This window comes from Nothoprocta perdicaria, unplaced genomic scaffold (assembly GCF_003342845.1).
Source record: "Nothoprocta perdicaria isolate Ctin4 unplaced genomic scaffold, notPer1 scaffold_45, whole genome shotgun sequence".
In the NCBI taxonomy this organism is placed as follows: domain Eukaryota; kingdom Metazoa; phylum Chordata; class Aves; order Tinamiformes; family Tinamidae; genus Nothoprocta; species Nothoprocta perdicaria.
Window position 1 is genome coordinate 3,985,770 of NW_020455699.1, and position 72,089 is coordinate 4,057,858.

Below are 72,089 nucleotides of genomic sequence, written 5' to 3' on the forward strand. Positions count from 1 at the left end.
AAACAGACGGCTAATGTGTTAGGTTATGACTGATTCTTTGAATAGAGAATCCCAGGCATTTTCCCAAAGGATGCAAATACCATACGAGGGAAACAAACATTTATGCCTTTCATACTACATTATTGGTTACTACTGTGTTACTCTGTGAATAAAATGATTTCAAAGAATGGCTGTAATTGAATATTGTTATAGGGAGATGTAAGCATTCTCACATATATCCAAAAAGTGTGAACATCTGGATAATCACAAAAAGAAATACTGGGAACAACAGTTATTTACCCCTCCTTGTTRCTGTATCATGATGCATGGTTTCCCTCTTCCTACATTAATGATGGCATTTCTGTGAATGCAAACAACAATACCTAGTGGTTGCCAATTTTTAGGGTAGTGTTTTGTTATGCAGATTTTATTTACTGCAGATGAGGCTGAGCCCCGAAGCAGCCATCAGGTAACTATTTCTAACTCTGTGAAACCTTGGCAGGTGAAACTGAAGCGTGACCAGGCATTTTTCATAGGAGGAAGCCTGTCTTTTTGATGCTAGCCTGGTGTTAACATTGATTAATATGAGCAGCAAAATGGCCAAACATGGTTTGAGTTTACCTTGGCAGCCAGCTATCTAACAGTGTGGCACTGCTTGGCAGGACCTGCTACTCCACGTGTGCCGAGCCTGGGCCACGGTGGCTCCATTTCTGGCCGTTCTCACCCCAGTTCAGCGGCTGTACCAAATGCTGCCGTATACAGCTTGTATTAACAGTTGTGTGATGGGCTCAGTACCCACCAGAGCTAGGGAGACACAGATGGGGTTTATGTGGTAACAAGGCTGGAAAGATGTGSCTTCACTTCTTTCCAACATCTGAAGAAACCCACTTCCCTCCTTTTTCTCACRTCAGTTTCCCAGGAAGGCAGTTTARCTAGACAAATGTCTCAGCTAGATGGATATTAGTAGTAGTGAAGGAGAAACAGGAGCATTTCCAGTTGGAACAGAATCCGTCGGTCTTTCTTGGGTGCAATAGGTGCCAAAGATGAAGGTGCTTTGTCTTGGTGCAATAGGTACCAAAGATGTATCTGTGTATGTCATACATACACAGTGTCATGCACACACAATGTATCTGTGTATGTCATGCAAGGGTGATGCTCTGCTGAAGTTTTGTTACGAGGAGGTCGTGTAAGTACCTAAAATCATCATTAATGTTATAATGGCTTGCATATAAAGATATTTCTCTGAGTCCGCTTACTTTCCCACTTACTGAAGCTAACAGCCTGTTTCTGTGCTTTGGAGCCAATGCTGTTCTCAGACTGTCCATACCTAACATGTAGGCAGGCAACTGCATATGCACTTGGAACAATAATTTGGCAGGCAGCTGCATATGTACTTGGAACAATTTATTTGGCAATTGGTTACGTTTGCTACAAAAAGCTCATGTGTGAGGACATTTGGATTGGCATGGTTGGCTTTTACTTGCAAAACTTTATGGTAATGTATAACACAAGAAAGTAATACCTGTGCAAATATTTGCGTAAGGATAATGAAAACCACAGCTGTCCATTTTGATTAAGTAAACCGTGGTTGCAAGGGAATGTCTCGAGTGTTTAAGTAATGATTGGATCTGCGTGGAGCACCTGCTATGTATATTTTGAAACGTTCAGATGTAAGAAAACGTATTAAAACTGAATACTTATTTTTCCTAATCTTAACTTGCACAGTAAGGAATATTCTTCTTAAAATGCAAACTCTGGCCATTGCCAAAGCCAAGAGAAGTGTGTTGTAAGTTCAAAGTGGTGGGATGTATGGGCAGCGTTCTCAGCAGTTGCTTAGCAGAGCTGCTTTTGGCTGCTCCCTGTGTAAGGAGTGGAAGTTATCAGTTTTTCATCAGTAAATGTTGCTGGTTGCCCACGACTTTCTCCCCTCCTGCATCTGATGATCACTGGAACTGCTAATGGATAGGCAAAAGCTTCTTATTTCTGCCCTGGTTAAAAATAAGGGGCTCTCGCTTGATATGTGGTACTTTGAAGAATTTTAAGTAAGATTGGTTCAATATACGGGCAAGGTTTAGATCATCATTTAGCTCTGTGAGTTAACCCTACTGTCTGAAATTAGGTTGTGCTGTTTCTAGCTTATGTTTCACCAAGGCTAGACTTTATAATTTTTTTTGTGGGATTGCAGCAGAACTGACCCACACAATCATCCAAAAATAGTGATAGACCTACCAGTGACAATAAATAAAAAGCAGAATAGCTTTTGGTGTGTTAAACAGGAGTTTACACATGCAACAATCAGGGATTTCCAGTGGGAAAATGCTACTTTTAAGGTGACTTTGTGTGTTGCACTGCACTTTACATGCCTCTCACTCCAGGAACCATTGAAATGGCAATGTGACCATGACCTTCAGCATTGCTGTTGATGTTAACTCGTAATAAACTTGCAAGGGTTAAGCAGGCTTATAGGAAAGGACCATGGTAGCTCATGATATCCCTACCTGGGCTGGGGGCAAATGCAGCAGTTGAGTGCTTTTGGACGTCATCATGGCATTCACAATGACCACGTTGACTGCTGTCGGTGGAATGGTGACCAGGTTTGTGCTTAGCTGCTGGGCTCTCACCCCATGGGAAGCTGTGTAGATCTACATCTGGAAGCACTCTGCCTTGCACCTTAGGCTCTCCTATTGTTTTTATTTTTGAGGAAAGAGCAAACATCTGATCTGCAATCTCTTCTTACGCAGAGGAAGTATTGCTTGGCTCTGTTAATTAAAAATAAATAAGAAGAACTGTATTGAAGAGGTCCTCTTAGACAGCTGAGTGAGGTTTTCTCTCTTGCAGTAGTCAAGTTGGTTTCAATAGCAGGAGAAAGAAGAATGGCAGTTCTTTTTTATGGTAGACAATATCTTTTATTTCACTGAACATACTCAATTTTAATCAAACAGATTCTTCAAGAGAAGAAAAATATTTTTCCTATCTCAGCCAGCTGAGCAGCATGTTAGCCAAAGTATCCTGTGCTTTAGATACTCTAAAGTGGAGTAATAATTCATTCTATTCTGCAAAAGTTTAGAAAGAAATATTTTTTTAAAGGAACAGTAAGTCTTTTCAAATTTAATTTAAAATAATTGGATTCAGCTCTTCAAGGATTAAAATACAGATCAACTGTTATTTTCTATAAACCTAAAATCCACCCCCTTCCCTTCATTTGCCCCATTTCACACACACACACATGCTCGTGAGAATATTTAGGTAGTTGGGGGCCAGACAAGAGCTCAGTTTTTGTGCCATACCTAAATTCAGACTTACTGACTATACTTGCTCTTTCATATCAGGGCAAGCTGTACTGTTGTGTGGGAGAGAAAATCTTCCTTTTTTTTTTGGAACAAATATAGGCCATAAATAATTCTTGGCTAAAGAGGGCTTTCACTAGAAGATTAAGACTTTTAAGAGATTGATGTAGCCACCAGGATACATTTTTTCTCTTTTTTTTCTTTTTTTTTCTTTGTCTTAAAAGTAATTTTGCTGTCTCCCAGAAATGACACTGTTGGGTTTAACTTTATGGCAACCGTTCTTGAGTAAAACCGAGAGCTTAAGTAGTATTGGCTAATGAGCAGCTGTTCCTCTTTGAACATGGTACGCGTATGCAGTGCTCCATGCAGCAGAGCCTTGTAAAATGAGGTTCTACAGGACTTGGTGGAGGCAAATCCCAGGAGGGTGATGCTCCAGAGAGACAGAAATGTGCTTTTCTGTGGCCAGAAGTGTACCTTTCTGTATCCCAGAGGCTTTTCAAAAATTGTGGTGCTAAGTGAAGCTAAGAATCCTGGCATCTATTTAGCAGGTATTGTTTAGGAATGAGTATTGCCCTGTCCTTGGCTCGTTTGCTGGCTTTTGTTTCTCAGCATTGTGATAAACCTCCAGGTTCTCTTCTGCACATTGAAGTTTTCTGAATTAGTTGGTGTCAGACTTCCGGCTTTCAGCATCATTTGTGCATTTATCTCCAGTGTGCCGTCTTTTTGCTGTTTTGTTTCTAATATAGAAACATTTAAGAGCAGGCTTAGAAATAAGTGTGTTTTCAAGTGTTCTGCTTGAGTAAGAGTGTTTTTCTAAACTGAAGTCTTAAAGATTTCAGCCTAAGGCTGGAAGCAGCACTGGTATTTTGGGATTCTAAATTATTTTTAATGGAAAAAAAAAAGCACTGTGAAAATTGTTTTTTTTTTTTTTTCCTCCATTGATGGAGTGCTACACTCATAAATCATGAGTAAATCAAATGTTCAGCCTTTTGGTRGGGACTGTTTTTGTTTTCACAGCCAGGAGCAGGAAAATAATCAATCACATAATAATGCCACAGGTAATTATCATGTTTCTTGGTGTTCTTTGAGCTACTGCAGGTGCCTTCAGAGCCTTCTTTGGTGGCATTTAAAGGTGATTTTCAAGCTGAGGTGGTGAAGAGCTTTGGAATGTATATACAATTGCTTTATTATTATTATTTTGCATAATGCATAACCACCAAAAACTGTTTGATCCAGAATCATTTGGACTTTTTTCTTTTCCTTTCATGGTCCRTGGCTTTCATATGTTCCTTGATGTATTGATTTGCACTGCTTAGCAGAGATTCAGCTGTGCAGAAAAGTTGTGCCTGTGATGGCTTAGTAAGCTTAATTCCATTCCTRCTAATTGAGAAATGCCAATTAAATGCCTTTGTGGTTTAAAAAGCCTGAAGTATTTTATGCTGTAAGTACTATAGGTGTTGTTCAAATTTATTAAGCATTCAGAGTAGGTTTACTGGCACAATTAMAGCTTAATTTGTTTCCAAATAGTGTGTTTATCTTTCCCAGGCAACGAGGCGAGTCCTTTGCAGCAGACTGTGTCATTTTTCCCCCATCATGCTGGAGCAGGATTTGACACTGAAGTTGCGGGATCACTTGGAAGGAACATAAACCATCTCAGACATCAAAAAGCTGCATCTCAGTTCCCCTCCACCCAATACCTCACTGCGCAGCTGCTCCTTCCTCATGTTGATGTGGGCACTCCCCGTTTTCTTTTTCCATAAAATTTTGCTCCGTCTGGAATTTTGCTGTGCCAGGAGTGGCGTCAGGGAGCAAACCTCTCCCCTGCGGGCGCTGGAGGTAGCAAAAGATGAAGGGCTGAGCTCTGCAGAGGGGAGGCTGAGGTGCCCAGCGGTTTTGAAAATCCCAGCAGACATCTGTCTGCATCTTTTGGCACCAAGCACCAAGTCTGGCCTGGAGTGATCTGGCCAGCACCTTGCAGATAGAAAGTCCTGAGAGCTGAGAAGGGAATTTGGCTCTTCCTAGGAGAGCCAGTGGCCTCCAAGGCTGGGCAATGGCAGCCTTGGCAAATGGAGGTTGGGACTCCATTTAATGACCTCCGTCTTGTATCATAAAATAAGTATGGTTGGATTTTATTTTAGCTTTCTTAAAATATTGAAATGGCTGCAAGTTGTTGTAGTCCACAGGTTTTCTTCTGGTGAGTGCTTGGTGAGTGCTTAAAATGAGCATCTCATGCTAGAAGCTGAATTAAGCAGGAATTGTGATTTCAAGGAGGAAGAATATAAGGTATGTAACAGCTTAGCTCAGAAATGAGAGTTGTATAAATGAAAGGGTAAAGACTGACATTGAAACTGAAAATACAGCTGTGTGGTTAATGCAAAATATGCTTTCACAGATGAGGACTTCAACATAAATCGAAGTATTTGCTGCACCCTCTAAGAATCCGTAGTAATTTTATTTTTTAAAGATTTACTTGATTTGGTTCTTTTCATGCTGACTTCATAGCACTTGAAGGAGGAAGAAGACATTGACTTGTCTGGTCAGTGACTAGGAGGATAGAGTGTACATTTTCAGTATACTTTTACTGTTCTGGAGGTTCATTGTAGCATCTTCGAGCATCTTCTCTGTTGTTTTATCTGATACCATTTACAGTGTTTTTAAGTGGTGTAATGCTAGGTTTCTAGGCATTTGGTGTATTGAATGAGGACATTCCTGCAGGAGTTTTGTGTGATCCATATAGTAGCTATTTCATCATGCACATACAATACAACTTCTGCAACTCAGGCGGACTACTGTGTCTTGTATCAGCCAGGGAGCACAAGCATTTGCGCTAACAGGGATTAATACAGCACRTAGATTCCCTCTTAAATTCCCTCTTAACGAAGTGACAAAGCATATCAAGGTATAGGATTTTGAAGCCCTGCTTCAAAACCAGAGGTGTTTGAGAAATGAGCTGTCATGATTCAGCAAGAACAAGGTTTTAGGTGTTTGAGATTTTATTTTAATATAATATAAAGTTCCCTGTCCAAAACAAKGAAGGAAGGCCTTTTGCTTGCCACAGTTCCTGAAACTCAGATCTGCCCCTGTCCCTTTACATAGCTCATACCTTCTGCCATAGGACATTTTTTTCCTTGTACTTACTGAARTTAAACCATTTCCATAGAGCCATTAGGTAAAACAGAACAAAATCTAGAGAGAGGAAAAATTACAGTAATGAAACAAGAGATTTGTTTCCATAAGGAATGCTTATAAATTTGTGGATTTCTTTCAATATAACTGAACCTTGGCTCTTGTAAAATGGTTTCTTGCTTGCATTTTCCATCAGCTTTTAGAAGGTTCTATTACTTGCATTTACTTCTGTTACTTAGTGTTGGTCATTCTTTTACACATTATTTTGAGAGGTGTTTTTTTCTTTTTTCCCACAGCAGATTTACAAAAGCCAACCCTACATCTGATAGTCTCCTAGTGACGGCTTTTTATTATGATGAATTTAACTGAAAGCCATTTGAAAGTAATTTTTGGATGGAAATAAATAGCTTAGTGATCTCCATGGTAGCTACATGCCCAAGCCCTGCAGATAGCATATTTTGCTCCTGACAGYAAGCTGAACAATGCCCATTTTTAAGGCTGCACAGCCGTCTGAGCAGAGTAGCTGAGACGAAACGCACAGGTAACTCTCCCCGACCCATATCTATTTTTGTTTGAAGCTCTGGCAGTTTAGCAACACRCGCTGCGGAGGTCTCAACCCGGCCCAGCCGTGAAAGGGCCACACTGATTTTTTCCTGCTGCTGACTGCACTTTTGTGGGCTCTTGGCCGCCGCGGGTTTGCCAGGCGCTCTCTGCAGCGCTGGCCAGGGGCAGCAGATGTGGGAGAGCAGCGTTGCCGTGAAAGGCCCCGATTCAGCAAGCCGGGGAGCCGGCCGCGGGGATCGCACCGGCGGCCGCCTCAGCGCCGCACGCACAGTGCACCCTTTGTGTGGCGCCCAGAGCCCGGTCCTCGGCAGGATAGGCTTCTTTATGAAGAAAAGAACAGAAAAGTAGGCGACATTATGCTCAAGAGAGCTGGGTTCTCTTTCTTTCCTGCTTTCCTGCTTTCCTGCTTTCCTGCTTTCCTTCTCTCTCTCTCTCTCTCTCTCTCTCTCTCTCTCTCTCTCTCTCTCTCTCTCTCCCCCTCTCTTTTTCTCTCTCTCTCCCCTCCTCTCTGTCTCCCCTCCTCTCTGTCTCCCCTCCTCTCTGTCTCCCCTCCTCTCTGTCTCCCCTCCTCTCTGTCTCCCCTCCTCTCTCTCTCCCCTTCTCTCTCTATCCCCTTCTCTCTCTCCTCCTCTCCTCCTCTCTCTCTTTCTCTCTATCATAATAAAACATAGAACCTGAGCCTAAGGTTACAGTCATGAGAAATTGAGGCTGTGGCTTACTGTTTCAGTGGGAAAGCAGTTTTACCTCTGGGTATAGCTATGAATCAGTAGAAGAACAAAGCAAAATCGGTGGCTTCCCTATCTGTAGCTGGGTGCATTTGTTAGCACTGGGAGATTTATTCTTAAGCTCTGGGAATTAGCATACAATGGCAGAGGAATGATTGTTTCATTCACAGAATCACAGGAGTAGAAAGGATCTCCAGAGGTCCTGTCTCACTCTACTRAAAAGAAGAATTGAGGATGACTGTACAAAATCATGGACTCTAGAAGCTTGCCTAACAATTGCCTTGTTGAAGACCTGCAGAGGTGACTTTCTTGCCTCTTTGTGCAACCTACACCAATGCTATTCCTTCCATACCTTTAGAAAGCTTTTCCTAATATCTAGCAATAAATCTTCTTCACTTCAGTGTAAGTCTGTTACTTCTGTCTGTTACCCTAGAAAATATCATCTGCAGAGACCTATGTATTTGAAGCACGGTAGCCTTCAGCCCATGCTTGATTTTCTCTCCTGGCAGTCTTAGCCTTTCATTTTTCCTCAAATTGATTACATTTTCTAGACCATCCTCACAGGACTAATTGTAGTCTTTCAATTTGACCCACATCTGTCTCAAAAGGTTATGCACAAAACCGGATAAAGCACTACACACCTTACTGGTGCTGCGTAGGTGGGAAGGATTGCTCCTAGATGTATGTGCTTGTCTGGTGTTTGCCTCATTGCAATAACTTGTGATGATTGACTCATGCCCAATTCTAATACATGTAAACCAATACACTTAGCTTCTGGGTCTGTTATTACTCATCTCTCAATTTTATTGTCAATGTTAGAAATAAGTTTTTTGTTCTTTTATTTTTTTCCAGCGAATGTATCTGTAATTCTCTGGCATTCCTTTCTACTCTTTTTTATAAGCAGTAGGGTAGGCACTATTTGTGCMATTTCCAGTGTTTCAGGATCTCATCTGCGCTCAGCAAGGACTGAAAGATGGTTATTAACATTGCATGACTTTGCATCAGACAGCCCTTAACTACTCTAAATTAATCAAATGCCCTCTGGTTGAATAAACCTGACTCCATTATTTGCTTTCTGCTTGAGGCCAAGGCCTTTTCTTGTCCGTGATAGCAATTATGCTAACTGCGACCAGCCTTTTCTGTAGTGAAGATTAATGCATTGTTTTTATGTGTGTTTAGCCATGAACATTTAGAAGTCTGCTTGTCACAGTTACCTCTCGAATCCTGTATGATCTCTGAACTCCTAACCATTTCAGAAGGAAAAAGTGAATTCTTTTAGGGTGAATTGCACAGGCCCTGTGAGTAGACACTGTGATCATCTGCACATTTTACTTTTTGAAGGTATGAGAGGATGTACCTGTCCTGATGATGYAGAATGTGTGGTTCTCTGTGTGTCATTGGTTATCAATACCCAAAATGCAGCAGTAGGGCTGTCTCCTCTGGTTTCTTTCTCAGGAAAAAAAATCTTCCTATATTCTATCTTAGCTGTGTCTTTTTTGTTGTTTTTAAGAGAAGAGGATTGACAAAAGCAGAGACAAATATTTATACTCAGATTGATGAAGGATTTGCTATAATGCTTGTTTTCTTGCTGCAGTTTCCTGTAGTAAGCCAAAGAGATGAGACACTAACTTTCATTTTTATGTCAGAAATACGGGATATTGCCAAAAGAGAAAGCATCTTGAAAGTCAAAATTAATAGTTTGATTTTTCATTTAACTTCAAATAATTTGCTTTATTGCCCAGAAAAGTTAGGAAATATCTTTGGTGCAGGCGAGCACTTCAAAAGAGGAACTTTTCTCAGCAAACTGTGTCCTGAACAGCATTGTCCCTGTGAACAAGTGAAAAGCAGGGTGTCCTGCAGGTTATGAAATGGCTTAAACGTGGCAAATTCGTTACCTCATGCCRGCAATCTGCACCCAAGCCAAGCTCTGCTTGCTCTGCAGTTCCATGTGTTGGCGCAGTGTGCAGTGTAAGAGCCTTCGGAGGAGGAACGCTGGTTATCGGCTATACCTGATGTAAATGGAGATGGAAAAAAGAAATATTCAGAAATAAGCCATGATGCATTTATATCTGTGAGCACAGATCATATCCAAACTAAAAACGTGAGAGGAGCAATGCTGAAGCAGACTAGAAGTCCATCCAACCCACTATCTTGTCTTTAACAGCACTTTTCTTGTCTTAAATACAAGAACAGGGCTTATATAGCACTTTAATATCCTTTGAGATTTTTTCACAGACTCCAACCACTTTTGTTTAATAGTAGATGTTTGTAGGTTGCTGTTGTTTTGCTTGCTGTGCACTGTGCACTTGTGCRCTGTGCACTGTGCACTTGCTGTGCAAGTATTGTAGTTTGCTCACTTGCACGTTAACCTTTTTTTCTCTGTGTATTGTATAACAAAGCTGTTGTTGTCATAGATATGCAAAAGATGCAACTACCTTGTGTCAATTTGCATCTGAATCAATTTAATAAACAGTTCAGGGTTGTTTTAACAGCAGTTGCGTGTTTGTCAAGACCGACAGACATGGTAGAGAGGAGGCAACAAGGACTGTTATCTGTTGGGCACAGCACCATCGTCTCACTYACAGGTGGAAAAACGCACTAGGTTTGGAATTCAAAAGTGGTAAGACTAGAGAAAATTAGGAATGGACAGACTCCCCTGAGCAGTTTGTTGACTGCAGGATTCTTATCTACTGATTAACTCAAAGAAAAATCTTCAGTTGTAGTAACTTGTTGGTAATCTGATCCAGCAGCATTTAAGGTGCAAAAAACTTGTAATTTTTCATGTTGACAATAACTTCATAGAATCTTAAGTCAGAGTTCAGGAACTTTAGGGTTAAAACTGAGAATGCATAATAAATGTGGCCCAAATGGAATTTTGCAGTTTATAGTATAGAAAAAGTAAGTGTTTCCTTCATAAAAAGAAAACAGTTTAGGTGAGAGATCTGTTTTATATTTATAATTTAAAGAATTCACAAAGGATTTTCAGTTTTAACACTACTTAGTCATCACGACATTGCTGGTAGGTGCTGTCTTGTGGTTTGTAATTATCCTTTCTGATAAAGCACATCTGGAGATAAGTGTTCCTGCCAGACATAAACATGGCAAGCTGAAGAATGAATCACACAAAACTCTTGAAACTTTTTTCAAAACAGCAACTGCTTTTGTCTCTTTCCATGTTTAACTGAAAAACTGAAAATCATCAAGAGATATGGGCCTGGGAAGGAGAGAAAGGAGAGGGAAAAAAATCTATGTCCATTTCTCTAAATTTGGAATGTCTTTTTCTGTTATGAACCCCAGTAAATGACTGGAGGAATGACTAAATTCTATACAAGAGTTGAGTACATGGCATGAAAGCAAAAGTGGCATTCAGATTGTAGGCAGATTGGAGTCTGAACAAAAGGGTTTGGAAGATCTCCAGAGAAGGAGACTTCACAACCTCTCTGGGCAGCCAGTTCCAGGGCTCCTCCTTTTAACAATATACATTCTTCCACATATGGAGATGGAACTTCCTGCGTTTCAATTTGTACCCATTACTGGCCACGACTGAAAAGAGTTTGGCCCCATCCTCTTTGCATTCTCAGGTATTTATACATAYTGATAAGACCACCTCTCAATCTTTTATAGGCTAAACAGGCCTAGCTTGCTTAGTCCAGCTGGGACAGAAGTGGTAATGGCACTTTAAGATACCATTGCTTTTGGCCTATTTATCGTCTTTCCTTCCCTATTGCAGAAACAAATTCCTGTAGCGCAAAGCCAGGAGTGGTGCCTGGTGTTTGCCCATGCCTCAGTTCTTCCAGCTCAAAGGAGCCTATCTCTCTCTGGAGGGAGTTCACAACTCACGTGATACTAGTCCTGTGGGGCTGGTGGCCTCCAGCAGTGGCAGAAGAAGGGAGAGATGGAGTAATGACAATGTGGCAGTAATATCATAGGATAACTTCAGACCCCATGCACAGCAGAGATGTCTCTGCTTCCAGTGTTTCACCTGGTAAACTTTGAGGCAAATTGTCTAAACTTTCTATTCTCAAATAATGAGCAAATATGTAATAGAAAAAAAATGTGACAGACTCAATTCTTCCCTTCTTCAACACTTAAACCGCTTTTGACTATGTCACTGCTGTGACATAGAGCCAGAATGGTGTTGTGGGTGTTATTTACACTGAAGGGAGGGGATTGGACATTGGAGGAAGAGTGAAAACCTTTGATCTGGTTCCAGTTTGCACCCTTGCCAAAGCACTACCTACAGCGAGTTTCAGATTTGTCACTTGGGATGCTGACAACCTCAGATTTGCGTGCTGCTTCTTGGCAATACGCTGAAGCAAGCAGAGACTTGGATGTCTAAATCCTGGCATCTGCACTCACAGGCAATTGCCCCTGCAGGACATCAAGTACAAGTTTCTGAGGATACAAAAATAAAGGCAATGTCATCTGAGAACTTCTTTTAATAAAAGCAAGCCTGTAATCTCATCTGACCTATAAATTCAGCTCTATTGCTTATTGACTGGTATTTCTAACAGGAGGAAAGGCCAGAAAAACTCAGAGTTTTTAATTAGTCAAGTGTCCACAAGACCTGCAATAGCAAGGGACCCTGTAAATGTTCTTTGTGGGAACTGTGATCTAGTAAACCTTTTTTTTTTTTTTTTTTTTTTTTTTTCCCCAGTTTGTGCCGAGATATTTTAGAATTAGGGAGGACAAGAAAAACTTACCACCATTAGGAATACTTGGGTGGTGGTGCTGAGTTCAGGGTAGTTCAGTTTCTGGAAAAGTGATAAAATCAACGGAAACAGTGAATTATTAAGCTTTCAAGTATAGGAGATATTTAGAAATGTGCTATAGCATAGGATAAGAAGTCCTGCAGAGGTGATGAGTCTAACCTGTGAAAATAAAATCTGAATTACTGTCATGTCATTTCAAAAGCAGATTTATGGCCTCATGTAGTTGAAAAGATCAAGAAGGTTCTGGTACTGCTTAAATTGTAGTTCCTCCTCCAGGAAATTTTTGAGTTCTTTGTAACACTGTGTGGATTTTATTTAGGTGAGAACTGGAGTGTATTTTTTAATGTTGTGCATCAGGCACAAATTGTTTCAAAGAATTGAATTTCAGGAATGTTTTCTAATCTCCAGTGGATAAATGCTGATCTACATTTTAGTGGTTGTTTCCTGTGTGCTGCTGTGGGACCAGAGTTTGGACCAAATTCTGTTAAATTCCACCACCTTAATTCTGTTAAATTGTAAAAAGACGTAACATCTAATTTCAACCTTTTTTTTCCCCCTCTTTCCAGGTGAAATGGAAATTCCAGATTCAAATGAACCCCTAGGTCAAGTGGATGGACTTGAGAGACCAATTCCCACTCCAAAAGGTAACATTCTTAATTCCAGTACCTTTTATTTTAAACATACTTTAGAAAGCACCAGCAAAATCCTCTTGCTGTATACATTTACTTAATTTACTTGTTAAATAAATGCCTGTGAGAAAGGTAGCCTCACACAACTTCATAACCTTATCTCTAAGCAGGAATATGGGCAGATTTCAGGAGTCTATAAAAATTACTTTCCAAACATACTTTTAAGGCTTATGCTGAAGCATTAGATAATTGATCAGATACAGAGCGCTGTTACAGTTACCTTCCATATTAGCTGTCAGGTGCCTGCCGTGGAAAAAATTTAAATTTTTGAAGTATACCATTTGTTGTCTATGTATAAATCTAAAGAATGGCTATCTCTGAATTTYGTTGATTAAGTCTAACCCTTAACATCTAAGAGTACTAACTTTTTAAGTAACTCTGAGTGCTAGTGATTTTTTTAAAGTAGAATGTGGAAGGAAAAAAAGTAGTAATTTTTTGTTTGGCGTAATTTTATGTTATTCTTTGCCACACTTGAACCATAGATCAAGTTTCCATTGTTGGTTTTGAAAGTTTTCTCATTAACAAATGTGCATGTTTAGTGCTAACTGTAATTCCAGTTAAGTGGTACGTCTTCCTAAAGTAGATCTGTTTCATTGTTTTATCTAATAAACACAAGCAAGACAGAAGAAATGCAAGATTAGTTTTCAGCTTTCTTAATTGTAATGCAAATTTTTCTTAATATTGATCCACAGCTACAGTATATTCAACCTTTATAATTAGCAAAAATTATGACGATTTTGTTAGCACTAAAATTTTACTTGTTTTATGCCTTGTCTTTAACAATCTCAGCAAGAGGGGAATATTCTGAAGACTAAATATGTCTGTGATGCTTTCCAAACTTTACTTCTTCTCTTTCAGAAGAATCTAACATCTTGGAAGATTTTGGAGTGTAGTTGCTGTCCTCATAGCACCCTATAAAAAGTAGTCCTTTTCTTACTGTACTTCAGTTTAAAGCTAGTTAGACTGCTACCTTGGCTATATTTCTAGGAAGATTGTTCAGCAATGTTCATTGATTTTCCATTACCTTCTATTCTGACAGTATAGAAAAAAAGATAGCATGTATTCAAAATAAAAATTCCATGTTTATTTTTGCATAACTTTAACTAGATTCCTAGGGATCATCAATAAGGGATATTGCCTCCCTACTAAGTGAGAGGAGGCTCAGAGCACTCCTCTTCCCAACCCCCTTTCCATTCCTGAAATTTGCAGATTATTTTAAACTGCAGTCCTGTGTTATGGGATTACATTTAAGTAACACRGTTTATCCTCTCAGCAGCGTTGCAGGCTATAGCTGTTTTTTCCACTCCTCACTCCACATAAGTACCCACTACTTTTGATGGCAGAGGGTCCACATTTAATCTTTAACTGTGTCTGATAGGCTTGTTTACTTGGCATGTTAGTCCCATTCTGCTCTTTTGTTCTGTCTGGACTTTYAGCACTGCAGACATGAAAGAAAATGATTTTTTATGTGAAATTGCTTGGTTAAATTCTTGCCCAGAAAGGAGTTGCAGTTATTTCCTCTTTTTGAGCAGGGCCACAGGCAATACCTGTCTGAGGAAGTAATTAATCACATCTCAAACATTTCTACATCATAAGGATTTTGTATTTCCTTCAGAAAAAGAGAGACCCTTGTTCTTACATGACTCACTGCAATAGAAACACTTGCTCATTTCCAGCAGTTTAGAAACGGGCTGCCTGATGTAGAAATGGRCTCATTTTGCTCCTCTCTTACTTTTGTGGCTACAAAATTCTTCAAGTAAGCAAAAATTCTTTGGTTCGTACTTTTAGTTTCTTTGGTTTGAACCTTAGCACGCGTGTTTCTGTATCATACCGCAATTGCATGCAGCTTTTGTTTTGAGAACATTGCACATTCCTGTTTTGGACTTTATGGGTGYCATGAGGCCCTTAAGAAGAGTCTTATAGCTTCTCACATCACATCATCCTACTTTCCTTTCTCGAGGAAAATTTAGTTGATTTGATTTGCTTTTGACTTCTTCCTTTTCTCCTCGATGGCAAAATTAATGCGAAAGCTTGAAAATAATATGAAGTAAGTCTTAATAGTGCCCAAAATTAGATTCATTTTAAAAGATGTAAATATAMAGATCAACATCTCTTCCAAATCCAGAAGTCTTGAAAAATGATTGTATCTCTAAAGGAGTAGCAAGACTAAGCAAGATATTATAAATCATATACATTTAAAAGAAATGCACCTCTCTTACTTCAAATGAAGCTAGCCTTCTGAAGTTGATGGGATAGGACCATGACTTTGCTAGAGTGATGGAGGAGCATTTACTTTTACTCATTTCCTTGATCACTTGAAATGCCAGAATAAGTCTCCCTCTGAGCTCACTGTCCTTAGGAACCAGCACAGAGCAAAGAACTTTTATTGTAGAACAACTCAGGTCTACTGGACAAGTTGTCAAAAAAATAGAGAATTTGGAAACAAATCTCCTCTCACATACCTGCATTTTSTTTTTTGAGGCAATGAGTATTGCTGGTGTGTGCAGTGTTAAATAGAAGATCAGAGAAGAGTTCGCTGCTCACAGTTTCATACTATTAAAATATGCCTAGAGAAGACATTAAAGGGTACAGATTCTTCATACACGGATGAGCTTCCAGTAAAATCTGTCTGGTGGCAGAGATGTTGAGGTTAAAGAAGTTAATGAATGGTTAAAGAAGTGCATGAGTAAAAGCAACATGTAGCACTGAGACATCAGTGAGGTGAGATATTCTGGATGACTCGGGTGATTCAAGCCTCCAATCTTCAGTGTGTGGCTTTTTCACTAGTCAGTCCAGAACTTCAGCTCCTTTGAAAAGGCACTGACTTTTGTTTTGTTTTGATTGAATCAAGTCATTGGTCTCTTGTTCAATGTACTTTTTTTTTTTTTCTTTTCAGTTACGGGTTTTTTTTCTTGGTTAAGAAAAACATGTACAGTAAAATTCACTAATGGTTGGACTGTCTTAGTTGCTTTGATTTGAAGTGAGGTTACGTCAGGAATTTTTTGTATGTGTTCCATGTGTTTCATTTGCACAGCTGGTGACAGTGACTCCCCAACTGCAATATACTACCTAGTAGACTTAACAAACTGGGCTAAGTAAGTTACTCACTCCCTTAAATATCAAAAAAGAATATTGCACAAAAGTAAAATCCCTTCTGTTAAGAAGAGAGAGCTAACCACTGTCTCTCCTGGTTTTGGAGATTGTGGGGACCATAGTCAGATTGTGGCAATGTTTCAGTAGGACTTCTGCTTCTTTCCTGAATTGTCTGTAATTTTTTTCCAAAGTACATCTGATGTGTCCAGCTGCTTGTTTAAATGCATATGATCCAAATTGCTTTATTTTACATGCTTGTGACTGCATTTTTATGCATTGAGATCACATATAATACAGAAGACTGAGTGCAAATAATGTGATTAAATTATGCTGTAAAGGTATCACTTCATCTGGAAACACTGTGTGACGGTATGTAGTTCAGTGAAGTTTCCTTCACTGTTAAAATACATTTTGGGAGCTCTGCCAACTTCCTTTTCATCTGCTAACCTGGCTCCAATATGTTGCTGCAGATTGCTCATCCTCATGTAGTGGTGAAATACAGAGGGAGACAGAGGTGAAGGCTTCGGGATTGTACTTAGGAAGAGGAGCTGTATTAGTTTGGGGCCTGGGACATCTTTCTTCCTCCCTTATTAGGATGACATCTCTTAGTGTTTTCTCAGATAAGGTTTATTTGTGGAAGGGTTACTTCACTCCAGGCAGCAGCTAAGGTGTTATTATTTGACATGTCTCCTGCTCTTGTACTGCTTTTACAGTATTTAGTAACTTTTACAGTAAACTTTTACAGTATTTAGTAACTTCTACATTTTACAGTATTTAGTAATTTTAGTATTTGGTAAAATTTAGTAACTTACACCTTTCTTTCCTCTTGCAATTACATATGATTCCTTTAAACAATCTAGAACTCAGTGGTGTGCTTTGATATGCTTTATATTCTACCTGTCTATTGTCTGATTATTTCATACTTGCTACTCTATCTGTAAGAAGACAATACTTGCACTGGTAAGTTTACTATTCATATTTTAATATTCTGCCATTCTGTAGGTTATAAAATATTTTTGGTTTGTGTAGGATTATTTTCTGTGTTTATTAACAACAACAAAAAAGTCTTATAGGAAATAATTATTCAATCTTTTCTTGATTGAGATCATTACTTGACTTACAAAAAGAAAATCTTTTCTTATTGGAAAATGAGTTTTCTTTAATTTGAAAAAATGCCCTTGTTGAGGTTGGTCACTTAAAAAAACTGCAATGAGACATCTCATGTTCTTTTACTTATATCTGAGAATGTGAAAAAAGACTATTTAAAGGCAAAAAAAAGTAAAAAGCAACAGGAAAGGAAGAGAAGACAAAGAAAAGACAAAGCAAAGAGGCTGAAGGAGTAAAAATGCCACATTGGTTTTTAAACAAATGTTAATGTAGGTTTTATTTTTTAATGAATATGAACATTGTATCAAAACTCTTGGAAAGTTTCAATAGAAGATTTTTAAAATGTGCTAAATCATATGCAGTTATGCAGACAGAATGTATTTCCTTCTTTCTTTTTAAGGAATTGAGTTTAAAATTTTTAACATTTAAAGGTAACTGCTGGAAGTTGTGATGTCTTCTAAAATCTTGAATCAGATGCATTTATAGAATTATTCTGATCCTTTGACTTAAAATTATTTAAATGTAGCTTACCTAGAAAGATATGTTCTAAAAGATGGTAATTTCTACTGCTTTTTCCCTCAAGAAGCTTTGTTTGTTCATGTATTCAGCAATCTGATATTCATACTTTCCATCCTTTTCTCAGAAATTAGACATTTTATATGTTTGTTTCCCTTATACAGTACAGGAAGAAAAGGGAATCAAGAGTTCCGTGAAAAGACACTATTATTTAATTCCAGTAGCAGAGTTAGAATATGGGAAGACATGTAATTTGGAATAGTAACCTATAAATTTACCATTTGGACCAGGTGTAAAATGGGCAAGTCACTTAAGCACTCCTTGCTTTAATTTCTGTGTTTGGAAAATAAGGTTGATAGTATTTTCCCATCTCTTGAGACTCTAACATTCATATATAATTTAAAAGTTCCTAGATAAAAAAGAGAGTTGCACATTTTTAATAAGTGCTGTGAGTAGATTCAAGGCAATCATCTTAAAGTTGTTTTCAAAATTAATAATGCATCATTATTTTTAAAATAGTTAAAGGTAAAAAGGAACAAAAAGAAGGATAGAAATCAAAACTCAAAGCAAGATCAGATATACCAGAATTAATTTGATTCAACATAGCTAAAGAGATTTCAAAAAATTTTTTTAGAGGGCAGTTCCAATTTGTAAATCACAGCTCAGATCTTAAAAAAAAACACCAAAAAACACAGAAGCAGGAACAATCATTTTGTATTGTGTTTAATCTGTGCTTAMTACAGAGAGTTTAAACTTAAAATTTGGATTTCTAAGTACTGGAATACTATGCATAAAACTACACAAAATAATATTCATGAGGTGACATAGTGACAGTTGTGTCCTTTATGTTTTTTGTTTAATACCTGTAATTGTGCATATGACAGTAACTCAATATTCTTAYCACTTGTAGGAAAACTTTGCTTTTATATCTTGCCAAAGCATACAAAATTGCCCTTTCCTCTTAATCTGAATTTGCTATGGGATTCTGTTTGAWATATTTATATAAAATTTATTCTATTTAAAACATGAAGAACTGGCAACCTAACAAAGACTTTTCAAAGTATGAAAGAATTTCGCCAACATTAATGTCAGGATTTCCCTAAACTACTTTATTCTTAGGGTACATTACAGTATCATACTATAACATATAGATTAAGTTGTATTATTTCTTCATAACATCTTGACAGAATGGTTTTTACTCTGTTCAAGCAAAACAAATGATTGGTATCATTTGTGAATTAAGTTGGAAACCATAACAAAAGAGAGATTTAGAGTACTTCTGCCCACAGCAAATGCAGAAATATCCATCTGAGGGCTTTTCCCTTTGAGATATCTAAGCACTCAGATGTCCAAGCCAAAGACCACGAAAGACAAAGGAAGTGTTTTGCCTTATTTTAGAAGGCTGTAAAATAAAGGCTGCTATTGAAAATAGTCTACAGTARTAATAGTTGTTATATAATGGAGATGACTGATGTCTGTTATATTCAGATTAAAACCAAAATCTATTTGACTATCCCTATTTCAAAAAAAGTATAATTGTTTATAATACCATATTTACCTGTTTAGTAGTTCACTTTAAATACAATAAGCCCAAACTATTTTCAAGAGAATACTTATTCTATGTTTCATAGGTATCTCAGTATTAAACAGACAAATAAATCTGTTCCACTTTTTTTTTTCTAAAAAAAAAACCAGTTATTTGGTACAAAATAATGATCTTGAATAGAATACAAGTTATAGTATTCTAATGCTTCAGTTTTCCCTATATCTGGCCAAATGAATATTTATAAAGAGAAAGCCAGATTCATTGCAAAAGTTTGGTTTGCATGTTGTTGGGTTTTGCAGAGGTACCCAAGTCAGTGTAGGAAATGGCTTGTTTTTACCCCAAATCATTGCCTCCAACTTCAATCCGCACAATATTTGTGGCATGCCATGCATCATAAAAAGCAACTAGTCATTATCGCCACAAATTAAACATGGAAAAACATTCTTCAGTCTACAAGTGGTTGAATTTTCCACTTTGTTTGAAAGATTTGCAATTATGGGTTATCTAAAGTGGACTCCAAATAACAGGGCAGCTTAACATGAGGCTGGGCACTCTGTTGCACAATTACTTCAGATTTAGTAAGTATATAAACACCAGGCACGACAGAAAATGAAAGCTCCAAATGAAACCTGTGCAGTTTGGATCTTTGGCCCAGGTGGTGGATCGGTAACGAGTCACACCAATGTTTCTGAACTTCTTTGCTGAGCTTTGAGGAAAAAGCATGTGCTTCAGAGTTCAGCAGGTTAAAATATTTATTACTCGATTTGTAATAACAGGGTAATTTAAAACACTGCATAAAATGTCTGCAAAATTGGCAGGAGGAATAATGAACAAAAGCCAAATTCTGACCTGCAGGAAATGGATACAGTTACACCGACTCCAGGGAAAGTGCATCTAATCACACTGTGGCTGCATTTGACAATAAATCTCTGGCATTGGTTTCTGTGATAATAGTTTTGTTCTAGTTATTAACAGGATCTGATTCATAAATTCATGCAAAATATTTTGGATCATTTCAAAGCTATGGGCCAAATTACTTCCTACAGTAATTCTGGTTTAATTGGAATAACAGTGAAGCTTAACCTGGGGTTTGATCTTGAGTTAATGACATTCCTTGGTCCTAATAAGTGAATTTAATAGCTATTTTCAGCTGTCTTCCTCTTCTCTTCCTGGTCCTATTCTGTTGCTCAGCTGTACCATTTGAGAATAAACTTCAAATTATGAAATAGTGACAAAATGAAGGTTGTTTTTATTTTTAATGAGGAATTGTAGATGAAACAGTTGAGAAAATCCTTTACTACTTTGTCAGAGAATGGGTCGTGCTTCATAAAAGAAATACTGATGTATGTAAATTGTTAGTTTAACTAAGTAAGCTTTAGTTGTTTTTACTGCTTCTATAGAGTAAGTAAGTAAGTAAGTAAGTACAGCAAGCTATGACACCATTTTTTGTGTCACCTACAAGAATGCCATCTTATTAAAGCATTACATTTCAAAATATAGTAATCTTTCTCCTTTTTTTTTTTTTTTATCCAGGTATTTAAGAGCTTTTAAAAAAAAAGATCTTTTGTGTTTTGTCAAAGTTTTTAAGTTGCCCCAAAGGTTTGTAGGCTAAGAAGATGGAACATTGAGGTGAAGTTAGATACAGTATCATTTTATAAGAAAAGAAAGCAACAAAATATTTTTTCTGTAAATTTGCTGTGTCATGTGGATATCTTATAAGTTTTTTGGTTTTACTTCATTTTTCCTGTTCATACTAAATTGACATTTGCCCGCACTTAATTTGCATACTGTGTATCAAAGCAAGGTTTCTTTTGAAAGGCCACTTCTAGACATCAGGTAGTACCCAATAAGACCCAGAGTTCCAGCAAAGCRTTATTTTCACAGGCCACTTTATTTTGTTGATTCTTCTACCCTTTGCTCACCTCTCCAGTGCTGTATCTAGCCATCACAGGGGAGTTGATGTTCATGGTCTTGTCAAACATAGATCAAGGCAGAGCATCAATTTTCTCCATGTATTTCGGCACTTAGACTGAGAAGACTGACCATTACATTTCTTTTGCTGGATTCCTGCACAGTAAAATACTATTTACTGTACAGCTGCCAAATAGTCTACCTGATGGRACATGGCATATGTGGACATGCATCGAAAACTTACCACTTGCAATGTGTTGGTAGTATTTTGCATTTTTGGATCCAAACGACATCAAAATGCAGTGTAATGTATACTACACTTAATGCTGTGTGCCTGGTTAGTGTAAATTCATGCAAGCAAACCTGAGAGCATGACAGCTGGATGCTATTCTTACTTGTTTTGACTGTCTCATTATTATTTCAATAGAGCTACATGCTTTCAAACTTTCAACATCTGATGAGAGTCAGTTGCAAGATGTCTAACACCAAATTAAATTTAATGACAAAAACTGATAAAAATTCTGATTGCCAACTGTTTTACAGTGTTCTTCCATTTGTTATTCATTTTTTGAGATCACCCATGCAGCCTGCATGTTTTTTTCTGACAAGGCTTTAGCTTTCAACAGCTCACCAATTAGTAGCTTTTGGCTCCCATTTATAAAATTAAAACCTATGAAACTTGATTACTCAATATCTATACAGACCTTTCTTTGTCCAGTTTAGCACTGCTTTGGCACTTTATGTAAAATACAACAGCTTACAGTGGAGGATACAGATGTATCAACTTACGCAATTAAGACGTCTTGTCTTTAAATTTGTATATAAACTGTAAACTCAACTTGAAGGGCAAGCCTTAAGTTTTTCTCATTGRATGGGTATCTGACAAAGCAAATCAATAATGTCTGAGAACACCTTTTGCAATTTTAACAATTTGTTGGACAAGGGCTGTGTAAGAAGATTAATGGCAAAATTATAATGATATAAACTATGCCATATTGCTATTTCTGTTTCCTGTTTCTATTTCAGCAGCACAAATGTTTTCCCAAAATGCTTACAAAATAACTAAAAAGTATTTCTGTTGCTCTAAAATAGATGCCTGTAAAGGCAGTCAGAATTGTAAACAGCTTTATATTTCCTAGAGTGTATTGACTTGACTTGAAGTAAACCTGATGTCAAACATGAAAGAAAAATTGGAGCATGATGCTATCCTAGATCTAGGACTGCATTTCTTTGGAATGTATGTTTGAAAGAAAACATCTCTGACACCAAGATCCTCTCATAAAGATGTGCCTCCAGGYAGTGCCTTCTCCCAGCCCAGTTGAAGTCTGTTCTTTTCTGACCTTGTGCCCTTCCAGGTTACTTTCTGACCTTTTTGGAGCCGGTAAACAACATCACCGTGGTCCAGGGGCAAACCGCAATCCTTCACTGCAAGGTAGCAGGCAATCCCCTGCCGAATGTCCGGTGGCTAAAAAATGATGCTCCGTTGGTTCAGGAGCCAAGGCGGATCATCATAAGGAAAACGGATTACGGCTCACGTTTGCGAATCCAGGACCTTGACACCACTGACACAGGGTACTACCAGTGCGTGGCTTCCAAYGGGATGAAGACCATAACGGCAACAGGAGTTTTGTTTGTAAGGCTCGGTGAGTTTGCAGATCTTTTAATCATTTTGCCTGCYTGATAGACTGAATATTAATTTTCTCAATGGCACAAGGAGAAATGTATTTGATGCTTTTTCAGAAAAGGAAGAAAAGGAAAAAGAAAAAATTCTAAGTGTGAAAGGAAATGAATAAAGCCACTGCCAGGGGCCTCTCTCCTAGTGCACTGCTTCTTGCTTGAACTCGATACCWGTTTACTGCTAATAAAAGAAAGTAAATACAGATGGAATGGTCTGTAAATACATAGTGCAGARAAAAATACAAAGAAGTGCTAGGAGAAAATCCAAAAAGGTAACATTTCATTGCTGGGTGGATTCGTTCTGCTGCTGATTTGCTTTCTAGGCTGCCCTTCGGAGCCTTTCAAGAAATACCTATACAGTGTTTTGGAGCCTTGATCATTCAGGCTTGAAGAAAGGCTTTAGTTTACTTTGTTTGCAATTGTTTCTGAAGTGGTGGGGTAAAAAATTAAGAGATATTTTCCAAGGATTTCTGTTAATTTTGTGATAATAATAGTTAAGCTCTTAGTTTATTTTGTGGTGATTCATTAAGTGTGGAGTACCATATCTTAGTGCTATTATGGCAGAGGTTAAGGTCATGCTATTGCCATACCATAAACTCCAATAGTAAAGCTCAGATGGATTTAATASGGCTTAGTACAAGGTAAGTGTCAAGACAGCATGTTGTCAGGATACACATTGTTTTTCTAATRACCTCTTTGTTATAGAGGAGGTGTTGTCTAACAAAGATTAAATTCATTCCAACTGCTGCCTGAACAGCCAGGAGATGCCTATGATTTTTATTTGCAGCTTCAAAAATAGCAATATGCAATTATGTGCTGGAAGCCAGAGACTTTTGTTTGAATCTTAAGGCCAGCCTTCCTGAAAAAGACACCATTTGCCTTGATTGCTATTGACATTTTTYTATGCTGCTGTCCTTGAGTCAAACCTGTCAACAACTCTTACATGTTTTGTGTTTGCAGGTCCAACAAACAGCCCAAATCACAACCTGCAGTAAGTACTTTTTGGAAGTTACTTAATGAACTCAAAYTGATTTTGTTCTGTATAAATTTAATTTGTAAACACAGTACACACTGTCTGTGACCACCATGTGTTTGCTAAAAATATTTGATTTGATTGAAAACTCTCAGAATGGCCCAAGCCATTTYAGACAAGGATGGCATTATATTACAGTGGGTTTTGGTTTGATAGAAATTTCTTGAGCAACTTGTGCTTGCATATTTCATATTTTAGAAAAGCAAAATACCACAAAGTTGTCATGTTTGAAGAGTAATCATTTGCAGGACAAGTATGAGCTGGATGAGTGTTTGAAAAATAACACGTCAAATGCTTAGTTTGCTGCGGCTTTAAATTTACCTATGTTATATTATTGTAACTGGAAAGGTCGGATAAAATGGGACAGGGATCCTGGTTTTGAGTGGTCAGTGGCATTTTGGTGGTGACTTGGTGGTTTTGTTTGGTTGTCTTGGTTCACACGCTGATCCAGTTACAAAGACGAAAATAGATCGATCCAGTTCCTCATCGTTGCTTTATATCTTAGCATGAATTTAAATCCCACGTACTATATAATTTCTTGAGACAGATTCTGCAGTGACTTAACAGAATGAGGAGTGCTACCTGAGTCTCTGGTATATGTTGATTGTTTAAAATCAGCTTTTGTGTTGGAGGAATTAAAAAYAAGAGAATAAAGAAAATTTATATAGGCACCTGGATGTTTTTCAGAACTGTTCTATTGATCACTGTTTGTGAACACTGAAGCCATTCTTATTAGCTTCAAGGAGAACAGAATTAGGCCAGTGATCAATATTTATAAAAAAAAATACTACTCAGAAATCTCACCTACTTTGAAACCTTAAGTGCTTTAAATAACTGCAGAATGATGACTCTGGGTCACTAATCTGTCCATCTCATATGTACTTCATGCAGTAGTTTCACATATATAGAAATTAGTATCACGTGGTATACATTCCTATATTTTATATGCACCTGCAAATAAATTTAAAGGATTTCAATATAAGTTTTTATATTTTTCTTAAAATCAATTGCTAACTGCTGAGCATTTAAAAACCACTGTTTTTGTGACAATGTACAAAATTGTTGTTGTGTGACAATGTACAAAAAAAGTAACTATTTTTGTAACCACTGACATTCTTTGTAATGGTTTTACAGCACTTCAGAAAAACTGTTACTGACCTGCTCAAAAAGAAGTCAGATATCAGAAAGCTGTCTGTTTTTTAACAAGGTCAGAAAGTGGAAACTGGTATAAGAGGAAGCAAACTAAAAGATGCACAGTGCACATTTTTCTGCAGCTCAGAGCACACAGTCTTCAAATGCAGTGGAAGAGTAGTTAGTAAGTTGTGAGCACAGGGCAGCAAGTTGGCAAGTGCAGTCACTGAGTGTCTAGTCCCATTGATTCACTTTATGTTACTGAGTGAAGAATTCATCTTCTTTCTCTTGGTTTCCTTCATAAACATTTTCCAACCTTTTCAGATGCTCCAACCATTACTTTGTTAATATTTATAAATACAATCTAATATTTATACACTATAAARTATAAATATTTATATTTACAAATACTATAAAATGTAAATATTTATACATTATAAATAATGTATAACTTAAAAGTAAATTCCGATTAATAAAGTGAAGAAAAATATTATTTCTTAGAAAGAGGAAGTGAATTAAATCTTTACAGGGATCTTTATTCCCAGCTTTTCTTAGCTTTTGCTTGACAATGCATCCTTTATCTTATTGGAAATATAGGCTAAAATAAAGAAAGGAAGAACTAGAAAGATCCCTGTCAAACTTGTACGTGGGAAAAAAAATGATGCACATGTCGTTTGGATCTGAAGCTGGTTTGGAGGAGTCGCACCCTTAAGACTCTGTCGTGCCAGTTGTATCAGTAGTGTAACTGGAGGCAGTGGAAAGCTGTGCTGTGATTTTTTTTTGGAACTGCTATTAAAAGATGAAATGGATAATACCTTCACTATGAGAGACTGAAAGGAAATCTGAAACTTGAGAAAAACATATCCAGGTCTGAGTTCTAGTGAGGAGTCTTCCAGGATTTAGAATATCAAGGTGTCAAGTGTTATGGAACCTTCCACCACTTTTTATCTCTACTCCTCTTATGATTTTCTTGCTTATTCATACTTACCTGGGTTTTCTCTGCCTTTTCTAAATTCCTGTCCTTTCTTCTGATGCTCTTGCAGTTTTACTGTTTTCATGCCTCACAGCTGTTGTTTCCACCTTCCTCTGCTCCTTCCTAACCTTGCCACAACCTACTGACATTTGGCAGTGGAGGCTTGTTTTGTTTTATGCTTTTTTTACTGAGTATTTTGTAGTAAATGCTGCAGGTCAAAATGTAAGCTTGAAAAGAGGGCTGGAGTTTCTAGGGGTAGCAGGAGCAGAGGGACAGCTGGGAACAAAGGTCTCTTTCTCTGCAGAGCCGCACGCCGAGCCAGCCCAGTGCCGTTTCTCTTGGCATTAGTGCTTCCCAAAAGATATGCTCCAGTGCCAGCACTGAAACCTGAAACGACTGCATCTTAGATTTAAACTATATCTAATGAATTATTAAGGGATAAGAAACCTTTGCCTGTATAGATACCATCTCACAAGGCATTTTTATGTAGTCCATGTGTTCAGCTGTGGGTTTCTCAGGAGTCATGCAGCAATTAAGGATTGATGTAGTTCAAAKGCCACATGACATAGTCCATTTTGCCAGTGCAAAAAAAGGGCCCTGACTTTCACATAATGAGACTGGGACATTAAAAAATTAAAATCTTAAAGTAAAAACTTAAAGCCAAGTACAGAGTTTTAAACTGGGATGCACTTGGTGGAAATTGTCTTTCTTTGAAGGTCTRCATCTGTAGAAATCTCTAGAGATTTTTCTATTAAAATGGAAAAATACAAACCAATCTACTTTTGTTATTAAAGTATTAAAATCACTAAAAGTATTAAAAGCTAGTGCAAACTGAGGAAAGAAAATTAAAACACAATCACAAAACTAGATACTGCTAGCAAGTTGAATTCTTCTTCTCACTGCTTAACAGTTAACAGTTAACAGTTAGMTTAACAGTTTGTATCATTAACATTGCCGTATTGCCTTTTTAAAGAAAGTGACAAGCTGGCTATTCAAAAACATATAAAAGTGTGCAAATAAAGTAACAGGGAAATGAATATCAGAGAAGGATATTTTAGCATAAATTAATATTTATAGTATAGGGGGGCAGACACAGCTGCTCTTCCTTCTAAAAGTACTCTTCTTGCAAGGTGATTTTATTCTAAAAGATTAAGTGTCCCCTACTCTAATTTRTTTTTCTCTTTAATTGAGCTGTAGGGTCGAATCCCCCTCCTTTTATACAACTTCCTGATTGGAAATGTTGGCTGGCATTCTCATTAAAACTGTGACACTGTAATGAGGCCACATTGAAAGGAACTTGAGTTGGAAGACACCTCAAAGTTTCCTACTCTATAGAACTTGTGGAAAATCTGGTGAGGCTTTTAGGATGGGTGAGGCAGGTTGGCAGAGTTAACAAGTTGTTACCAAACAAGACCTTGCAAAGYGCAGCCAAAGAGAAGCTACTCTGCTACAGCGGTGTCCGTTTCCCCTGATGGACCTTTCTGCTGTCTGCTAGGGTAGGTGCTTGGAGGTGAATGTCTCCATCCAGAGCSCTGTGCCAGGGAACTTGGCTATTTAAGAAACGACAAGGATCMGCTATGAGAAATCCCTGTGTTATCAAGCCCTGACTAATACCTGTTTTGGGTTAAGTCACTAATATCAGTATGCTGAATCCTTAGAAGAAGAAATAGGTGGGAAGGAACACTTTTGTCATAGCAGAAATCGCTGCTGCTTTGGGTAAGAATTTTTGTTTTGTCAGCCATTCAGAATGAAGCTACAACCTCCCATCCCTTGGTTTATTCAGGTAGCTTGGGACARCAGTAGCATTTTTAAAATTCAGTCCATTGAATAAAAGTAATGAAAGGACTGGAATTTAATAAAAGCAATTCTTTCAAATGGAGCAATGCCTTTAAAAAAAAATAGTAGGGTCTCAGAGTTACAACCCCTGTGAGGAACCCCTAGAATGACCCAGGCAATCTACTGCCCATCATCATATGGCCGAAGGCTTCRCTCTTTTGAGCTCAATGGTGGCCTTGCACATGACATGGCAGGTGCTTCTGTGGCCCTRTGATGGGAACAAGTACATTTTCATTACATGACAGATGTCCACGTAGTTATAAAGTGGAGCAGAAGCAACAGGGCCCTTGAGAAGAGGAAGCAAGGAATGGATCATCTGAGCATTTCGCCCCAAAGCTCCCTTCCTTCTCACATCTGAGGGACTTCCAAGAAAAAGGTAGTAGCTGGAAGAAAACTTTAAAATCTTTTTGCTAGCTAGGTGTGGTTGCAAAGGTGAACGTACCCAACATTGCATTAAAATCAGCATTCACTGCGTTAAAATCAACATTGCCTTCGATCATTAGCACAAATCATGTTTTTTCCCTGTCCTTAGGTGGTATAATGCTCTCCTCTAGTTTCAGCCCAGTTCAGCCACTTGGCCATCAGATGATGATGTTTTCAGGATTACACAATCTGAGCTGGTCTGTGTTAAACAGCATGSGTTTGCCTTGCGAATTTCCTGGCTCCCTGACAATCCGATTGGGGATCTGTCTGGAATTTCTGCCATTCCCTCCTAGCCTGCATGTCTTGGCTTTGCAGATTATCTCCCCAGCAAGGCACCAGGGTGGAGGGGAGCCTGGTGCAGGACCCAGCATGGGCATCCGAAATCTCAGAGATGACTCTGGGCCCTTTGGTTTTGATAACAAGTTGTTCAGACTGATACAGGAAATTTGCAGAGGAGGGAGAGAACAGAAACCAGGGTTTGCTTGGTGCTGCACTGAACCAGTCACAGCATTTCATTTTTCATACTGTTCACAGATTCACAGAATCACAGATTCACAGAATATTTAAGGTTGGAAGGGACCTCTAGAGATCATCTAGTTCAACCTTCCTGCTCAAGCAGGCACACCTAGAGCATGTGGCACAGGGTGGCATCCAGGCGGGTTTTGAAGACCTCCAGAGTAGGAGACTCCACAACCTCCCTGGGCATACTGTTCATGTACCTAATCTATKTTGAGAATGTAATTTTGGGATACAGTGACTGTCTTTTATTGTGGCTCTGTATCACCTGGTGTAGTAGAGCTGATGCATGTACTGTGTTGCTAATAATGTATGTCACTGAAAATTTRGGATATGTAGAAAAGAAAGAAATGTGTAGGTGCAAGTGCTTCCAGCTTGTTATCTGGCAATACTATTGCAAGTGGTGGTCTTTTCTTTTAAAGGAATGAGAGATGAAAGGAAGAAAGCTGATGGGGAATATTGGGAAAAGGTTATGGTCATGTGTCATGCTTATTAATCCATATTGCCCAGACCTCCAAAAAAATGGGATGCTAAACATATATGTAAAACATGGCTAAAGACAGGCCTCCAGAAAAGCTTTACCTTCTCCATGCTACCTRCAAATAGATCAAATGCCCCAGTTCCTTAAGGTGTAACACTGATGCTTTACACTGCATTACCTGGTTACAAAACCAGGAAATCCTCCTTATGGGACTGTCCAGCTGCTGCAGCAAGGTTTCCAAATACCGTAGGAAGTGGGGGCCATTAGTTACACTTCTTTATAATATTACAGTTAAACTAATTCAGGGCTAAATGTAGCAGTGCCTGTTTTTTTTTTTCCCAGCTGGCAGGCAAGCACATCAGTGAAGGCACAAGGTGCRGTTCTGAGATGTGCAACATACACCCAGGAGCCAAATGCAGCTCTAAATTCTGCCCAGTTGACACATCCTCCAAGCAGCGAGTCCAAGCTGCAGGTGCTCATGTTTGGACAGCTTGGAGTAGCAATTGGCAGTAATCCACCCAAGAAGTTGCAAGCAAAACAGGGCATTTGTTGTTCCTTTTAAGGCTATATGTAAATTGATATTCAAAAGAGTAATAGCCCTTAGTCTTTTGGCAAGCATCTAGTGCAGCTGGTGGACATCCCTGATGTAAGCAGCGATTTTGAGTTTGTTTTGATTTTACTTCCTCCCTCTCTTTCTCCCCTTCCCTTCTTTGCTCCACGGCTTAAATGGCTTTCAAAGTGTTTATTGTATGTCCTACAAAAGGACAGTTATATGTCCCTGTGACTTCCTGTCATCATTTGATGCCACATTGAGTTTCATTAGAGTTYCTTAGGATGCTGAATAGACTTTAAGTACATAGAAGCAAAGGGTGAATTTTGTAGTTAGACACAAAGTTAAAAGGACACTACTCTAGYGAAAGGGGGTAATTTCAAAAAATGAGTTGAGGTTGTAACACAGCCACAAATTATCCTTTCAATTTTTACGACTTTATATGTCCCTTCAAAACAATATAGCATTAAGAGTACAAATAGAAGGTATTGTTAAGAAAAAAAAAAAGTGAAAGAAAAAAACTAGCAAGGAAATCTATTTTAAATTGATTTTGCTCTCATGCCTAAAATGTGAGGTGTCTGAGGTAATTTTTCTCTAAAAATGATTACCAAGAAGGGTGTCTCATGTTCTGCAGCAGTATCTTTGAGCGGCGTCCCGTTTGTCCTGAGGATAATATGAAAGAGACAAAGGATTAACTTACATGAGAGCTATAATTGTATTACAAAAATATTCAGTRTATGATGGAAATTTTGATTGCACACGTATGTGCGCATGTCTACATATCTTGCATGCATGCTAGCAAGTTTTTTTACATAAGTTCATCTTGCAAGATAGAAAGAACTCCTCCCATAACTTCCTTCAAGCTGGAAAATCAGTCTCAGTTTAGTTATTCCTCTGTGGTACACAAACTGCGTACAGTCCGAATATTTTCATCTAGTTTAGTTGTGCAAATTAGCTTGAAAAGCTCCAAATACCATCAGAGTAATTTCATGCTGTAAAACATTGAGCAGAGGTGCAAACGAAATACATGTGATGTTGTTTCAAAGAGTATCCTCCCAAAATAAGCAAGGCTATGTCAGCAGTGAACAGTGTAAGAAGATTTTGTTTACTGCAGCAACAAGTCTTGTGTGCTTTCAACAAGTGTGGTGCAGACCGTCTTTCTATTTTCTCCTGTAATAGAACCCTGTTTCTTATGTTACCGAGACACATATTCATAACCATTAGATCTGCTAAACTGCATGGGGATCTGAAATTGAGATCAAAAGCATTCTTGGGAGTATTCTGTCTTAACGAAGTTCGCATACCAGAGCTGCTTTCTGGATCTGAGTGGCAGAGCTTCAGACAGGGTGCAATAGTCCCATTCACTGTTGTGAGCTGGAAGGTAGCATGTTTATTCTGCATTTCCTAATTAATGTAAAAACAGACCATAATATTTTAATGTATGTTTTTCTTTCACCTGTAGTTTGGATAGAGACTGAAATGGAAACTATTGCAAGAGTGTTCAAGGGGTGATTCACTATTGCTCTGAACATCCCAATTTTCAAGCAATAGGAACTAAATGCTAAACATGCTAAACCTAGGAACAACATTTGATTTCCTAATTAGGTTTCTGAATTATTTAATTTGATTAAGGAAAAGAATATTAACTTTAAGCATGATTAGATTAATTTATGGAGCTGCCATGCTGGTACAATTGCTACTTACTACCTATCAAGCTAATAATGTTTGCATAGCATTGTGTGTTTGTGTGTCATCTGAAAGCAAATTACAGCTGTRATTTTCAGTGGAGTTTTGCTTTGCCTGACTGAGGTATAGTGCTGTATCCTCTGTTAGATCTTAGGATTGTTTAAATGGACAATTTGGCCACTAATTAATTCTGCAAGGAAGAAGGAGGAAGAGAAGCCTTTAGAAACAAGATGTTTACACTGCAAAAGAGGCTTTTGAGTCAAAAGGAAGAGAAGCAAGAAAAACTATTCATTTGGGATCATGTGAGCTCTGTGTGGGTGCAGAACATCCCCTGCCTCCCCAGTTGTTTGGGGTGCCCCAGCAAAGGGCAGCTGATGAGCCYTGACCTCTGCTCACGTGCTGACTCTTGCTACCAAGGTAGGAAGCAGCTGGGAGTAGCAAAGTGTGATTTTGTGCTTTTATTTCAGCTTCCTAGGAAGCTTCCTAGGAACTCTGCAGGCTTTGATTGAAACAGGCATAGAACTTCCCGTGTAAGGAGGAGGGAAAAAAAAAAAAAAAACTATTTTTTCCAATTTGGAAAATATCAACAATCCCATTATGTGGAGTTATGATGACGCACCACATTTATTTTGTGAGCATTTTCCTCCACTGTAGTACCTAGAGCTTGTGGCTGGAGTCTTGRGAAGCATGCAGAGCTGCCAGCCTCCCTAGAGCAGGCTGTGCCCCGCCTGGGACCAGTCCAGTGGAGCAGATGTCCATAGCTCATTTGCTGTCAGGAAGGAACAGCARCACGCAGAAATAGTAGCCCCTCTTCCTGAGGAACTTGTGAGTAGCCCCTCTTGCACATCACTATCCTTGTATGATCAGCCCAGGCCCACAAGAGCGTAAGTGTTCTCCAAAGATCTCTTTCTTCTACATGAAGCTTTGCAGACACATCTTTTTGGCACCCACATCAAGGCTAGTGCTGGAGGTTAAACCTGGTACTGGTAGTAGGCTGAGGGCCCTGGGAGAGCAGGCTTGGAAACGGAGTACGAGGCAGGATAGTGGTGTACAACAGGGTCTATGCCGGCATTGTTTTCTGAATTTAAAAGAGAATTAGCTTGGGATTGTAGAAAATTGTATATCAAACTGGGAATTATTCTGAAACCATATCTCTGCAATGCTGTTGTATTAAGTAGTTCATATGATAGTTATTAAATAGGAGAGAAATTAACAAGTTGCTGAGAGGCTTTACATTGTTCTTTAGATATCTTTAAGTCATTTACCCTGAGATTTTCTGGTAAGTGCAGTATGCTTTTTTTTCCTAAGGTTGGAGAGAAATTCAGAGAAACTGACATTTTAACATTTTATGACTTAAAATAGTTTATAGTTTTAATAAAAATGTTCTGGTAAGGACTTTGAAGATGAGTGCTTCCATGTACATAACTACATAAGCTTGAACTTTGATGCTATGATAATTTCTGGCWGTATTACAAAGGAATCTATGCTATCAGACATAATCTCTGTTTAGTTGAAATAGCAAAGCCACCTTTTTATGTGTTTTTATTTAAAAACAAGAAAGGAGGAAAAAATCATAACAGCATGGTTTCTATCATTTTTGATTTGCTCAAATACTTTCAAAGAGAAACATCTCTATAGCACTAAAGTCACCTATAGCTTTTTAATTTATGGAACGATTTTGAATATGGCTCTTATCCATTTTGTGCAAAATTGCTTGTACTTTCTGGCCTGGAGTGATCAAAGTGCCAAGCTGTCTTTCCTGGTGGCTTTGCTGCTCCCGTCTTCAGTGCCCATCTTGTCCAGCCCCTTGACTAATGTGTCTGGTTGATGCATTTTTGACTGGTCCACACTGAGGCCTTGACTCTTCTGAGCCCTTTCCAGTGCAGAGTTGCAGGTGCTCATTATGGTCACTTGGCATGAGAAAGGAGGACAAACGTTATGGTTTTKGCTTTGCCCCTACTATTCAAAAGCATGTATGTCTTGCAGTAGGGGAAATGGCTAGGGGAAATCAGAGATGCGCTAGGAGGCTCACTGGGCTGCTCTTCTTCCTTAGAAGTGCCAAAAGGGGAGGATTTAATAGACAATCCCAAAACATAAAGACGGAAAATTTGACATAACATTTGCCATAAAAACAAAGAAAAAAATGGGGTGAGATTGGGTGGAAAGGAAGACTCTCAACCTTTTTTGTGGTGCACCAAAGCCTGGAATGTGTCCAGATAGGGGCCTCTCCAAAATGTAGTTATCTAGTGACCCCAATTGTGATGAAGATGTGTCCTGGAAACATATCTGATATTCCGCACAACTGATCCACAAACTTCTTTGAGCCTGATCATCACATCTTAAKGTTTCATTCCTGCATGTTCAGAGCACTACAATGGAAGGAGAAGTTAGAAAAAGGCAATTTCAGTAAATCAGAAAAAAAAGTGTTTGTAGATAAAAGTAACATTATATCATCTTCAAGTTTGAAGTTGATGATCATTCAAAGGAATCTGTTGGGGGATGGCTGGTAATTCCTCCAGAGATTAGACTCTGTCCCTTGTATAAATTTAGGAAGTGAATGCCCGAATGCAGTTGGGCTTCTTTCATCTTCATGTTGCCTAATCTCAATTTCACTCCATTTCAAATGACAAAATCCTTTATCTTCTGTCTGCTACCAAAACTTCATTGTACAGGAGTGATTCAATTAAACTGATATATCAAAAGCCAGACTTTTCCCTGTCTCTGAGTAACATGATATTGGCTAATGGGTGAAACAGCACTTAGTAACTTGTATTTCTGTAGGACTACTTCAGTTATTTTATCCAAGTAACTGTAGAAAAGGTAATAACCCTGGCACAGGGATGATGTAGGATGATTCTGTGAAAGAAGTGAAGATGATAACATCCTCTGTGAGTTTTATCTGCTTGAAAGGTTGAAAGTTGCATCCTGATTTCTGTATCCAAAACATCGCAGTGAAAATCAGTTATGGAAATAAAGTAACAGTCTAAAAATAAGATTGGCTGTGCTTCTCTGGTTGGCAAATAACTCATTTTCTCTAACTTGTCTTAAGTACTAAGTCCATTTGCAGTTGTGCTTTTCATATAGACAATAAATTGCTTTGTGTCTTACAGGTTTGACGTCTCAACTACCATACTTAAAACTAACAAATTCATTATGATAGTTGTTTTAATTAGCATAATAAAAAATAGTTGCTATTGTCTACTGATTTTAGACATCAAACATGGAGTTACAGTTAACTTTTTCAATGAACTTGCAGATAAATATTCAAATGATGTTCAACAATAGTTTTTAGGGCTTCTCTTAAGAGATATGTTTATTTCAAATGAAAAACAGCCAAACAAGTGCTGCTTGTTTAATACTTATACACATTCTGTGCTAGCAGTAAGGTGATCTTACTTATTTGGAACTGCTGTTACACTCTGTGAGCATCTGGCAGCAAAAGTCACGGGCCATCTCCACAGTGAGTGTAAATTGTCACAGGTCCATTGATTTCCACTGAGCTATGGCTAATTATACAAATTCCCTTGCCTGCTAGGTTTTGCCTTATCAAGACTAGATTCCTTTTCTTTTCTTTTCTAATATTATTTCTAATATTATTTCTAATATTATTAGAAATATTATATTAGAAATATTATAATTATTTCTAATATTATTAAATTCTAATATTATTCTAATAACATTCCTTTAGTGAACAGAAAAACTTCTATGTCTGTCTTCTGCTTTATAGAAGCCCCTGAGGCCTTTACTATTTTCCCAGCTATTTCTAGCATGCCGGTAGGTTTGATCTTTGGGCACTGGTAAAGATGTGCAAACAGATAGTTTTGTGTGCAGGAAAGGTCGGTCATTTACAGCCAAACCTTTGGTCAGAGAGTTTGACTGGCAGCCGAGGAGTATTTCTGTGTTGCTTTTGGATGACTTGCAAAACGCCTGCCATTGGGGCAACCTTTCTCAGTGCAGCAATAGTTTGGGTGATGCTGCTAAGAAAGAATCCTGTTCCTTCCCTCCCTCAGTTATTTGCAACCCAATCCTGTTGCCTCAAAAGTCAGTAGGAAAACTCTGTTTGTCTGCTTGGTGCAATGCAACAGAAAAAGCAATTTTATCRCCTCTTGCCATGTGTCCACAAGGTACCTTAAAATGTGATTCTCTTGACACATTTTAATTCATAGTAAAACAGGAAATGGAGTGTAAAGATGTTGTTTTATCTGTTATTCTCATTAAAAGGTAAATATGTGTAAGTTAGATCTCCCCCCCAAAAAAAAAAAAGATTAGATTTTTTTTCTCTTGCAGGCTATATAGTTTATAAGAGAGAAATTGTACATAAGAATTTTTGTACAATAAACTATTACAGATTCCCTGTTTTTGGCTGGAGGCAAACTTGATAGGAGTGATCACTGCAGTAGGACACTATGTTTCTCTTCTTTCTAGAGCTTCCCTGTGACCTGTTTCTGAGAGAGGGAGCAAATATTATGTGTCATGAAATCATTTTAGCCATGGAAAAGTGATCCCCATGTGTGTCAAGTTAGTTCCCTGGCACTAGGATAGGATATATGTCAAGAGTAAACGGAATGAACTACCAGGGCAGTTGTGCTAGCTTTTATCRGTTCCTGGATTGAAATCCAATGCATATATATGCATATATATGTGTGTATATGSATATATATTAAGGACACATTCTTATTAAAGACAGAAATGACTGAACTTTCTTTTGGTGCTCTCTGTAGCACATTGTTAGTGTAATTTGCCTCTCTTGGACCAAGTATAAGCCCTTTATTCTTTTATTTCTATGTATTGCAGTTCATTTAACCTGTTGATTCTTATTTATGGAGTAGGTGCATATTGGGTTAAGTAAACTTGGAATCTGAAATATGCTGCCTGTCCTTTCCCCTCTGGTCTGATGACTGTTGATTATAATCTTCCTCTTTAAACGGCTCTGCCATAAAAATTCTCCAGCCAGAACTATCAGAAACTCTTAGACTTTCCCAGGAGATCAGTGATCTATTTTACAAATTCCCATTTTCTCCACCCATAACAAGCAGGATGGTATTTTTTTTTTCATCCTTTCCTTAGCCTGTTTAACTGTGAGTTAGCCTTACACTGTTTAATTGTGAGGTTTTTGTGCACTTTTCATTGTTTTGCCCACTTGCAGAAAACATAAAAGGATTCTTAATATACTCACTTAGAATTTAACTTTTTTTTTTTTTTTTTTTTTTTTTTTTTTTTTTTTAATTCTAAGCTGTTTGCTATCTGGGCAAGGTGGAAGAAAAAGAGTCAAAATTGCAGTTTTGGTATCTGTGGTGGGAAAAATTCCTATATAATTTTAACAGCATTTGGAAGTTTATTCATAGGGAAATCCTGTAAGAGGAACAATTTTCTACTAACTTTCAAAAACTCAACTGTGGCATATTCTAATACATAAATTAGTTTAATATAATTTACTTTGGTAGAGTATGAGTTGAAGTTTCTTCCCTCTGATTAACTTGAAAGTTTATTATTGGAATGTATTAAAATAAATTGTCCTCAACTTAATCCTTTTCATTTATTTTTATCTCAATATTTGGGTTCAAAACCAAAAAGTAGACTACAGTAGTGGATATTCAGAAAATATATGATTTCTGGGCTTGCCTGAATGTAAAGAACCTGTTTACAAAAAAACAAACAAACAAACAAACAAAAAAAAACATTTTGCATATAGGCTAATGAAACCAGAAGATTTGTCATACTTCTTTTCTGAATCTCTGATCTGTCTTCTCAGGTTGTTACTTTCAGGGCTTTCTTGAATAGGTAAAAAAAGTGTCTATTAATTGCTTTTCCCAACTGCTGTTTTATTTACTGAAAGTTGTTTATTCTTCCCAACACTAGCACTTCTGCTCTAAGATGGATTTCTACTGCTTAATTTTCAGTGTTGGTTGTTTAGAGGGTTTTCATAATTATTAAAAAGAACAACTGAGAACTTCTAGTGGTGGAGTCTGAATTAGTCTCCTGATCACAGGCCTTGGCTTATCAGGGACTTCAACTACCAAGATATCTGTTGGGATAATCACACAGCCAGGAACAGAAAGTCCAAGAGGTTCCTGCAAAACATTGCAGATAACTTCTTCATGCAGGTGATTGATGAACTAACAAGGGGAGGAGCAATACTAGATCTGATACTAACAAAGAGAGATTGTTTATTGGGAAATGTGAGGGTTCRGGCCAGTCTTGGCCACAGTGACCAGGAGATGTTGGAATTCACGATCCTGCATGAAGGAAGCTGGGCAAGAAGTAGGATTGCAGGCCTGGACTTCAAGAGAGCCAATTTTGACTTCAGGGAGCAACTTGGAGGGATTCCTGGGGTCAGGAGCCTAGAAGGAAAGGGAGTCCAGGAGAGCTGGCTAATATACAAGCACCAGTTCCTCCAAGCTGAGGGTTGGTGCATTCCTACAAGAAAGAAGTAAGGTGGGCAGAAGAACTGTATAGATGGGCAAGGAGCTGCTGGGCAAACTTAATGAGAAAAACAGTATGTGGAAGAAGAGGTAGACTGCATGGGAAGAACAGGTGCATTGTCAGAGAATGCAGGGATGCGCAAGGAAGACCAAAGCCTGTCTGGAATTAGAGTTAGTGAGGGATGTCAGGGATAATAGGAAGGGCCTGCGTGAGCAGGAGAGTTGGACTAGATGACCTCTGAGGTCCCTTCCAACCTTAAGCATTCTATGATTCTATGGTTCTTTAAATATGTCAGCAGCAAAAGATAGACTAGGGAAAATTTTAGCCCACTGCTGAATGTGGAGASTGCTGTAGTGATGGAGGATGTGATGTGCTGAGAAGAGTTACTAAGTGCCTTCTTTGCTTCTGTCTTCACTGCTAAAACCAGTCCCCATGTACTACAGAGCCCAGAAATAAAAGAGAGAAAATAACAGAGAAAACCTGGAGAGGAGGACTTTCCGCTRGTCAAGGATTAGGGATCACCTAGGCAAACTGGCCACCCATAAATCTATGGGCCCAGATGGGATGCACCCAAGAGTGCTGAAGGAACTGACAGAGGTTATTGCTCTATCGCTCTCATCATCTTGGAGAAGTCATGGAGAGCAGGGGAGGTACCATAGGACTGGAAGAAAGCAAACGTCACTCCAGTCTTCAAAAAGGGCATGAGGGAGGAGCTGGGCAACTACAGGTTGGTCAATCCCACCTCTGTCCCTGGTAAGGTGGTGGAGCAGCTCATCCTAGAGAGAATCTCTAGGCATGTGAAGGAGAGGAGTTGATCAGGAATAGTCAGCATGGATTCACCAAGGGGAAGTCATGTTTGATGAACCTGATAGCCTTCTATGACGGAATGACTGACTGGATGGATGATGAGAGAGCCATGGATGTTGTCTACCTTGACCTACTTCAGCAAAGCTTCCAACACTATCTCCCATAATATCCTCATAGGAAAGCTCTGGCACTGTGGACTGGACGTGTGCCCAGTGAGGTGAACTGAAAACTCATTGGATGGCAAAGCTCAGAGGGTAGTGGTAAATGGGGCCAAATTTAGTTGGCACCACTGTGGCCAGTGGTGTCCTGTAGGGGTCAGTACTGTTCAACTTGTTCATCAGTGACTTGAACGAGGGCACCCTGAGCAAGTTTGTGGATGATATCAAACTGGAAGGAGTGTCCAACACTCTGGAGRGCTGTGCTGCCAGTCAGATGGACCTGGACAGACTGGAGAGTTGGGCAGAGAGGAACCTCATGAGGTTCAACAAGAACAACTGCACTTGAGGAGGAATAACCTCAGGCACCAGGACAGATTAGGGGTTGACCTGCTGGAAAGCAGCTCCACGGAGAGGGACCTGGGAATCCTGGTGGACACCAAGTTACCCATGAGGCAGCAGTGCCCTCGTGGCCAAGAAGGCCAATGGGATCCTGGCTGCATCAGGAGGATGTTGGCAGCAGGTGGAGGGAGGGGATCCTGCCCCTCTGCTCAGCTCTGGGGAGGGAGGCCAAACCTGGAGTATTGGGGGCAGTTCTGGGCTCCCCAGGACCAGAGGGATGTGGAGCATCTAGAGAGGGTCCAGCGCAGGGATTAAAGGACATGATTAAAGGACTGGAACATCTCTCATATGAGGAAAGAGTAAGTGAGTTGGGCCTGTTTTCTCTGGAAACAAGAAGGTTGAGAGGGGATTTTATCAACACGTACAAATATCTGAGGGGAGAACGTAGGGAGGAAGGGACCAAACTCTTTGCCAGTGACAGGACAAGGAGTAATGGGTACAAGGTGAAACATGGGAAGTTCCATCACCATGTGAGGAGTAACTTCTTTCCTGTGAGTGGGACAGAGCCCTGGCACAGGCTGCCCAGGGAGGCTGTGGAGTCTCCTTCTCTGGAGATCTTCCAAATCCGCCTGGATGCCGCCCTGTGCCCTGTGCTCTGGGTGTCCCTGCTGGAGCAGGGGGGCTGGACGAGATGGTGTCTAGAGGTCCCTTCTAAACTTGACCATTCTGTGATTCTGTGAATCTATAGTGTTGGACTCCTGTTTAAGTACCAACACTAAATTAAATAGAGAGTGAAAAACATTAATTCCTCATTGCAGTGCACCACAGGCTCTCAGTCTGTACCATAWGTCAAAAAAAAAATCAGTTGTTATTCAATTTCTGAGTACTCAAAGTTGCAAAGTTCATCTTTATAGATGATGTATCTCTTGTATCATCAGGCAAATTTTTTTAACGTATGACAGGTTTTTCTTGTAAATTAAATTTTATGGAATACAATCAGAAATAAGATATCTTAATGGCAAATAAAGATTTTGTTGCTCTCCACTATTTTCAAATTTCATTTCATCAGCTCTCATGTTGCAGGGCTAAGATTTTTAAGTCTTGTGTCTCTGTGAATTTTCAGTACTGAACTGGATGCTGCCACATGGTTTTATCTTCTTTTTTAATAGGTTTGGAGGGGGAACATTATCTGTTCCAATAGGTCTGCTCTCACTGTGTATTCAAGAACAGAAAATGTATACTGAAAGCTCTTGTTTGACTTACTATTATGTCTTTCACAATATGATTTTAGTAGAGTCTTTCCACAGTTGCCTTCTATTTATTGGCACTTTTTTGTTTCATATGCCCTCCAGTCTGTTCTACTGTGACAGTTGCATACAATAGATTGTATTACATAGATATCATATATTATATTATGCCCAGATGTATTCTGCCACCATTTCAGATTTTCCATTAAGAATAGCCTCTTTATTTTCTAGATATTTGCCTTCATAGTCTTTTGTTCAGTGTTCTTTGTGTCACATGTGAAATTAAAATAATGCCTACCCAGGACAGGAGGAAACTGTGTTCAGGAGATTTTTTTCAGGATAATAGGACTTCTAGAATTATCTCTATATGCTTTTAAATGAGATATAGCATGTAGTAGTATCAGACTGCTTCAGGTACAGTTGATGTTTTGTGGTTAATACTTATATGTGAAGAAAATCACTAGCTCTGAATTATATGTCTTTCAAGCTGACTAATCCAAAGCTGCTGGGWTTTGCAGCCAGCCCCCTGGGGCTGCGAGGCATCCAAACAGAGACCACCATATCTCCTATATTATGGAAGGGAAAGGTTCAATTCCTAAGGTGGGATTTAGGTGTCTAAGCAAAGATGAAAGAAGAAACTCGATACATAGATGTCCCGGACTCTGTCTTGTAAAAGAAAATAATAATGATATATAAACATGAGGAAAATCACTTGCAGGATTTCAGTTATTACGAAGATTCCTGATGAGAGCAAGCTTTACAGTCCAAGCAGCAGAGAATTGAGGGGCATCAATGTTTCTGCTCATTTTACTGCTCTCGATCATGAGTGTGCGCTAAGGACTGACCTGGCAGCAGGATGTGCAGAGCAAGAGCCCCGCTCCTCTCTGAGTTCCTGACACTGGGTTACTGTTTGCTTTTGCTTTCATCCATGGTAGCGGTCATATCCAGTTTAGTATAATCAGCAGTTGCCTAGGGCATGTGTCTGGGGAAATCTACATTAACATATGTGTGTTTATATAGTATATAAGTTGTTATTTGAAAGTTCGTGACAGAAATAAATAAATGGAGCTAAATGAGAGATCATACAGCTTTTGTCACCAAAATTATGCTGTTTGGAGTAGTATAATTTTATGCTTTTTTTTTTTTTTTTTTTTTCTTTTTGGGCTGGCAAGAAAGCCCTACACTGATAGTTGAAAGCACAAGGTAGAGTTACACTTTTGAGACATTGTGGACTTTGTTCCTCAGGATAGGGATATGAATTTACTCTCAAGAAAGAGGTCAAATAGGGGTTTCCTATTCATACAGCCCCTTGCGGGAATTGCTGACTTGCTACTGAGGTGGCCAGAGCTCATAAACCAGGCACAGACAAAACACTTTGATGTTTTTGTGCCTTCAGGCATGATGAAATTGTTGCAAAGTTAGAGGTTTTGYTGTGAGTGTGAAAGAACTTCATTAGCCAAAAGGCTCCACCTTTCCTTCATTCTCCACAATAGGAAAACTGCACATCTTTATGGAAGGTGATCTCATTTTGGAGTGTACAGACCAAATGTTTTCTTATAAATATGGAACAATCACACTATGAGGGCAAACAAAGGCCAGAGCTGCACAACTGCATGAGGCACTTCACATGCATATCATAAATCAGCATGACCCACACTTCTGCCATRTGATGGACCAGATCCATCATATCAGCTTATTCCTCCCAAAAGACAGAGAAAATTGCTTGTGGGGTGATGATGGTGCCAGTTTTGGGCTGCACAGGTAGAGGACAGTCCAGCCTAACCTTCCACTTCCRAAGAGTCATAATCTAAGAAACAGTGCTGACATTTCACAAAAGAGATGAACTTTTTCAAGAAGACACAAGAAAGGAAAAATGACAAGGTACCCAAGGCAGGATGAGACATCCCAAGCAATGCGCTTCACTGCATGGTTGTCGGGTGAGCTGTTCGTCATGGCTAGTTTGTGTCTGATGGCAAGTTTTTGCACTTTTCTGGCCAAGCCGAAGTTTGAGCAGACTGTTTTTACACATTTTCACCAGCAATATTGTTGGTACAAAGCACAGGAAAGTATTGAAATAACACTTAGAAATATAAAAAGGTACYACAGACTTAGGAAATGATTATTTAGTTAAGAGAAAGCTGGTTATGCTARGGTTGCTCTGGAGTGATGGTCCTCCAAATTACATTTTACTTTCTTTTCAGTCAGTCATGCACTAGCAGATCCTAGTGCAGAGGCTGCAATGTACTGGAGGAAGCACATGGTATGCTGGATATTACCCCTGAGAGCACTGTCACTAGGGGGGCCCTTTTCAGCACTCAGGCGGTAAGAATCTACAGACCAGCTCTATATTATTCGCCAGGGCTTTGCGGAGGATGTGTTGAACCACTGGGCCTTTAGGCTTGTTCCTTTATCCCAAAATATTTTAGCTGTGGTAAGCAGAGCAGAACTTGGTCCCATAACTGAGCTGAACAATGATTTCAAACGTATGTTGGAAAGGGAATTTGACATTGACTGAACAAGGACAGGAGGAAAAGAAGTTATACCCTTGATTACTTTTCATTCTGTTTATCTAACTCATAGTTCAAAATTATGCCGTATTTTAATTAAGTCTTGGCAAGGTTTCTTGTGCTGTTCACTACAGGAAATGAAGAACGGGAGAAAGAAGTGGGAAAATAGAACAAACTGTTTGCTTCATTGTACTGAACGCTATTAGATGCCAAAAATGAATGAAGACAAGTAACATGACCTAGGTTACTAACTCAGTGTAACAGTGCTTTAATACATTTTGATAGATTCATCTGTCAAATTCTTTTACTACTAGTGTATGATTTTTAAATTAATCTGTTTTTGGTTCACTAATGAGCCTCAATACAAGATGCCTCAATTTTGGTTCACTAATGAGCCTCAATACAAGATGCCTCAATAATGCTTCTAAGGCAGCGTAAAGGGTAATGAGAGAACTGGAGGAGTAAGCTACACTTGGGGAATTAAATCATTTCAGATTTGCATTTTTTTGTTTTCTTTCTCCTTTCATAACAGAATGTTTCCCATATATTCATTGGGGACAGCTAGACATCTGCTTATACAATCCCAATCTGTCTTTTTGCAGGGAAGATTATCATGAAGATGGGTTCTGTCAGCCATACCGGGGAATTGCATGTGCCCGAATCATTGGAAACAGGACTATATATGTGGATTCCCTCCAGATGCAAGGGGAAATTGAAAACCGAATTACTGGTAAGATTATATACCTTTGTACTAGGACAGTAAACATTTATGAAAGGATCCAGTTCAAACAGAAGTATGTTATCATCCTTTTAAGCTTTATCAGTTAATAACAGAGAGAGAGAGAGAGAGAGAGAGAGATCCAGTGATCTGGTTTTCCTCTTCTGCAGTTAGAAATATCAGAGAAAGTAGGGTAAAAGCGTCTATCATGTATAAAAGAATTTTCCATCTCAAGTGAAATGTCAGTTTCTTGACTTTTTAACAGCTTGTGATTTGCATTGGAGCTTTTGCCTGAATTAATTCAAATAGAAGACTTTTAAAAAATCTTCTTAAAAAATCAACTGCACTCTGATGTAATGAAAATGACTGTGTTTTGGTTCTCTTGGAGTAAGTATGGTAATTGTTCCCTTGGGTTTCCCTTCCCTACTACACAGTCCCAGCAGAGTCTGGATTTCACACTGACTTATATAAAACAAAAGCTGACCTTCCAGTGCTCTGCCACTGCTAATTCTTTCTCTGATCATCAGTTCTATACACTCTTGCAAATACATGTTCAAAGCCTTAATGACTTTTAATGGGTTGTACGTCAACAGAGGTTTTCTTTGGCAGGTCTCATCAGAGTGATCGCTAACATTGGCAGCTGTAATTTGGATGCACGCAGCTAGAGCAAATAAATGAGTCCATGGAACAGAGTGAATTGTTTATAGTAATATATGTACAGTTAGCTCTATCAAGGAGGAGCTTATCCACATCTGGACAGATATGGCTAACTAGTTGAATCTGTTATTTAAACAGAACAGTTGCCAAGAGAGCTTGACTTTGCACCTCAACATTATTCCCTTAAAGATTTTGCTTAAAAGACTCAATCCAGAAACTCAGTTTGCTTTTTTTTGTTTTCCTATGACTGAAATCTGGGTGTGGTGATCAGATCAGAGAGTAGGGTTTCTCTAAGATTTCCATATGCTGTTAAGACTCATTCCCCTCCCTCCTGTCTCTGTTATAATTCACTTTGTTATAATTCACACCTCTTGTACTATTCTATCATTAACTAATTCATACCTTTACACATTTGATATCTTCACTCCAGTGACATCATTTCTGTCCTGTTTAGATGGTTCTTCAGAAATAACTAAACTCAGAATTCTATAAATTAGATTCATTAGATTTCAAAAGAAGAAAGAAAAAAACATCTTCCAGAAGATGTTTTTTGATCAAGTTATATTTACTCTTGGGCTGTACAGCATGGACATTCACAATTAGACTAGTTCCCTAATACCACAGATTATTTGTTAGATTGTGGAGGTTGGGGGCTGGTGTTGTGGATAATTTCTTACTGAATCATTCTTTGCTGTGAAAACTCACCTCAGAGAGTAATGTAGTGCCTATTGGGTCAGTAACAATAGTACATAATTATATAGCCTTTCTCAGGTATATTCATCTAAGGAAGCCATGTGCAGAGTAATCCCTGCGGATTTCACAGTGTACTTGCTTGTTACAAATCTTAAATGCAGAACTTGAGTACTGCAAGACTATTCTCTGCACAAATACCAGGATCTTTCAGAGACGGAGATGTTTTGTTAGATGAAAAAAAAACAGCTTTTGCTTATATTCTGTTTATAATTGCTATATGCTTTATAAGCCTAGTTTTTGGTGGGACTTCTTTGTCCCAAAAGGCACACAAAATTTTAAGTGGAGGCTGTGATGGGTAATAGTGACATCTACCGTCCAACACCAAGAACCAATGTAAAAAGGGCCCAGACAATGTCTGCAGGGAATTTTCCTTCTGTTTTTCCCATGTCCTTGCTGTGAAGATGCGTGAKAAACATTCCCTTCACCTCTAACACCTGTGGTGTTATTTGCTCCTCATTATGCTGTTTGGTGAGAATCTCAGCCTTCTTCTTCCAGAAAAATGGCATTTCTGGAGAAGAACATGAAGCATGACTCACGAGACAGAAGGCAAACAGTAAGGAGTGCATGGATCTGACCCCTTGTTTGTGGATGGGTGTGATTTGAAATGTCTTTGGTGTGCTGTTTCATATCTGTTTGACTGAAAACATAACCCCTATAGACTCTTTAATTTTTCTCTTCTTGAAAGGATTGTTTCCCACATATTTCATTCAGATGCTCTACTGAAAKGATACCAGTGTTCAAGACTCTTAAATGTAATATGTCTGCATAGTTGTGCTTGTATATTCACTTTCTCATTCTGATAAAGTTATCTGAGATGGCAAATCTTTAAAATTTCAACATTACCTCTCTATTTAAACATCTTCAGCAGCTCTATTCCTCCCCACTGATTCTTGGCTTGTGGTCCTTAAAACTAAGAGAACCTGGAAAGAGCCTTGGGAATAGACTAAATCCTAGGATTTAACATAGCTTTATAGGAGCAGGCAAGCTTTAGGAAAAGAGCTTAAAAAACATTAGTGGTTAATTGACTTTCTGGGCCATTTCTGGCATTCTTTGGAAACCAGAGATCTTAGCAAGAATGTGCAGAGCTGGAGTGGAAGTTCGTAGTATTTCTGCACCCAAGTGTTTAGATWTTGGTGACTTTCTTGGTTTCACGAGGTATCTCTGTTGATTAGAGGCTCCTCCTGAGGCTAGAGATGTGGATATTTTGCTATCAGTGTTGCTGCCTGCCCTTTGACACCCTGATAATCATCAGCTCCCCATGTCTATCCCTCTGCCTGTCTTGTTTGGGTGCTACACTATCACCACCCAGTGCTTTTTATCTTCTATCAAAATAAAAACATGCTGATCCAAGTCATAGAATCATAGAATGCTTAAGGTTGGAAGGGATCCTTGGAGATCATCTAGCCCAACATCCCTGGACATGCAGAGTCACCTACAGCCTGTGGCACAAGGCTGCATCCAAGCGGTTTTTAAAGATCTGCAGAGAAGGAGACTCCACAACCACCTCTCTCAGCAACCTGTTCCAGGGCTCTGTCACCCTCACTATCCAGAATATTTTCCTTAAGTTCCTGTGGAACTTTTGGTGCTTCAGCTTGTGGCCGTTTCCTCTAGTCCTATCGCTGGCCAMCACTGAAAAGAGGCCGCCCCCTCCTCCTCACTGCCTCCCTTGAGGTATTTATAGACACTGATCAGGTCCCCCCCTCAGCCTCCTCTTCTCCAGGCTGAACAGACCCAGCTCCCTCAGCCTTTGCTCATAGGGCAGATGTTCCAGGCCCCTGATCATCCTCGTAGCCCTGCGCTGGACTCTCTCCAGCAGCTCCACATCCCTCTTGTCCTGGGGAGCCCAGAACTGGACACAGTGCTCCAGATGTGGCCTCACCAGGGCTGAGTAGAGGGGGACAATCACCTCCCTCAACGTGCTGGAGACACTCTTCTTAAAGCACCCCAGGATCCCGTTGGCCTTCTTGGTCACCAGGGCACACTGCTGCCTCATGGTCATCTTGTCATCCACCATGACACCCAGGTCCCTCTCTGCGGGACTGCTCTCCAGCAGGTCCACCCCTAATCTGTACTGGTGTCCGGGGTTATTCCTCCCCAAGTGCAGGATCCTGCACTTGCCCTTGTTGAACCTCATGAGGTTTCTCACCGCCCAGTCGTCCAGTCTGTCCAGGTGCCTCTGGATGGCAGCACAGCCCTCAGGGCTATCAGCTACTSCWCCCAGTTTGRTATCATCAGCAAACTTGCTGAKGGAGCACTCCAGCCCTTCATCGAGGTTGTTGATGAATAAATTGAACAGGACCAGACCAAGGACCGACCCCTGGAAGACACTGCTAAGTACAGGCCTCCAACTGGACTCTGCACTACTGAAGTCCTGCAGCATCTTCACAAAAAAAAAAAATTTTTTTTTGGATAGCCAACAGTGACTAGTTCTCTCCTTCAGGCATTATTATGAACAGAGCTGTAAACCTTAGGCAAAGCTGGAGCTGGGACTGCAGCATGGATGGTATTTGGGAAAAGGGACTCTAGCAGAGCAGGAGGAAGCTGCAAGTGGATGGTAGCTGAGCAGAAGGGGTGCTGAGCATTGATTCGCAGCTTGTAAATGGGCTGCTAAATGACTTCAGCTGCTTATTTCTTTCCTTTCTACAGAGTGTGCTGATGGGATGTGCAGTCTAGCAACCTTTATTCACAATTAATGTTTTCCATTGTGGAAATGTTCCTACATTCAAAGCTTGATCCATCCCCAGATAGATAATGCACATGCACATTTGTCTCATCCTTAAAATATGCAAGAAAACTCCCAGATAATGTTACCCTGTGGGCACTGAGAGCTTAAGGGGAGGATCAAGCACTTAATTAATTAATTATGACATTCATCTTAATGTGATCAGTATGCTGAGATTAGTAACATTCCTTTTTCCCCAAACCATTGCCTGTTGGCTTGTCATGTCTATTTATAGCAATACCTCCCCAAATACCAAGAGCACATTTCTCTTTCCCTTTCAAGGTTTTAGAAACACTTATCTTGTTTACTGATCAAAACATTTATAGGAGGAAGAAGTAGAGTGGTGGGCTTGCTTTTTTTCTGCAATCGTCGTGTGCCCTTTGCAGCAGAAATAGTCTAATTTTCTATTACTCAATAGGCTTTCAGATCCTCAAGAAAAGGCAGAGCTGCCAAAGGCAAATGCTGCAAAAGTTATTCTATGTGCTTGTATGTAGTGTGAAGTTGTACCTAACCATGATTTTTGTTTCTTTCCAGCTGCATTTACYATGATTGGCACTTCCACACACCTGTCCGACCAGTGCTCGCAGTTCGCCATACCGTCGTTCTGCCACTTCGTGTTTCCTCTGTGCGATGAGCGCTCCCGAACCCCCAAGCCACGGGAGCTGTGCAGGGATGAGTGTGAAGTTTTGGAGAACGATCTCTGCCGTCAGGAGTATAACATCGCCCGATCAAACCCCCTCATTTTGATGCAGCTGCAGTTGCCCAAGTGTGAGGATCTGCCACGACCTGACACCCTGGAGGCTGCCAATTGCATACGGATTGGGATCCCTGTGGAGAGACTCAACCGATGTAAGTCTTAATGCTTCGTCATGGTAGGAAAGTGGAGTCTGGGCCTTCAGTGCTGGTCAGGTTGAGGCTGAGAGACACATCAGAAGTGCTTTTTGCACAGAAAACACTGCTGAATGGACATTATCACTTTTTGTGGTGTTACTACTGACTATAATTTTGCATTGTTTTACAGTTAGGTTAGTGAGGAAATTAAAAGATTGTTATTTAGTRCTGAAGAGAATTGTATCAGTGACCTTAGGCAATAAAATTCTGTGTTCATACACCAGTTATGGCTCAGATTTGCTAAAGATTACCGTCCTTTGTAAGGTTCCCTACTCACACATCCCTCCCTGAATTCCAGCTTGAGGTCCTTGACCAGTGAGAACACAATTCGTTTTACTCACCTTATCTAGTTTTTACCTTTCTGGTTGAGTCRCCCCACACAATTATGTATGAATTCTGATTAAGTGACAGAAAGCCTAAAATAGGCTGCAGAAGCTTCACTGGGAGTCGATAGCAAGTTATTGCACATTTTTGGATATTTGGTGCTCATTCTTTCTATATAGAAATCCACAATAATAACTTTGACACACAGGGTGGGTGGAAAGGTTCATCTTGTTTCTGTGAGTTTATATTTGCACCCAGTAAGAGAAAGGTTGTCAGTTGTTAGCACCAGCACTTTTTCTGCCTGTTTCCCAGGAACTGATCACCACCATCACACACAGCTCCGTGTGGAAACTGAGTGACTGAAAGAGAGTTTAAGAGTAAAGTGTGCTCAGCTCATTCTGAGTATAAGTTTTTTGAAGCCAGACTAAGGAGCAGGGGTCATGGTTAAAGTGAGGTCATGGTTAAAGTGAGGTMATGAAAAACTAGATCCAAACAGTATGGCATTAGTGCTTTGGAGATGAAAAGCAGAATTAACTGAGAAAGTGATGACAGAGCCAGATCAGCCAGGGAAGAGGTAGCAACCCAAAGGAATGAGAATCAAAACAACCCATCTGAAATCTGGCAAATGGATTTGAAAGCGTGGTTGTCTTTGGCACTCAGAACCAGTAGTTACTCCCTCTAGTGGAACAACTCCAGTTAAGTACCCTTGATATTTGTAGGAAGTGGAAAGCGGAAGTTTTGAGAGGGTTGGATTCCTGAGGCCTGGGAAAGGAGACTCGGTAGAGCAGGGAATGTAATGTTGCAAACGTGTGGGGARATGCACAGTTCAGCTTGGGTGATGTTTGTGGCAGACAGGCATGCAAAACCATRCAGGAAAACTGAGACAGAATAAAGATAAGAGTCCAGTCTTTGCTTATGTAGACCACTCTCTTGTACCTGCTGAAGGTCTTTTTTTTTTTCCCAAAAAGAGAAATGAAGGAAAATTTAGTAAGACACATTTAAAAAACAAACAAACAAACCAAAAAAAACCCACAAAAACCCACAGTACTAATTTCTTTAGGAAGTAAGCAGTGTGAGAAAATAGAAAGATTAGGAGAAACAAAAAGTGTTTTTTTTGTGTTTACATTGTTAGCATCAGGAGATTTCTACTCTTCTTGTTGTATGTCTAGAGGCCCAATGTGCATGGTGCTTGATAGTCACATGCATTCAGTGATACTAAATGATTTTATGTAGAGTGGCATATGTATAGTGGTAGGATGGGGACATTCAAGGGCATAATTCAAAATATCCATGAGGAGAGGTAAGAACAGAGCTGAAATTTCAAAAAGCAACTGTTGTTGAAATACCTACATTTAAGTACTTAAATCCTGATGTGCTTCATTTTATGGACGCGCGATGAATGTGCTTYAACTGCTTTGTTTTTCCTGGCTGCTCATTATTTTCCTGATTCTAASTTTTGTCCCATCCTGCGCTGCAGATCACCAGTGCTACAACGGCTCTGGAGCGGATTACAGAGGRACGGTCAGCGTCACCAAATCCGGGCACACGTGCCAGCTCTGGGACTCTCAGAGCCCTCACATCCACGACCTGAGCAGCGCCCAGTTTCCAGAGCTGGGTGGTGGGCATGCGTATTGCCGAAACCCCGGCGGCCAGATGGATGGGCCCTGGTGTTTTACAAAGAATAAAAACGTACGCATGGAACTGTGTGACGTACCTTCTTGTAGTATGTATTCTCTTTCTTTTTTCCCCCCTTACTCCTGGCCTAAATTCTTTGCGGTTTTAAATGCTTCATGTTGTTAAAAATGTCCTTCACTTAGCGAGATGTGATTTTTATCAGGAAGCACCCTTGTTTTGCATTGTRCTCATGCAGCAGTGGCTTGAGAGCAGAGCTTGTAAGTGAAATACTATGCTACTTTTTTATTAGATATTGAAGGCTTAAACAGARATGATAATTCATGACACTAGATAACATTGTTTGGTTTCAAACTTGCTAARTGCCACGCATTAGTGTATTTTTGCTCCATTCAGCATCTTACAGGCAGCAAAGATTTTCAGATCCTGTAGAGGGAGATAWAGCACTGTGCTTGGTGGTAAAAGCACACAAGTCATGAAAATGGTGATTTTTATCATAAATGCCTTATGTTATCTGCCTCTGGGTCAGTACTGCACTASTGTTAGGAAAAATCAGCAGCAGCCTCTCTCAGCCTGATGATACAGTCCTGTTTACTTTCCTTACTGGTGCAGAGTTCATTCTAGAGCTGTTGAMGAGCTAACAGTCTTAAGAGACCACAAAGCAACTTAATACTGTGCTTATTAGGAGGAAAAACATGTTTTCTGCTGCAGCAAATGTACTGTGGAAGCCATACAAGTGATTTAATTGCAGATTTCCTGGGTACCTAAGGGCACTCAAAACTGAAGAAATTTCTGAGTTACTTCACTTTTTTTTTTTTTCTCTCAGCAATTGCATTTGACATATACAATAAATTTCTTCATTGCATGTAACATGATGTAAAGATCACATTGGGATGTGGTTGTGGTGAWAGCAGCAGTCACAAATAGCAAAACCACGGTTTGCAGAAGATAACCCAGACAGTTCCAACAAGCACTTTGGATGTCAATGAGCTGTCCTGTCATCTCTAAACACCAAGAAAAAGTGTTTTAGAAAGTTTCGAAGAGTCCTATTATATGTATCAATGGCCCTTTCATCTCTTTTATTGTAACCTGTGTTAACAAAGCACTTTAATTCTATTAAGCACACAATGTCCCTGGCAGTGAGAGGTGAGATCTATTCTGTGCAAAAGTGGCATCTGTGGAAGTAAATTAGAGGGCAAAGTGCTGATGAAATGGCTGAAGCTGAATGGGTTGTGCGTGCTCATGTTGCACTGCACTTTATGACACTGAGACTTTACTATAAGGAGAACTATTCACTGGATTTATATCCATTGAGCAAGTTAATGCAATGATTTTGATGTCTGTATTCTGCACACAATAAACACTAACAAAAATAATGCAAGATGCACTGTGCACTAGTACACTCAAAGTAGTCTGTATTAAAATCGGGCATTATCATCACACTGCTTGATGTTGTGTTCATTCAGATTTTTCTGAAATATCTAAAGGAAAAATACTCTGTGGGAGAATTTTCAGATTCATTTTCAGATTGTAGAGAGTTTCTTTATGTTTAAAATTTGTTTTCATTTAACAGAATCTAGTGATTTTTGGTTTTCGTTACTGTTTAAGAATGCTGATTGTAACCAATGACTTTTTCTGTACCTTACAGGTCCACGTGACAACAGCAAAATGGGAATCCTCTACATCCTGGTTCCCAGCATAGCTATCCCTTTGGTTATCGCCTGCCTTTTCTTCTTGGTCTGCATGTGCAGGAACAAGCAAAAGGCATCTGCTGCAACACCCCAACGTCGTCAGCTGATGGCATCTCCTAGCCAGGACATGGAAATGCCACTCATCAATCAGCACAAACAGGTGTTTCTTGCAGAATGTACTTAGGCCCCAGTTTCCCGCAGTGGTGTGACTTTCAGCAACTCACAGTTTTGATGTTGAAATTGAGTCATGTTGTCAGGGTCCTGCTTTTCATTTTGTGCTAGCCWCCACTTTAGTAGAAACCAGGTCTTGCAGATGCTATTTGTGCCTAGAAGCCTCCAGCAATAACTTTCAGTACAAAATATTTTTATAGCATCTGCAGTCACCCACCAGTCCCCATTTTGCCTCTCGTCTCTGTGACTAGAAATGTTGTTTCTGATCCAGTCTTCAGCTAGCAGCTTGTTTTCACTCCTTGAAATGCTGCTGACAGTTTWTTTATTTCAAGCAGAAAGCATGACGGGGTTTCTTTTCTCGTCTGTCTGCTTCATCTTCTGGTTATCTGAGCCATCATGGAGACAGGATTTGACTCTGAGTATGTCTAACACAAAGGCCAGTGAAACAAGACTAGTTTTGAACTTCTGTCTTTATTCTGAGCTCCTGAAAATACTTTTCTGGGCTAAGTTATGCCCATGTTAAGATCCTGTTCAGATCTACTATTGAATTTTTAATTGTAACCTTTACTGGGCAGTGTTTCACAAAGACAATGCTCAATTTGGAACAATTGGCAACATCTGTTCAGGAAACTGTAGAGGAAAAAATGAGTATTACAGATTGTAACAAATTGTGGTGATTTTGTTCTCTAAGGGGGAGGTTTAATGGCCAAGTCTAGGTTCCATGGAGTCTGTTTGGTCCAGTTTACAGCCTGTTGGCTACTAAAATTGCAGTGTGTACGCAGATCACCTTTTAGAGTCTGCTTGCAACTTTGCCCTGCCTTCCTGCTATGGTGCAAAGTGGTGGCTCAGCCAGGGGCTCCTTGGTTCCGTGGTTCAGGCTGGACCCACCAAATGCACCTGCAGACTCCTCGGTTTCCTTGCCAGGTCTCAGGAGCAAGAACTCTCTGGGAATTTCTTACTCAACTTATACCACTCTTTTCTTTCCCATAGTGGAGAGTTGCTCCTTCCCTCTTCATCCTCTTACGTCCCCTCCCGAATCAGAAGGGATCTCAGCAGTGATATTTAGTGCTGCTGCCCATGGGCAATGCCTGCACCTGCAGCGCAATGGAAGAGAGAAAGTCATTTTTGAAAGTGGGGAACTGCAGGAGAAAGGGTCTGTTCCTGCTTCTGTCAGGAGGACAGGCTGCCCTCCCGGGGCAGCCGTCTCCTGTGCCTACGGCTCTCCTGATGGCTCTCAAATGAACAGTGCAGTCTGGGGAGACCTCGGGGGCAGAGGCAGTTGCTGCTAATAAGTGTCGTTATTTGCCAGATTTGATCCTGATTGATTAGTCTTCTAGCTTGCAGGGCATACGGTAGCTACTTTGTAAAAATAATTATACTCATCATCTTGCAGCATAATTTAATTTACACATCTGATAATGGCGTAGTTTGTTCCAAGGTTAACTGTAAAATCAATAAGCTGTTGTGAGTATACAAAAAGCTGGAAAGTCATTTTCATCCAATTTATCTTTCTTACAGCATCTAACCATTGGAAGCTTCTCTTTAGTAAAAGATTCTGTTGCTTAGAAAGYACTGTGTTTTTTACCCTTTATTTTTTTTTCCATTTCAGGCTAAACTTAAAGAAATCAATTTGTCGACAGTGCGTTTTATGGAGGAGCTAGGAGAAGAGAGGTTTGGCAAAGTCTACAAGGGGCATCTCTTTGGTACGGCACCAGGTGAACAGACACAGGCCGTTGCTATCAAGACACTTAAAGACAAAGCGGAACTATCTCTTCGTGAAGAATTCAAACATGAGGCAATGATGAGATCACGATTACAGCACCCAAACATTGTTTGTTTGCTAGGAATAGTGACAAAGGAACAACCCATTAGCATGATATTTAGCTATTGCTCCCACAGTGACCTCCACGAGTTCTTGGTGATGAGATCTCCCCATTCTGATGTTGGCAGCACAGATGATGACAAGACAGTCAAATCCACTCTGGAACCAGCAGATTTCTTCCACATCGTGACTCAGATAGCTGCAGGAATGGAATACCTTTCAAGCCACCACGTTGTCCACAAAGACTTAGCCACTAGAAATATATTGGTGTTTGACAAACTCAATGTGAAAATATCTGATTTAGGCCTTTTCAGGGAAGTGTACGCTGCGGATTACTATAAACTGATGGGAAATTCCCTTCGTCCTATCCGATGGATGCCCCCTGAAGCTATTATGTATGGCAAGTTTTCTATTGATTCAGATATCTGGTCGTTTGGAGTTGTGTTGTGGGAAGTTTTCAGCTATGGTCTACAACCTTACTGTGGTTATTCTAACCAGGATGTCATTGAGATGATCAGGAATCGTCAGGTTTTGCCTTGTCCTGACGAATGTCCCACGTGGATATACACTTTGATGCTGGAGTGTTGGAATGAATTCCCCAACAGAAGACCAAGATTCAAAGATATACACAACAGACTAAGAACATGGGGAAACCTTTCTAATTACAACAGCTCAGCACAAACCTCTGGGGCAAGCAACACCACTCAAACAAGCTCTCTCAGCACGAGCCCAGTTAGTAACGTCAGCAATGCTAGGTATGTTGGACCAAAGCAGAAACCTCAAGCTTTCCCTCAGCCGCAGTTCATACAAATGAAAGGGCAGATGAGGCCAATGGTCCCACCTCCTCAGCTCTACATTCCAGTCAACGGTTATCAGCCAATGCCTGCCTATGGTGCTTACTTGCCAAATTTCTACCCTGTCCAGATTCCAATGCAAATGGCTCCCCAGCAGCTGCCTCCGCAGATCATTCCAAAACCGGGCTCCCACCACAGTGGGAGCGGATCAACCAGCACAGGCTATGTAACAACAGCGCCCTCCAACGCCTCGATGGCCGACAGGGCCGCTCTGCTCTCGGAGGGCACAGATGACACACACAACGGGACAGAAGATATCGCCCAGAATCCCGTCCAGGAGGAGGARGAAGAGGAAGGCTCAGTGCCAGAAACAGAGTTACTGGGTGACAATGACACGCTTCAGATGGATGAAGCAGAAATTCAATCGGAAGCCTAATGAATTTGGCCTTTTTACTAGAAGAATTGTAGATCCTTAGACTTAAGATCAATAATACTTAAGATCAGTAATACTTAAGATCAGTAATACTTAAGATCAGTAATACTTAAGATCAGTAATTTTGATCTGAACAAACGAAACAAAACCAAAAATCTACACCCATATAAAGTGCAGCAATAATGATGTACCAGGTCATTGACCGTTGTCATTCTCAGAGCTTGCAAATATGATGGTATGGAATTGCTGGGTTTAGTCTTTTTTTACTGTCCTACAGTTCTGGAGGGAAGCTGCTTTTCAATAATGTACTGTTGCTGTGCAACATATTGCAGAGTAGCATTGCACATCATGTATATCATGATATGTGAGTGTAATGTTAATGAATTATGCTTAAACCAGTAATACAAAAAGGAATCAAGCTACAGTTACAGAATTGCTCTGAGCATAAAGTACCCTGGATGTGATGGACAGCTTAGTATATAGTATTTAACTCTTTGATATAATGGACACAAGATTGTTTTTTGCTTTCTGAGACTGAAAAAATTAACAAGCTGAGAATATTGATCCATTTTTTGTGTTACTATAGTCATAAAAGTAGGGAAACTGAACATCAGAATTGCTGTGCAGTGTCAGACCATGGGTCTGTCTAGCCCAATGGTCTGTCTCCAAAGACAGCCATTAGTGGCTGCTTAGGGAAGAGTATAAGGACAGGGCAAACATATAGTGTTATCTTTCCAAGGATTTTCCCAGCCTCCAGTGATTTGCAGCTGAGGGACTTCCAAAGCCAGAATTGAAGTTGTCCTTTCTTTAATAAACCTTGATTGAATTTGCTTGTATGAATTGATCCAAACGATTTTGGATCAATTACACATGCATTTAGAGTATCCATATGAGAGGAAAGGGGATGTCTTTTTTTTTTTTTCTTCTTCTTTTTTTTCTGTTGTTCCCAGTGAACGACTGTGATGGAAACTTCCAAATGAGTGTGACCGATTGTGCTTGTGGATGAATGTACTCCTCTGCTGCATATTTTAGCAGCAAGCAGCCTTAATGCACTCTTAACCAAAAGAGGAGATATGGTAGGTGTGCACTAATTCAGCAATCCAACTGCATGTTGGTTGTCAAGTGTAGAAAAGGGCTCCAGATACATGTACTTGCATTGTAAAGGTTTGGCTTTGTGCAGGGTTATAAACTCATTTGATTTACTGCAATTAGTGCTGGACTGCATGTGAAGCCATGCTTATTTCCTGCCTCTTTAGTGAAAATGAATCTTTGAATTTTAGAAGACCAAAATGARCAACATTGTATAGAATGCTGGTTTTGTGCTTCTATTTGCAATATGAATCATGTACAGACCTTTAAATGTAATTTATGTTTTATTACATTTTATATACTTTTTTCATGGAAATACGTGGATATTGGGGAAAAAAAAGACTTTATAATTTAACCAATTACAGCATTCACACATGGTGAAATTTGATTGTATAACTGGTTCATTTTGTAAAACATGCAGACAGGTCCATACATTTCATGACTCTTTCTGTAATACAAACAATACACATTCTCATTGTAGCATTGTTGTAGCTTATACACACTATAGCTATAAGTTGCAAGTCCAACACTTGGAGTATTCAGTAATGTGATGCAAAAAGTATGATTAAGTATGTTACTTTTATAATTGCTATGGCTGTTGTTTTTATCACGGTACTTTCTGAAAGAAGAAAGGGCCACTGTTTCTTGTGGTTGCAGGTTTCATATCAAAGCGGCAACTTTTTATTGCATTTGGATTCACTTACATGTCATGCATCATTATGACCTACAGCCTGTGTCGAAGGCATGGCAGCAGTACTTGCTTCCAGCGCTTCACTTGGATTTGGAAATGCACTGGTAGGAAAAAACATGAGAGCTTTATTGCTTGTGTTAATATAATGTAGCTTTGGGTGCTATTAATAAATAAAGAATAAATAATAAATGTGAAGTTCATTTACTTTAAGTATTTATTTTGTTTCTTCTAGGTTTCTCGTGTTCATGTATTCCATTTGGTAACTTCTTTTCTTTCCTTTCTAATTTAATGGAAATGGAGACTAGGTGGTCCAGCTACACCACAGATTAAGAGGAGAGAAGCAGTAGGTGCATAAGTGGCAGCCAGTGCAAGCTTCTGCAGAGCATGGGCTGAAGTTTACCCCACTTTCAACAGTCAGGCTCCATTAAGACTTTTGGTGCTTCATGCAGTTCAGAAAACTCTTAGTCTCTTCAAGTCTTGTAAATTCAAGCCCATATATCACAGCCATCAGAAAAGGTAATCTGAACTTTTACCTTAGGTTTCCCATCTCCACCAAGAGGGCTTCACTCTCTGAGAGACAATAGAGAAGTATCTGGTGTTCTGTGCCAGCCTTGGTGATCTGCAAACAACTGCAGAGAAGTTTCCTGACGTGCATCTGTAGGATGTACTTTCCTGGGCAGTATGTGGTTGGATAGCCAAGAGAAGGTAAGGTGGTTTTGAGGGTATTTTGCAGTTGTCAACAGCTTGCTTTAGCATCTTGCTGGTCCTCTGCTCTTCCTCAGGCTCTCTGATCTTTCCAAGAAAATAGGAGCTGACTTTGCGAAAAGAAGATAGAGCCACCTACTAATGCCACCATGGACACCATGGACAAGGTATGTACTACCTACACAGAGCCACCTACTAATGCCACCATGGACACCATGGACAGGAGGTGGTGCCTGGTGATGTGTATCTCCTCCCAGTCTCCATGACCATGACCATGGGCCCTGGAGCATGTTCCCCCAGGACACTGAGCTGCAGGTACTCCAGCCTGTATCTCTGATGTGGTGCAGGTGTCTGATCCTGTCAGGCTCTGTGCAGTACATGCTCATGACCTCTGAAGTCGATGGGACAAAGTGGTGAGGTAGGACACGGGACATGACTTGGACATTATGAATGGGTCACTGTGTGCAAAAGCAAGGGGAGTGGTGGGGGAGTTGAACTGGGGAAGGCATTGCAAAAGGACATGGCGGGSATTGGTGATGGTGGTGTCAAAATTCAAGTGGTGAGGTATTTGCAAATGTGCATGTTTCCTGCTCCATGGTAAAGCAGACTGGCAATAGCATTAGGCTGAATCCAATCCAGTAAAATCCAGCACCCAAGTTATTGCTGAATGCATTCACTTATTCTAACTATTGGGACTATTTAAATTAAAATAATAATAATAAAATGTATAAATAGATGCACAATAAAATTGAGGATTCCCTATTTACTGTAAACTGATATATACAAATTTACCCTATTATTACCAAGTTTGATAGGCAGTTTTATTCCTTTACCATTATGTATTTAGATAGGCCACTGTTTCAGCTTTGTCTAGTAACTTCCGTAAAGACTGAGTCGGAGGGACATGCCTCCAGGTGAGATATGAATCCCTTGTGTACTGTATTTGTCATGGCTAGGGCATGACAATAATTTTCAAAGGAAGATGGTTACATCCCTTCAAACTTCAAACTAGCAATATGAATTTGAATCATGTTTCTCTGTTTTCTAAGGAGTTAATAAGATCATCTTCATCTCCCTTGTTGGGAGAAACTCTCTCTCTCTTTGAGAGCATGGGATCAGCAGGAAGAAGTCTGAGGCTTGCTGGGAGAGCTCAAAGACACTGATTGAGTTGTGGTGTTCTCAGAGGATATCAGACACTGACCCTGAAGTGTTTYCCAAAACAAGATGAGAATGAAACTCCCAGCTAAAAGTCTGATTACCCCTTCAAGTAAGGTCAGGCTTTACTCTCCTGTAAGTCATAGTCTGACCTTGCAACAAGGGTAGCTCCTAGACAAGACAACTCCATCACAGAYTATTCTCCAAGATGGCATTCCAGATAACAAATGTGAAGAAAAAAACACTAGCAAAGTCCTCTATTTGAGGTTATCAAGTACACTCCTCAGACATCCTTATTGGAAAGAGAAATGTATGCCCTTGTTGTATGAGTAAGCCTCATACAATTGTCAGTGGAAAGCCAGTAAACAAGATTTTTCTTTTTCCCTCTCACGGACAGCAGGAGGAGTTGGAGGAGCTATGTCTGCATAGTGGCTGGGCCAAACTATTGTCAACAGTGTTTTGCTGCCGTCCATGCAAGAAATGCTGGAGCTGTGCATCAAGGTTGGGCCTGGCAAGCAGGAGCCAGAAATGCCCTGCTGGTGCCAGTGCTGTCCCCACCACATCCCTTACCTCCCTCCTAAGGGATTGCCCTGGCAGCATCCCTCAACGGCAGGCTTTGCTGCATCCCCTAGCTTATATGTGACCTTGAATATGAGAAACCCCTGGGCAAAGTCTTTGTTTTCAGGGGGGAAAATGGCCTGGGATATGTGTCATAACTCTGCATTCAGGCTGAGATATGTGCACATGTATGCACGTGGACATGCGTGYACAAAACAGTCCTTGGAAATGACTTTTCAGGCAGACGGTCCTTTCGGGGGTGCTCTCCCCACTCTGTAGTGTGCAGAGCCTACAGGGCTATGCTTCGCTGAAAAGCAAGGTCCAGGCCCTCTAAAGCTAAGCGCGTGGGCCACTCCACACGCAGGACAGTCCCAGCCCAAGGCTCCTGCAGCCCCTCGGGCTCCTCCAGAGCCCTGGCGCTCTTCCTAATCCTGGCTCCCGCTGCTGCTTACAAATGAAATACTTATGAAGACATGGCTCTAAATCTTAGCTGAGCACTGCAAGGTTGCACAAGTAGAGGGAAGTAATATAACCGAGGTTATGGCAGGCGCTGGAAATAGTGCGAGGTTTACAGGGTTATAAATCTCCGGGAGAGTCGGAATTTAAAATTATACAATTGTGAAGGTACTCAGAATCAGATGCAGTTACTTCTCATTTCTATTGATCTGAAAGAGGAACTTTGCTTTATCTCAGATACAGCATACCTGATGGTTTAACTGTCCTTTTTTAAGACCTGTGGCTAAAATTGGAAGCAACACATCTGTTCCTGAGGTTCTTTTGTTAGCTCTAAATATTGTGGAGTTAGAAAGAAGCCAGATTAAAATTGCCACATTTGTTTAATGAAGCCAAAGTTTGTTTCTAAATGCCAAGCAATAATTAATTATCACAGGGATTTATAGTATGAAAGCATTTCTGTTGCCACATATTTTAGATTTGTTACTTAAAAACATATTTTTTTGCAGAAGCCACCCTCCACATAGTCTTTCAAATTTATTTTCAAAACTACTATGCAGCCTGCACACACAGTCTTTCAAATTTATTTTCAAAACTACTATGCAGCCTGCAGAGATTTGCAGAGCCACTGTAATTTGGATTCAGAACCATCAATCTTAACACTCTTACCAAGGAATCCAACTTTAATTTCTAGTATGTTTTAAAAGTAACTATTGGATATATATCACTGTTGGGTAATTCAAAAACGAATTCCTTTCAGAGTCGCAAAAACTATCTTAATTAATAGACAGGACACTGCTAGGAAAGTACATAGCAACCTAGAGAAGGGATCACTCTAGGGACACTCTTAAGTCATTATAAAACAGGAGCACTGCATTGCATACTTTTAATTGGATTTGGATATTTTATGATTTCAGCCAAGGCTGATTTTTTGCCCCAAACGTAGTTTGAGATTTTACAGTTATGATAAAGATCTTCATCTTGCTCCATTGTTAATCCTATGAATACTTTTTTKTTGTTGTTTTGCCATCTGATGTGGTTTACCATTTAATTACTTTCATATCAGATTTAAATTAAAAATATTTTTGAGATGCAACCCAAAGTGCAAAATAGCTTGCAAAAGAGGCAACAGCTATGTGCCATTCACACTAAGGAGCGAGGATACTGCATTTCAGTTTTTCCTTGCTCTGTTCTCTCCACACCAAACATGATTCCTTAGTGCATCTTTTTTTTTTTTTTTTTTTCTTTCCCTGCACAGTTAGGTGATGATTTCTGTGTAGCTTACTAGGGAAGTATTTTAAATTATGTACTGTTATCAGTACATAATTTAATCAGTACACAGTTACCACTGTGTAAATTGGAACTAAAGAATTTATTTTCATCTGAACCATCTGAAAGGATCTATATTGAGGAGTTAAGAATGAAGCAGTTTTTTTCTCAGAAGACAACCACGTCACTCACTAATGCATTTCCTCTAGTAGAGCTATGGATGTCTAAAGGCAGGCTAGAGGATCTTATTTTTATACCTGTAAACATATTATGCTCACAAGTGAAATCAGTCTGGTCAGATAGAAAAGACCACAAGAGTAAAAGTGTAAAGACATCGTTGCTTATTAACTTAAAAACACTCCCAAACGAAAGTGTACGTGGAAGCAGGACCTTTGCTCTGCCGTGTGAGTTCACCTCAGCTTGGCTGTGGCCCATGCTCGCRTGTCTTGTACCGCATAGGGATTGCCTTTTAAGTAACATTTTGCAGTATCTTTGCTTAAAATTAGTGATTTTTAGTGTTTTTGTTTTTTGTAATTTTTTTATTCTCTTATCCAGATATTTGACATGAGGAGCTGGGTTCTTAACCATCCTCTGCACCTTTTACTTAGGCAAAACATCTCTTTCCATGACAGAGTCAAACTCATATGAGTTTTCCTTGCACATGAGGAGCCCAGGTAGCTACTGTTCATCAAATCATGAGCAGGGAGATTAAAGATGTGTTTCTGCTCTCCTCTGGCACAAATAACAACTTTGATGGACTCCAGAACCAATGTACCCTGGCTGGGCTTGTCAGCACRCAGATGAAGCACAGTTTTTTTGTGGGATATCAGGCTGAAATGAGTAGGTACCTCATAATGACAAATAGTCTAGAGACCTGAACCAAAGTCCATTGAAGTCATGGGGAAAAAACTCCAGCTTCAAAGGATCTGGGATTAAGGCCATAAGAAATATGCATCTTGTTCTTTTAGATAAATACTCCCCAACTTCTAATCACTATGTTGTTAAAACATGATTCCTCTTTTTCCCTTCTTTATTAGCTGCTATTATATACATTGAATGCTGTATTTTTTTCTCAATGGCTAAACAAGCCCACATTTTTTTTTAATGTGGCAATGTGACATTATAACACCTTAAACTGTTCCATGCATACCAAAAAGTTTTCATGGTACATAATGTATTTTCTTGTAATCGTTCTTGCTTGCTAATCTATGCCCTTGGGAAAAGTATTTGCCAAAATAACTTAGCATGAAACCTTTTTTTTCTTTTCCTCCTCTGTGGCTTTGCATGAAAAACAGAGTACATACTTGCAGTAATCTGCTTTTAATAAGTGGCAGATAATATACTTACTTTGAACATGCATTTTTTAAGCAGGCTAGCATAAAATGTTTTACTGAACAAGCAGACATTTCGTTTGTAGAGCCTGATAAAAGAGTTGGTTGATCGAAGGGCGGGGAGGTGCCCCCCCCAGTGGGACCTCACAGGCATGTTGAGCCCCTCCTGAAGGCTCTTGGTTGTGGTTTGTGCCTACGAGGCTGTGTCCAAGCAGGGTGAAGAGCAATTGAGAGTAGCAGGTCACCCTCCCCTTTAGCAGCATTCCCCAAAGAGCATCCAAGCTCRATGCTTGTTGGGAAGCTGCAAGCGCAGCCGTGACGTTGAGGAACGTGGGCTTTCAGTGCAGGTTTGCTGGCATTGCTCTTCAGGATTTTATCAAAATCCCTTAGCACGTTCTTCACATAGTTTATTAGACCAGTGCTTAGTGCAGTGATTTGGGAATAATGTAAATATCAYATTTATCTATTTGCTTTGCTTTCATTTGGTATTATTCAAGGAGCTGTCATTAGTGTATGTTCTTGTGCATACACTCACTTCCAATATTTCTCCTTAAGTGATTTCCTTGCAAATATTAGATGGCAAGTTTAAGGTTATGCCAGCTCTCTCTAATGTCACAATTTCACATTGCTATTAAATGTTGCAGCACATTGTCAAAGTAATTATGGTGTGAGATTTTCCTAAGAAAAATCTATCATTTGTTTTGCTCTGAGGAACAGCTAGACTTGACTGTACAAGAGTTTTTCCCCCTGAAAATCCACTGAAGCCAGAAATATTTTTGAGTTGGGCCTTGACGTGAACTGCATACTTTTGTTTTAGATTCCTGTTGAGCAAACATGTATGTGCATACCGTTGTGCTGAGGCTGAGTGGGCTGTTGAATTAACACTCATTAGCAAAAGCAGGCAATATTCCCCCACGTTTTCAAACTGTATTAAACAAACAGAAGTGCCTTGTCCTACAACATGATCCAGCACAATGCAGTTTAGCACAATGCCAAGATTGCAAAATTGATTTTAAAAGTTTTAGAGGGCAGTGAAATTCTTATCAATATTTTTTTTAGGATTTTTACAAATTTATTCATTTGTTAAGAACAAAACAACATGTGAAGCCCTGGCTTTGGAACTGGCTCAAGAAAAGTCAATGAGCAATGCACATTTGTATTACAAAAGCAGAAGCAGTGTCACAYCTCTTCTCTTAAAACCTTGTAAGCAGTGCCTGAAGAAATCTGTCTTTTGCTTTCACATATTATCGCCTCCATTTCTGGTGCTCTTTTGCCATACTGCTGTTGTTTAGGAGGCAGAAATTTACCCCTTTCAATTCAAAGTCAATCTTGAGAATATTTAGTTTTTATATTGCAAATTTTGCTTGTGCTGCTGCTCCTGCCCTGCAAAGAGATCCCACTACCTTGGGAAGCACAAGAGAGAGGTAGCAGTGAGCCAAGCTGATCAACTCAGTTGTGCTAGTGGTGATTTTGCTGAGGCTAGAGAAAAAAATGGTGTATTATCAGTCCTTTTGAGTGAATCATAGCTACTGTAAGACTGGTCTGCATCTAATCGGCTGATCTATATTTAATTTTGAAGTCTTATACTTTTGAAAGTAGTTTCCTTTTGAATAAGAGCGTAGTGGAGAGAAGTTAGGCTGAATCACTTCACTGCAATTTAGGTTCCAGCTAGTGGTGTGGACAAAGAAAGAAAAGCCTCAAACTGGTTTGCTCCCACTCTCCGACCTTAGTCTCCCCTTTGTCTTGACTTTCACTTATCACAGTAAAACAAACAACCGGTTGAGTAGCAACACTTCAACCGAACTCTTTCCTGAGGTGGAAGGTCACACTTTTAAGACATCTTGCATTTGAGGCCTGCTGGTACACAAGGCCTGGCAGGGAGCAGAGAGTTTGAGATATTTCATTTTACTCTAGATGGGAAAAAGATGACATTAGAGAAATAAAACAGAGCTAAAAGAAGTCATAGAAGCCTCTTTCAAGAGTATGGGATTTTTGTCTGCTGAGTCCACATTGCTGAAGAATCAAATCCAGGTATATGGTTCATTTTTCATTTTTCTTCATCTGGAAGAACACAATTTTTTATGTCTGGCAATGACTCTTTGCAAATTTTTTTCTCTATAAGCCCAGACMTGGTCAAGCTCATCACTGCATGTTTAATATCACACATAAATTTGGTTCCAGTGACTATTGCAAATAATGCTGACTAGAGGCTATAGAAATGAGAGATAGGATGAAATAGCAGAGTACCCAAAGACTTACAGAGGTGTTTCAAATTTCATTATATATATCTACAATAGGTAGATTTTTGCAAATATAATTGCAGTAGGATAGCACTAGGTGCTAAATCACAGGAACACTTCTAAAAAGTACACTGACACATTTTACAGACGTGAGATGAGATAACATAGACACATGAGGCATTTCAAGCAAGAGGTGTTCACCTTTCATTGCTGAATGTTTGAAGTGCAGTTTTCATTTAGTGTGTTCACATTTAGTGTGTTCAGTGACAGATTTTGACTGCTAGTACAAGTGTACATAAACCTATCTTGACTTTTCAATAGTTCTTCAATAAACATATGCTTTTTTTCTCCCCCTCGTAGTTGCCACAGATCCTCAAAGCACAGACTGTTGTTAAAAAAAAAGATATATCATATTTATATGTTATTGATTCACTTCATGATCTTAAAAAAAAGACTAGCCTGAACCTCTAGGGTTTAATGAAGAGAATGGAATGAGCGAGGCAGATGCTTTTTTGGAATATCCCAGAAAGTTGTGATAGTCAGTCAGCTTTGCCCATATGTTTCTTTTCACACTTTTGCAAAGGTTTTTATTGATTTGGTTAAAGTGTTGCATGAGTATAACATTGCCAATAGCAGAGTATTAAGATGTGTTAACCATGATGGCACCGTAGCTCTGAATTTATTTTGAATCCTTCGTTATGCAACAAAACATCATGTGTTGACAACTTTATGGAAAACTAGGTAATTTTGTTGGTCCTTTGCTGTCTAATTCATCGCCTTTGAAAGGCAGCTCTTTGCTTGGGTAATACATTTATTTGAGCAGTCACTTTGATTTACTAAGCCGTCAGTCTTGTAGGCTTCCACCTTTGCACTTTCTTCCTCCTGCTAGTGACAGTGTGCCAGTCATTGTAGATGAAACGTCAGGATATGTTTGTCTGTGATCCCATTCTCATAAATCTAATTTGCAGCTATGCTTCTACGTTATCATTCGTATATAATCTGTTAGACCTGGCCTGTCTTCTCCAGGTTTGCTTGCAGGTTGCCTAGTAGATTACTTATAAGYCATTGTTTTTGCCATCTACTTTTGATGGAAGTAAATATTTTGTGTATGCATTTTGATGGTAGGCTTTGCTTTAGTGACAAAGGACCTTTCTGTTCAGCTGTTTTAGTACAGATGTCAAGTATAACCACAGGGAAATAAGAGCATCATAGAATCATAGAATCATAGAATGCCGAAGGTTGGAAGGGACCTCAGAGGTCATCGAGTCCAACCCCCCTGCTCACGCAGGGTCACCTAGAGCACGTGGCACAGGGCTGCATCCAAGCGGGTTTTAAAGATCTCCAAAGAAGGAGACTCCACAACCTCTCTGGGCAGCCTGTTCCAGTGCTTTGTCACCCTCACAGTGAAGAAATGCTTCCTTAAGTTCCTGTGGAACTTCCGATGCTTCAGTTTGAAGCCATTTCCTCTAGTCCTATCCCTGCCCACCACTGAAAAGAGGCTGCCCCCCTCCTCCCCCCTCCCTCCCTTGAGGTATTTATACACACTGATCAGGTCCCTCCTCAGCCTCCTCTTCTCCAGGCTGAACAGGCCCAGCTCCCTCAGCCTTTGCTCATAGGGCAGATGTTCCAGGCCCCTGATCATCCTGGTAGCCCTGCGCTGGACTCTCTCCAGCAGCTCCACATCCCTCTTGTMCTGGGGAGCCCAGAACTGGACGCAGTACTCCAGATGTGGCCTCRCCAGGGCTGAGTAGAGGGGGATGATCACTTCCCTCGACCTGCTGGAGATGCTTTTCTTAATGCACCCCAGGATCCCGTTGGCCTTCTTGGCCACCAGGGCACACTGCTGCCTCATGGTCAACTTGTCGTCCACCATGACACCCAGGTCCCTCTCTGTGCGGCTGCTCTCCAGCAGGTCCACTCCTAATCTGTACTGGTGTCCAGGGTTATTCCTCCCCAAGTGCAGGACCTTGCACTTGCMCTTGWTGAACCTCATGAGGTTTCTCGCCGCCCAGTCCTCCAGTCTGTCCAGGTSCCTCTGGATGGCAGCACAGCCCTCCGTCTGAATATACAGAGAAGGGAGTAGCTATATACATATACAAGGTATGTCTATAGTATTATCTACAAATTGCAACATACTTCCAATTTGCAGAACTGCCTGGGACATGGGTTTAGTTCTGCCTCATTACTGGAGTGCTCTTTCTTATGCATATTCACGTTCTTATTTTAAGAATGGGTCGTTCRTAACTCCGCATTACCAAACTGAACTACCTCCGTGGTGAGCGTGCAATGCTACGTTTGTCCCATCTGGTAATTATGTAGTTCAAAACGACCTTGGTGTTGCCAAGCTGTTTCTGTACAGAAACTAYGGCTGGTGAGAGCGTGGGGAAGGGAGACGGTGAGGGTGCGGTGCTTGCAAATGCTCAGAGATTCAGCCTCTGATTAGTAGCTGCGCCTGGGGACTACACCCAAACTGTCTTCCAAAGAAGCGCTTATTGACTCATCCCTGCTGATGGCAAGTCTAGCATGCTGTTTTTCATCCTGCCGTTCATAAAGCTTTCATTTTTTCCCCATTATCCATGAGCAGGTCTTGCGTTTAAAATAAGATAACTCTCCAGGGAGGGACAAATTTAGGCATTTAACAAAGCCTCTTTCTTTCTGGCTCCATTGAGTCAGTGTTTTCCCTCCCTCCTCCCCGCCTGCTATGAAAAATCAGGTAAATATTTATTTTGGAGCAAAATGAAAGCAATCACAGCAGGGTTTTTAGATTTTTTTCCCTTCTGATGTATGGAGCTGGGAGTCTTTTTTTTTTTTTTTTTTTTTTTTTTTTTTTTTTTTGGGTATGAGGTCATAAAATATTGCTATTGTAGACCTTTGCCTAGTCAAATAAATGTTACCCAGCGAAGTTAAAAAAAAAAAAATAAAGAAGTCATTTAAGGCTCCACTGTTGGGACTCTGTACATTAGGTTTTCATGTTTTCAGGTTCTGACCATGAAATATCTGCTATTGTGGGGCAAAAGGACCACACACATACACAAAAAAAGAATCCCTTTCCCAAACATTTTTCCAGTGAGGAAGCATTATGGTACATTTAGAGATTTCCTGGGTTTGTGTTAACAGGTCTCTACGAAAATTCCGAAATTTTGCTTGAAATTTGAAACCTAGCTGAATGAAAATTTTGAAATTTTTGTGCTACTTTTCTTCAGTTGCTTATGTTTTTGCAAATCTTTGATGAAGTATGACAAGTTCAGGCATATTTTTCCCCTCTTATTCTGCACTCTATAAAGCAGCAGGTGTTAGCAAACTGGATGAGAAAGTGAGATGTTACTTGCTAAACTCATCCTAAAAATAAAGCCCAACCTAGCAAGTTAGATTCTCCAAATTTGCAGTTTACTAGTTTAATAAGGTTGCCTCAGCCAACTGCTTGAATACCCTATATGTTGCCTCTGGTTGCTCTTGTCACAATAATGATTTGCAAATATCCATGTGTCCATAGCAATGGAGTAGCTTTCACCTTTGTGCACAGCTGGTTGGTCTTTTTTTCTTTGGATATCCCCAGATGACCAAGTTGTGTTTACAAAATGTGGCTGGCAATATCTGCTTCACATATTATCTGTCTCTTCTTTTTTTACTTTTTCTCRAGAAGCTTAGTTTAATTTAAAGGTGGTCAGAAAATGAGCCTAATTTCATGTTTTTTATATGTAGGTGGGGGATAAAAGGTTGTCCTTTATAATATTAAGATATGGTGGTTTCATACAGAAAGTGTAACACGAAGATTGTCCCCCTTCCTGCTTTACCAGATTTTCTTGTTTCCAAGTTTCTATACAAGTGTAAAATTTCACAGGGCTTTACAAATTTGCTTGATATTACTAGATATAAACATRTTTTTTTGACTCGGGTGTAACAATCTCATACAACTTCAATACTCACCTAGAGTTTTTCTTTTTAATTAATTCTGAAACACATTTTCTGTTTAAATGAAACACTGAGAATCCTACTTTGATGCATTAATTTCTTCCAACGTGTATTTTTGAGTGTCATGCAAAGATGATGATTTATAATGAAGTTCATTTAATGTGATTCATTTCTTAGTAGTCTCAGAGCACTTTATAGTTGGAAAATTACAGTTCAAATTAATTTAAAAATTAAACAGTAAAGTAGTGACAATCATCAGCTATTCATCAAGTGTAAAAAGCTCTCATCTAAGAAATCATTTATAACCGTCTGAGCAGGAATCACCAAAACACTTTGTAAATATGCATTACTGTCCTGTCAGTGCACAGAATTATGTTAACAAGTACCATTGACATTGACTCACTTTCTGGCATTCAGGCCAAAGTCATTTCCATGGTGGGGACAGGTACTGACACCAACCCCTTTATATCAGTGATTTACGTGCAGGGAGCGATGAGAGCCTCAGCTCTCTCTAGATGGACAGGGGAAACGTTGGGAATTACGTCTTTGAGGCAAGGACTGACAGGTTGTATGTTGCTGACAGTTCATGGACAAGGAGGCTAAATGAGGAAAACAAAGCATGTCAAGAGGTGTTGCAGGAGARTTTTAAGTAGAAAACATCTGACAGCAAGGAAGAGGGTAAGAAAATAAGGTTAAGTATTGTAGTTATGCTGTGAAATGCAAATAGGGAAACGTGGCAGATCTTCCTGCTTGCTTGAAGTAATGACAAAATGAAGCTTGTGCTACCTTCTGCATCCATTAATCCTAGCCAGGAGGGAGGCATTCACCTCCCTTTTGTTCCTGCTAGCAAATTGTTTGGCAACTTCCAGCCARTTCAAGCTGTGCTTTCCCACTGGTGGCATCAGGTTTGCTATTACTAATGGCTCTTACTGATGGCATAGACAAAGCTTTCAGATAGATATCATGAGCCATCCAATTTGTTTTGCAGAACCTTTACTGCTTGTGATGGGTACCTCAGGTCCATGGATATGGCTCTATTGACATAGCTACCCAATTGGCCTGGTACTATGGCTGATCTTGGAAGCTTTTGTTCCCTTCTCTGCATTAAGACTTCGTAGGCTTCATTTTTTAATAGGAACTCCATAGCACTACTAGAGCTTGCAGCATTCATAAACACCGAAGTATCTGGCAATCCCAAAATCTCGCACTGGGAAATGTGAAAATGTATGAGGACCTCAGCTTGGTACAGAGAGATTCCAGAGAAAAAATTCAAATGAACTTTAAAGTCTCAAGGCCAGGCAAAATTTCCTTTGACTCAACTTTATGAATTTAAATCTTCCTGTTGTTGTTGATGCTGCTGCTGCTATTTATTTTATTTTTACTTTTTATATACTTAAGCCTAGCAATGCAAGTAATTCTAGATGTTGGGTTGTCCTTATCCAGTCTTGGGAAATTCACCTTCAGTCCAGAAGACATTCTCAAGCAGAAGAGGTGTCATAGGGATCCTCAACATGAATAGATCTAGGAACTTGGTCCAAGTCCAAGAAGGAAAGTGGAGACAGCAGGGATAAAATTTTGAAATCACTTTACACTAATGTTTTCCAGGAATGAATGGAATTTTGCCCAGAAAATGATGTTATTTACAGCAGACACACAGTGGCAGCAAAAGTGAACAAGAAAATTTGTGAACACAACCTAAATGGAAAAGGACATAACTGTACTTTGTCACACACTAATTTTACTGCCTTGTTAATCTATGTGGGATTGCTATGTATATTCAGTTCTTCTCCTATTGAAAAAACAACAACTATTACCACCTACAACAGGTTCAGTGTTAGTTATGATGTGAAAGATAACTGGACTATGTCTTTCCATAGACCTACATCATGATGCATGATACATAAACCACAAGATCACATCAGTTCTTGAATCAAAGTGACAGTGGTCAGGCTTATAACAGAGAGACACCTTTTTTGAGCACCTTACTGTTGCAGGGTGAGCCTGGTGCTGAGATTGTTAGGCAGATGCAAATACAGACATGCACCAAAGGTGGGAGAACAGCCGGCCAAGCACGTAAGCACTTGTGCAGTTTCCCACTGTCCTGCATGCTGGAGACTGTGATAAGAAAGGTGCCAGAATGGCCTCTCTTGTTCTGTGGCTAATTTCTTTGCACAATGCTGGGTTCAGTAATGGAAAATGCCAAGAAATAAGGACCCAGTAACACTGCCCTGTGGCTAAAAACTGCAGCAACAAAGACTGTATGGACTAAATAGCWTTGTCACAAGCAATGGATCTGTCTGCCTTTTTTACACATCACAGGTGATAGACCCATGTATACAAAAATCTTGATACAGAGAAAAGAATAATTTTTCTTCTTCTTAAATGCTCACATTCCTCTGGCAGGTGCAGTGGACATGACGCAGCAAAGCTCCTGTGCAATGTAGGAGGAGAGGCATTCAGCAGGTCAGAGGCATTTATACAGTGCAGTTTGGAAGAGAGTGGTGCTGCCATATATTAGCACAGTCTGTGGACTCCACCTTCTTCTTGGAGGTTTTATGACCAACTGAAGGGCCTAGCACAGCAGCACAGCAGAGGAAGGTCCATTCTGAGGAGAGCATGCTGTGGGGAGTAGGATGACCTGCTCCAGAGGGAGAGAGTGGGAGAGAGCAATTCCGCAAACGTGTGCTGTGTTAGATGGCGCCCGCGTAACTCATAGTTCATTTCATGTCAAGGAAATGATGCCAAGAGCTGCTCTCACCATGCTGTTTGGTTTTATTTCTTTGCATTACTGAAGGATAATTGTAAAAAAAAAAAAAAAAAAAAAAAAAAAAAAAAAAAAAAAAAAGGAAAAAAATCCATCCTTCATATGCATGGTTTCAAAGTGGGGTATAGAGACTAACTTCACTCACACCAAGGCTAAAAAGAGAGGTTTGATTAAATCCCCAAGCATCACTCTTATTCCGCAACACTCTCTCTTTGGTTTCCTAGCCTTTCTCAAGTGTGCTCTTTTGTGAAGGTAGTGCAGTGAGTGTCTAC

General features: G+C 39.7%; 1 protein-coding gene across 1 annotated transcript; it reads left to right on the plus strand.

Annotated features, from left to right (window-relative positions):
- Positions 1-11,626: 11,626 nt before the first annotated feature.
- Positions 11,627-56,967, plus strand: ROR2 (receptor tyrosine kinase like orphan receptor 2). Its single transcript, XM_026046590.1, has 9 exons — positions 11,627-11,666; positions 12,960-13,037; positions 22,611-22,898; positions 23,893-23,923; positions 43,645-43,772; positions 48,427-48,741; positions 50,585-50,830; positions 52,388-52,590; positions 54,211-56,967. Exons 1-9 carry the CDS (start codon positions 11,627-11,629, stop codon positions 55,651-55,653), a joined length of 2,772 nt encoding a protein of 923 aa, XP_025902375.1. The 3' UTR covers positions 55,654-56,967.
- Positions 56,968-72,089: the final 15,122 nt, after the last annotated feature.